General features: G+C 41.7%; 3 protein-coding genes across 15 annotated transcripts in view; all 3 read right to left on the bottom strand.

The window, feature by feature from the left end:
* Window positions 1–12031: 12031 nt before the first annotated feature.
* On the bottom strand, window positions 12032–39891 carry ep400 (E1A binding protein p400). Of its 6 annotated transcripts, none has more exons than XM_082555900.1 (53): window positions 39673–39891; window positions 37167–38518; window positions 36959–37066; window positions 36764–36848; window positions 34345–34739; window positions 33951–34250; window positions 33511–33696; window positions 33250–33390; window positions 33090–33162; window positions 32892–32929; window positions 32740–32797; window positions 32565–32654; window positions 31636–31749; window positions 31333–31520; window positions 31046–31223; window positions 30808–30944; window positions 30478–30647; window positions 30117–30291; window positions 29887–30023; window positions 29389–29575; window positions 29041–29210; window positions 28722–28906; window positions 27046–27345; window positions 24993–25166; window positions 24376–24513; window positions 23352–23422; window positions 22934–23223; window positions 22520–22719; window positions 21470–21639; window positions 20095–20291; window positions 19841–19952; window positions 19413–19712; window positions 19218–19292; window positions 18988–19122; window positions 18846–18890; window positions 18531–18684; window positions 18166–18401; window positions 17889–18062; window positions 17739–17786; window positions 17511–17647; window positions 17337–17393; window positions 17166–17244; window positions 16584–16748; window positions 16447–16492; window positions 16234–16340; window positions 15919–16108; window positions 15728–15819; window positions 15282–15455; window positions 14886–15063; window positions 14581–14714; window positions 14292–14453; window positions 14118–14195; window positions 12032–13144 (listed from the first exon to the last, which is right to left on the bottom strand). In XM_082555900.1, the coding sequence occupies exons 2-53, from the start codon at window positions 38481–38483 to the stop codon at window positions 12824–12826; spliced, it is 9171 nt and encodes a 3056-aa protein (XP_082412026.1). In that variant the 5' UTR covers window positions 38484–38518; window positions 39673–39891; the 3' UTR covers window positions 12032–12823. The 6 variants fall into 6 exon arrangements, with proteins under 6 accessions (XP_082412026.1, XP_082412027.1, XP_082412028.1 ...); XM_082555901.1 differs by having other exon boundaries at window positions 18166–18398; XM_082555902.1 differs by having other exon boundaries at window positions 25002–25166.
* A 1747-nt stretch (window positions 39892–41638) lies between these two features.
* On the bottom strand, window positions 41639–56055 carry ulk1a (unc-51 like autophagy activating kinase 1a). Of its 4 annotated transcripts, XM_082555922.1 has the most exons (28): window positions 55531–56055; window positions 55338–55430; window positions 55213–55254; window positions 53847–53879; window positions 53692–53728; window positions 52338–52511; window positions 52157–52230; window positions 51960–52061; window positions 50677–50735; window positions 49274–49356; window positions 49134–49184; window positions 48950–49038; window positions 48678–48834; window positions 48506–48566; window positions 48331–48420; window positions 47336–47449; window positions 47106–47236; window positions 46536–46630; window positions 46145–46266; window positions 45784–45899; window positions 45352–45477; window positions 44949–44972; window positions 44833–44858; window positions 44544–44719; window positions 44335–44453; window positions 43051–43208; window positions 42785–42920; window positions 41639–42668 (listed from the first exon to the last, which is right to left on the bottom strand). In XM_082555922.1, the coding sequence occupies exons 1-28, from the start codon at window positions 55618–55620 to the stop codon at window positions 42613–42615; spliced, it is 2634 nt and encodes an 877-aa protein (XP_082412048.1). In that variant the 5' UTR covers window positions 55621–56055; the 3' UTR covers window positions 41639–42612. The 4 variants fall into 4 exon arrangements, with proteins under 4 accessions (XP_082412048.1, XP_082412045.1, XP_082412046.1 ...); XM_082555919.1 differs by having other exon boundaries at window positions 44833–44972; XM_082555920.1 differs by having other exon boundaries at window positions 44833–44972; window positions 46145–46263.
* Window positions 56056–56859: 804 nt separating this feature from the next.
* The window catches only part of adgrd1 (adhesion G protein-coupled receptor D1), a 41491-nt gene continuing 27690 nt past the window's right edge, over window positions 56860–70660 (bottom strand). For all 5 annotated transcript variants that reach the window (XM_082555914.1, XM_082555915.1, XM_082555918.1 and 2 more), the window contains 12 exons: window positions 68468–68541; window positions 67716–67839; window positions 64660–64763; window positions 64338–64449; window positions 63979–64132; window positions 62751–62817; window positions 61663–61729; window positions 61467–61558; window positions 61218–61344; window positions 61094–61135; window positions 59140–59232; window positions 56860–59051 (listed from right to left, as the gene is read on the bottom strand). In XM_082555914.1, the coding sequence (XP_082412040.1) occupies window positions 58956–59051; window positions 59140–59232; window positions 61094–61135; window positions 61218–61344; window positions 61467–61558; window positions 61663–61729; window positions 62751–62817; window positions 63979–64132; window positions 64338–64449; window positions 64660–64763; window positions 67716–67839; window positions 68468–68541 (1152 nt within the window). In that variant the 3' untranslated portion in view covers window positions 56860–58955. The remainder of the gene's footprint in view (window positions 59052–59139; window positions 59233–61093; window positions 61136–61217; window positions 61345–61466; window positions 61559–61662; window positions 61730–62750; window positions 62818–63978; window positions 64133–64337; window positions 64450–64659; window positions 64764–67715; window positions 67840–68467; window positions 68542–70660) is intronic.

Genomic DNA, 70660 nt, shown 5'->3' with positions numbered 1-70660 from the left:
TGCAAGGCTGACAGTTATGACAGAGTGTCGAGACAAGAGGGGCGCTGCGCAGCGCAGAAATGGCTGTGGGAGGGAAATAGGTGGTGTGTGTAAATAGCTTCTGTGTCTGCTGGAGAAGAAGCTCAACTATCTCGCTGAAGGGTAAACACTCTAAAAGCATTTGTTAGATTAGAATCAGAGCTAATACAGTCAGTTCTATACCTGATTTAGGTTATGGATTTAGTGCTGCATGCATATAATTCTATAGGACCAAAACATGACCCTCTTATTCTCAGATAGGTGTAATGAAGACGCTTCATCACTCATTTACAGCAATTTGTATTTTTGTCTGACGAGGTCTTTGCACGTTTGGAAATACATTTGCACATTTAGAAACTCTTAAATATTTATTGCTTATTTGCTGTAAAGTTTAACAAATTGTGTGATTCTGTCTCTGCTTAGTGCATGGTGAGCAGATGCTGTAATACAACCAGACAGTATTAATCACAACTATAACTGATTATCACGTAGTTTGGAAAAATGAGGGCAATTTATTTGTGCAATGATTGCAAAAATGGGTGCTGATTTACTGCAAGTGGGTTTGTAGTGTCGCAACCGCTCACCTGTTTTCTCCTTTGTCTTCTCCAGGGTGTTCAGGCAAATGTGTCCCTGCGGGTCTGAACACTATTTAAAGGCTCTGGGAGAGACTGAGGAGGAGGCAGGGTGGGAAACATGATTGGGGTTTTTAGGTATCCTTTGAGATTTGTAGCGTTACATGTTTTTAATGTAAATACAGGGTATATAGACACTTTTGGGTAATAGTTTTAATTCTGAAGAATAATACCATGCTTACATGCTCTATTGTCTTTTTGTAAAGTGTGGGAACAACTCTGGCAGGTTATGAGCAAAGTGTGGCTCATCGGCAGCAGGGCATAAAAGGATGCCAATTACCCGATTAGTGTTGGTTTTGCTTTGCTGCTGGTATAGGTCACGGGTCCTCCACAGAGCTGCTGGCTTCAGCTTTGTAAATTGAAGCTTTGATAAATTAAAACAACAAAACTTGGACTGTACTAAATGAACATCTGAGATTCCTGACTAAAATCTACAGGCAGGGAATCAAAGCAGGGTGGATGTTGGGAAACAGCTAACTGTATAAAAGTCACGAGAAAACCAAGTTAAAGTTGAGCTTTAAAAAAACAGAAGAAGAAGAAAAGGAGCGACCAAAATATACCCCCGTCTCTGCATGATTGAGATAAATACATAAGCATAGTAATCACCGTGTCCTTGTAATTATACACACAGGAAAAACTGTAACCCAGTCCTGGAAACCACAACACCCAGTAACAGCACTCAGAAGATGACAAGATGTCTTGCTCTTCTCTCCATTCCCTCTTCTTCTTCTTCTTCTTCTTCTTCTTCCTTTTTTTGCTTTCCGCCCCTTTCCAACATTTCAGGCAAGGAACGAGGCCCCTGACCAAGATACTGGACTCCATCTCCTCATGAAGCAGCATGACTCGTGCACGTACGTGTGTCTGTGCGTGTGTGATTTATGTCTTCTCCAGACTCAGCTCAGTAAGAGCTGGAAGTACACTGCCCCCCTCCCCCACCCACCAACACCACCTCCATTCTCCCTCCTCCAATTGCCCAACAAAGCTCTTTAAAAATGTGTGTCAGAGGTTTGGGGGGAGGTTCCCCTGAGAGGCAAATAGAATTAGGGAGCTGAAACTATGCTATAGCTCCTCAGCTGACAGTAGGAGTACACGCCCTGGACGGACAGCATTCCCCCTCCCTGTTTCTATTTCTTTCTCATACCTGCACACTTTTTTGTTTTACATAACAGCCATCCGTATATGTGGAGAGAGGAACTGCGCACAGCATTTGGCCCGCGTGGTGCACTGAATACCCCTGAAATATGATACACTTGCTAAATATTATCTTTGTACACTTACATGCTGACACAAGCAAAGAAAAAGGCAAACACACACACACAGCCATGCACAGCAACCGCATCAGTGCTTCCTCTGGCATTAATCTCACACATTTATTCTGGTCAGTCTACTTGCAGGGAGGAATTCACCAGGAGATCTCATGTTGCATATCAACACTTCCATTTGTGCAGCGAGAGGCTTTAAGTAGGTTAGAGGCAGGCATGCACACTCCACTTTCGTCTCCAACCCCTCTGGGCAGTAAACGATTCTGTCAGCGAGGCACGCCGCTCGTTATCGACGTGCTCGCAGGCTGGAAGTTGCGGGCGCCGCAGCAGTTCCTGCTGAAGCAGTGCAGCCTCTGCCTCACAACAACGGCAATGAGTGATGATCGAGTGCATTATGGATCAGCTATAATACTGGAACACAGCAGCACGTTTAAACTCAAAAAGGACCTCTGCAGTGAGGTGATGTGCAATGATTCAAGCAGAGTGCGTGCAGCTGGAGAAGTGAAGATGTGATGGCCATTATTGCTTTTTATGAATTCTCATCAGTGATTATTAGCTCCGAAATCACCAGGATGCACCATCTGATAACCATGAATGCGTTTAGAACACATCCATCTGGTACTTTGAGATATTTCATTGATCTTGAGCTGGATCTGCTAATGGTGTCCCAGAAAAAAAATATCCAGGGATCACCAGGGAATTTATCCTCAGCGGAAGAGAAATGATATAAATAGAAACAGGGAAGGAAAAAAATGTGGTACTCTATGCGAGACTCGCTGAGATATTTCAGTCTGGACCAAAGCTGACTGGAATTGCCATCACTAGAGTCCCTGCATCTGTGTGGCTTAAAAAAAATGCTGCTGGTTGTTAATCTGTTGCAGCTTAAAGCCAACCCGCCCCCCTCCCCCCCTAGCCTGAAGCACTTTGGCTGCATGTGCAAGGCTTACAGCTATTTTGAAACAGGAATGTTATAAGGTATAGTTTTTCTGAATTCCCAAATCCTCAGTATGGTAGCTGTCCAGGAGGTTGATGGTGGGGGCAGTGGAAGATTAGATTGTGGATCCTGCCAGACCAGAATAATAATCCTCGGATTAATGGCTCCTGTTCCTTTGCATTGCTCAAACTTGCTGTGTTACGTTTCACAAGTGTTTGCGGCTGGAATGTGTGTTTTTGGATCATGCATCCGTAATCCACTGTACTGTACGCTCCACGTGACTGTGAACCCCATTCTCTCATTATCTCCCAACAACCAAAATCAGCCAACTGCTTCATCTAACACACATGTTTCCTATCATGCTGGGGGCATTCCAATCATTCCACGAAAAGAATTCCACTGAAAGAAAAGATCTGTCATGTACCGAGCACAGGAACTGGAAAGGAATGGCTAATTTTATTTGTTCAGTTTAATTAATGTAGAAATGTATACAGGTAGTGCAGGTTATATGAAAGAGCAGCCTATGAAGAAACCAGTAGTGATGCCCAGGCTGTTACCTGGCTGAAATAGCAACCCTAATAAATAAAACGGGTAATTTTGATCAAATATCTAGAATATTTGGAGGAAATGTGCCATAAATATGATGCTTTGTTTTAGGACACCCCAAAGTCCTACAGTGGGTTACTGGTCACATTCACACCAGCACACTGACGCTGTGTGCTGTGGTTTTCAGTTTGTGGCGTGGCTTTTTTCAGTGGGTGTATTGATCGGTTGGTCTGTTGCTCTGTTGAGTGCAGATTGATTACCACATTTTTGCGCAGACACTCATTGTGATTTCCTGATTTTTATCCTGCACCATCAGTCGGTCTACAGGTTTTCCCTCATACGTCTGATGGTGCAAGAGTTTGTGCAGATGCAGAAAATGTGCTGCAGGATTGTAGCGGAAAACATCAGCAAAAGTAACGCAGTGACCACCTGCCCATCCCTAATACTACCTCCATCCAACACAGAGAGACAGACAAGCACAGACTCTTTATCCACACGTAAAGTCAATTTAGAATCACCGGTTGACCTGGAGAGCGTGTCTTTGGATTGTGGGAGGAAGCCAGAGCAGCTGGAGGAAACCCACACAGGCTGAAAGCAGAACACGCAGACTCCACACAGTAAGGAGAAAGCTGACCAGGAGGTTTGAACCTTCTGTGCTGTGAAGCGACTGCGCTAACAGTCACCTCCCGCGATGAAGAGCCACAGGAGGCAAACAAATTGTGTGGGATCGTTTCTGCCAAATTGCAGTTTCCTGTGCCAGCATCTTGGGCACGTCTGTGTGGGAGAAGATTATTTTTGTAGCTTCTGGGATCCCTCTAATATACATTCACTGCCTCCAACAGAGAGGCAGAAAGAAAAGCTAAAGCACAGTTAGGGTTATTTTTTCTAAAACAAAAGCTGCCATGTCTGATCTCTTGTTTGTGACTTGTGGTATTTTGCACTTTGGTTGTTCAGATAACAGGTCAAATATACAAATGGGTGTATATAGGGGCGTTTTATGCATTTAACAGAGAGGCTGGTTCATGATCAGAGCCCTAACCTCTGCAGAGCACCTCATATTTATAAGTTTTAGCTGATAACTTAATTTTACTGGGTTTTTAACATGGGAACAAAACACAGAAATAAGAAGTTCTTGATGATTATTTCCTTTCACGTGGTCTCGTATTTTCCTCAAAGTACAGATCAAATGGAGGGGTCATACAAGGTGCGTAAACACAGCTGGAGTTCATAGCACTTTGCCCAGTCACTCTGGAGAATTGGAGAGCAGGAAAAAGATTTTTAAACTTGAAAAAAAATCTTCAGGGAAAAATGGAACAAATAAATTATACAAACACAAACCGAGCCATCGGCGGTAGAATGAAACGCATAAGGTTTCCCAAAAAGTAAAGGAATAGATTAAATTACTGAATCTTGTTTTTTTGTCCTTTATATTCAAAAAGTCCCTGTGACTCACATTTGTAGATAGATCACACATTCACAGTTGTGAATCTATTGCTTCCTCCACAGAAAAAGAATATGTAAATAAATAAACGGTTTGTGCTACGACAGTGTTGCAATCTTTCCGGGAATGCAGGTCCCAGCAAACTGACCCCGAGGTCAGACCGTGCAATGCTCGCAGAAAATGCAAAAAAAACCCCAAAAAACCCCAAGAGCTACATCACAGACTCCACTGGCCTTGGTTAGCATGTTAAATGTTAAAGTTCATGACAGTGCAATTAGAAAGAGGCTGAATAAGTGTGGCTTCTTTGGAAGGGTTGCCGGGAGGAAGCTTCTTCTTTCTAAGAGGAACATTGCAGCTCAGCTACGAACAAACAACAAAGCAGCGCAAACACCTCATACCAGCTGTCAGCACGGCGGTGGACGGGTGAGGATTTGGGCTTGTTTTGCCGGAGCACCGTGCAGTCATTGAGTCGACTCCTCTATACACCAAAATAATGTAGGGTCAAATGTGAGGACAGCTGTCTCACAGATAAAGCTTGGCCCAAATTGGGTCATGCAACAGGACAATGATCCCAAGCACAGCAGCAAGTCTATAGCGTCAAGATGTTTCACTGACGTCAGCCGGACTGAAATGCTGTAGCGGGATCTTAAGAGAGCTGTGCATAAACAAATGCCTGCAAACGTCAATGAACTGAAGCAACAAGCCACTGAATCATGGGAGGTACTTAGTTCTCCACAGCAGTGCATATTACTCTGTCTTTGGAGTTATGACAAACCTTAAAGTGTTTTTTTCCTGGGAGTAATTTCCCCGTAGGTCTGAGCTTAAGGCGGATGCATTGTGTTCTACATTTCTCTGTGGTTTTGACGGTTTATTTCAAAATGCCATCTTTAATGGCATTTCTCCGGATGATAGGTTTCTGTCAGTTGCTGAAAAGTATCTAAACTTTCACCTGAGGATATTACACAGTAAGAGGTGATGCTCTTTATACATCCATCTTCATCGCTGGTGGCTGGTACTCGATCTCAGCTGCCGTGGAGGTGGAATTATGTTCACATAAGGTAGATAACTCTTGATTCCTTGGTATTTAGCAGAAGGCTTTTGAACAATATACTTCATGTGGGGAAGAGGTAGAGAACGTTGGGGGGGGGGGGGGGGGGGGGGGACAAGATCAGTGGGTGTGACAGAGACTGCAGGCGGCAGCAGGGGATTCAAAGTAAGCCAATAAATAACATCCTAGTGAGACAGCGACTGCCCCCACCTCAGCAGCAGTCACCCCGTTCCACCCATAACCCCCTTGGCCCCGCCGACTGGGCCCCCTTGATTACTGGCCTCTCAGACGGGAGGGGGGCTGCACAATACGCCTCTCATACGGCCCTCACTCACCTCTTGCCTCCATTTGTTGGACATTCATCTTTCAGCATGTGTGTGAGTTTGTTTAGGGGGTTCATGCAGAGAGGATGAGAGGGGGTGCAGACGCAGGGATGGTGTGTGTGTGTGTGTGTGGTAGATGTTCTTCACATCATCTCCCTTTCCAATGCACCCATCCCCCTCCCAAACACTGCTCTATCTCTCTCCCTATCCCAGACCACCACGAGGCTCTGCGCTGTGGTTCCACTAAGACAGTTGGGTGGTTTAAACACTAGCCGCTTTGGGCTGCGCTCCACAGAGGCCGGGAAGAAGAGAAGGAGCTCGTCGTCTCCCCTCAGACTGGATACGGTCCTCCCCGTTCCCCTCGAAGCCAGTTACATTTCTGGCTTCGCAGCCGTCGTACGAGCATTCGCCAGTTTCACTCATGTTAGCGGAAATAGTCTTTTAAACATTATTTTAAGCACGCCAAGGCTAAAACTAAAAATACTCAGCCTGTCTTTCTTCTAAATATAAATTCTTAATAGCTGGGGTATAATCTGTTACAATCTGTGATCAAAAATGTGCCAATATGACACGCTGTATTTCTCAGTATGAGAGGCCGTAGGCTAAATCCTCCACATTGCTCGTGAAATTCAGAAAATATATCACGATATGGAAGAACTGACAGCCTACGGTTCTGCACATGAATACTGACAGGGGACATTATGTTTTGTGCTCTGATCGAGGAGGTGGATATTGCCAGCGTGCCTGGAAATGAGAAACTCCAAAGTAAAAGTGCAAATGACACTAGAAGACTTTCCTCTTATTTTTAGAAGCTCAAATGCAGTTGTACAGTCAGAAATTAGGTGTTTTATTTCAAACTTGGTCAGGACATCAGCAGAGAATGGGTTTCCACTTTTCAGATCGTGGGCCTTTCTGCATTTAGTTTTGCCTTAATCAGCTGGACTGAGATCAGCTGATTGACTCGTAAGCTTTTACTAAGTGTGGATATCTATAAACTGCAGAATTGATCCAGCTGCTGCTGTCTTCTGTCACATCATCTATAAACACCAGTGACCAGGTGTCACTCCACATGCTAATGCATCATATCTCCTCTAATGTTTTTTTTTTACACGTCTTTTACTTTTCCTACAATTTTTTTTGTTTTCCATCATTCTGGTACATCTTAAATTTTAGTGTTATCTGTCCAAAGAGTCCTGCTCCTGAGCAAATTTCTAAAAGAAAAAGAGCCTCACTCCAGGAAAAAACTTTTCAGTAAATTGCTCAATTACATTCGAGCTCTTGAAAAAGACAGGGCCACATATTAAAGAGTTGTAATTCCAAAACCCTTCCTGCAATTTGGATGCGAATAACCTCAAATTAAAGCCGAGAGTCTGTACTTTAACTGTCACTTGCAAATGCTATGTGTCTCGGGTCTACTTGAAAAATAAAACAACAATAATCGTATCAGCAGCGTTCGTAGTGTACGGACCTAGGTGTGGCACGCAAGCCGCATGTACGCTCACGCACACGCGCGCAGGAACGGCAGGCAGACGACAGGCATTTCGCGCATTAAAGGCCGGAGCTGGAAAGGAAGGGCAGGGGCCACACTTCAGCCAAGGTTATCGCCGAGGCTCGGAGAGAGAGAGAGAGAGACAGAGATCATCTTTGTGGTTCACAGCCACTCGCTTACATGACTGTCATGCCACAAGACATTTGCGTGCAAGATGAGAGCAGCCGAGCGTAGTGGGCTGACAGGAGCAGACAGAGAGAAAGAGGCGAGAGGCACGGAGGTAAGAAAGAGAAGCCCAGGGAGACAGAGAGGGAGAGATTCAGAGGAAATGAGTGGGAGGTGGGAGCAGAGAGTGGCAGACTTATATTGTGGATCTACGTGGTATGTTTTCAAAGTGCTGAATGACACTTCCTATCACTGTGGTGAGGGAAGTGGAGCGTGTCAGCTCCGGTGAGCTCTCTCTCGCTGCATCTTACATGCAGAGCAATTACCACCGGCACATACCCCCCCCCCCCCCCCCCCCCCCCACCACCACCACCACCTCCAACACCACCACCGCCTCACTGCAATTCAGTGAAATCAGCCAGCAGACCTGTGACTCATCAGTTAGAGTAATAGGCCTGTCCTGCTTTGGCCTCAGGAGTCTCACGGGTTGCAGGAGGCTTAAGGAGCACGGGGAGATGACTAAACTGAGTGAAGCTGTCTCGTTACAGAGGGGAGGACTTCACAGAAATCACCTCTGATATCAGCTTTAATGTTTATTAGTATGGATCAATGCTATTCATGAGACGCTAAAAGGCTTTCTTTTTTTAAACCTGCGAAGTGTCGAAGTTCCACCGTTTGCCGAAAAGCTCCACAGCAGCAGCGACAAAAGGTCAAATACCATGCTCAAGGGCACATGAGCAGCATTTGGACAGCACGGTCTGACAGGTTCCTAATGTGATGCATCTATTTAAAGGAAAAGCATAAATAAAATAAAAGCCCGAAGCGAGACGTGTCTGAGGAGCTTAGAGGGCTGCGTTGCCAGTGTGTGCTACATAAACCATTGTTCCACCAGCCCTGTGATTTGCACTAAAGGGGGTCACAGTGGGTTGCCATGGCAACCTTTCAGTATAGATGGCCTGCTTCTTTTCCAGCGGCGGTGATCATCAGCATCATTGAAGGAGCATCATTAGCGCCGAGCCCCCGGGGCTGTGTGATCAGCGGCTGGCCAGAACATTAGAGAGAGAGAGAGAGAGAGAGAGAGGATTTGGACTTTTATCATCTGCAGGGTGAGGCAGAGCTCGCTCCTAAGGACTCCCTAATACCTGATCTCTTTCTTTTTTATCCCCACACTCATTCACAGATGACAGAAACTGCCATACTCTCTCTATTTATCCGTCTTCATTTTCTTGTATATTTATTTATTGGCTTTTGCGAAAATTCCCCCATTCGCTTACATTTCCGTTCCACTGTACTGATTGACGGCGTTATTTTCAGTTGGGCTGTTTAACCTCGCTTCTTTAGCAACTTCCCGCAATGAGGCAACCGCTTGTGTTGTGATCCTGTTTTGATCAACCAACAGGTGCAAAGCTGAACCCATGACCCAGTTTGACTGACAGTTCTCAGTTGCGTACCGGAAGAACTGTAAAAAGAATACGAGTGTGTGTCTGTGTATGTGTGTGCGGATGTGTGTGAGAGAGAGAGGGGAAGGGAAACTAGTATATAAATAAATACACCAACTCATCAAACCAATAACATCGGAAAGTAAATGTGAAAGTATCTCAATCGTAGGCAAAAGCAAACAAGAATATCATTTGAAGATGGTTTGTTTCACGCTCACGCAGCTTTGTAATGTCTCCTTTTATTTAAGCGTTTGGCCATTTATTTAGGCAGCCTTGGCCCTCCGTACAGGCCTGCTGAGCTTGCTTGTGCACGCGTTGCCTTCAGCTCTGCTTGTTTCTTAGGCAACAACAAAGCCGTTTGCCATGTTGATCTCTTCACTGGAGCTGTGTCAACACATGTAATCGTTGTATCATCCCGGTTTTCCAGAGGCTGTCACTCAAATGGGCTCCTGTGCTTTTCCACATGCTTCAGGGGCATTTGTTCACGGCTCTATGCAAATGCGGGGGGGAGAGCCACACACAATAGTGCAAGAGCAGCCCTCATTTCTCCCTCGCGTATTTGACACTCTTCAGAGGCTTTAAAGACCCGGCTGAGGTAAACACTCACTTGGTGGGCGGCTAGTGTCTGAGCAGGAAGATAAAAGCGACTGACACCACTCAGCAGCCTTTACGCCACACTGCTTATACCGCACCCTCCTCCTCCTAAATGCATGACTTTCTCATTGGGAATGAAAATATCAAAACAACAACCTGCTGCTGTGAGGGCTCTCTGGAAGCACAGCCTGCTACTGGAAATGTGTCACTCTCAGTGCCCGGATCACAAAGCGCCTGCTGTTTCTTTGGTTTAAAATCACAGTAGAAATGCTCTCCTTTTTTTTTTTGAGTATGAAGTTTCACTTCATGCTGGCTCTGTCTGCTGTAAACTGCCATTTAAATAACAGGTGAGCAGATCTTTTTCTACGAGAAAAAGGACGCATTTTACTAGTATCAATGACAGAGGTTGGGCTCAGGGATGGAATGACGTCCTGGCCAAAAGAAACCAGCTCTGCCCATCTGTTCATCTCTGAGTCCTTTCTTCCACCTCACCTCTCTTGTCTCACTCGTTTAGCGGTGAATGCGGGCCGGCCACCGAGTGCCAGTGAAAGAGGCAGGGCGTGCACTGAGGAGCAGATGGGAAATATCACTGAGCTTGAAAATCTGGAGTAGTAGTGGGGCCTCCTTCGGAAAGCAGACAAGGCGATTCTGATACACCAGCGACCCCTTCTGGGCAATCACAAATCTGCATTTGCACCATTTTTGGAAGCAAATTTGCAGCAACCCTCCAATTTTCTTAATTCAGAAAGTCAGCGTGCAAACAGGCAGGAAGTCCAACACTGATTGCTCACAAATTCATGCCAAGAAGCAAAACTTTTATCCATCTCTTTGTACTCAGGGGGGTTTAGTATTACATATTTTTTTTGTTAATAGATGCGTGACAAAAGAGTTTGTTACAGTAACCAAAGTTCAGCCCAGTTCAGTCAGTGCACGTACACAAGGTTAAGACCACCTGCTGAAGTTTAAACTGAGCATCAGGAAGGGGGAGAATGCTCTGAGTATTTCACACACTGCTCATCTGCTGGGAGCTCTCCACAGTGCGCAGCAGTTCTCTGGGTGAAAATGATTTGTTGATCTCAGAGTTCACGGCCAGACCGCTTCAAGCTAAGAGGAAGGCAACAGGAAGTCACACACGTTACAACTGAGGTGTGCAGAAGTGCACATCAAACCTTGAAGCAGCAGAGCTGGACCAGCAGAAGACCACACCCAGTGCCACACCTGTCAGCTAAGAACAAGAAACTGAAGCTACCATTCAAAATCGTACAAAAGAAGATTGGAAAAGTGTTGCCTGGTCTGATAAAATTTGGATGGCAGAGTCAGAATTTGGCATGAACAGCATGGATCAACAGTTCACGCTACTGGTGGTGTAATGGTGTGGAGTATATTTTGTTTTGCGCAGTAAAATGTAACAGCCTACCCGAGTATTGTTGCTGGCCATGTCCATCCCTTTAAGACCAGTGTCCTCATCGTCTGTTGACTGGTTCCAGCAGGATAATGCGCCTGGTCACAAAGCTCATCTCAAACTGGTTTCTTGAACATGACATTACTTCTTTGTACTTGAATGGCTTCCACAGTCACTTTATCTCAGTTCAATAGAGCACATTGGGATGTGGTGAAACAGGTGATTCACATCATGGATGTGCAGCTGGGAAATTTGCAGCAACTGTGTCATGCCATAATGTAATATGGACCAAAATGAGGCGGTGTAACGGTGGTTTAACTTGAAGCTGATGCACACATCAGAGGGGGTCAGCTGTGGTTTCAGTGACTTGATGTCTGACTCCTCTGCATCCTAAAGTGTTCTTGGGTTTGCTGCTCCAACGCCGTGTGTGTGTAAACGAATGAAACTGAACAACATTAAGGGCTCTGTAGGTTTAAAGGTGCTAAGTGCAGACCAGATTATGTGCCTCTGCAGCTAGAGCTCAATTTAGGCTTAGGGTGAAGGGTCTTTCAAGTTTTTTTATTTCCTGGCCTTCAACTGAAGAAATCTTAACAAGTGTAATAATCTTACAGGTCTTGCAGACAAACTGATTTCTTTTCTAGTCTTAACTCTTCAAATCAAGTGTTTATTTCCACAGTGTACAAGGCTGTAAAAGCAAAAGAGGATGTGTGCTGAAATAAGATGTAAGAAGTCACAAGATTTCAAAGTACTTACAACGATTTAATGAAAGGAAAAGATGAATTTGTGTATAAAAACAAAACACTTTATTACAATTGGGCTGAAAAATCCAATGAAAACACAACTACTTTACAAGTACAAATGTCCGCTGTTGATATTTACATGTTTTTTTTCCTTTCACATCAATAAAAAAAGGAGAATTTATGAGGAAACAAAATACTAAAGTACATGTTTACAGTGTATTTGCTGAAATAATAATAAAAAAAAAAAAAAAAAAAAAAAGACTAAAGGAACGTGCATTATTCTCCATTCAGTATCTATAGACAACAAGAGAATTGGACATAAAACAAGACTATTTATGAATACACTTATTCTAATAGAGAGCTCATTTCCCAATGCAAAAAAAAACCAACCAACCAAACAAACAAAAATCACCCATAATCCTCAGCCTCATACATCTGTTGAGTCATATAACCACTGTGCAGAAGGCGTGACTGCTGTCATACGGTGAGATTATGTGGTAGGTGTGGGGGAAATTTCGAGAAACGCTCTACAACAAACAAATGAAGAGCAGAATGTTATTGATCAAGTGAGAGATAGTTATGGATCCCAGCAGAATTATTGGCAGAAGCATCATGATTGATCTCCCAGAATGATTTAGATACAAGCACTGAAATCATGTTGAACACAAGATTAGAGAGGTTGGAGTAAAGTAAAGGTTTGTTGTTGTTGCAGGATCCACAAGAAAGCACGACCTCGTCATTGTACTGCGGGAAAACGCTCGGTACATACAGTCTCATTAGTGTGTATCTCCTAACTGCTTCCCCCACTGGGCTTGGCAGGGGTTTTGGCTCTGATGCCCCCCTGGCGAGCCTGACCCTTGGAGGCCTGCTGTGGCTGAGCAGACTGCTGCACCGGGGACTCGGCAGTAGTGGTTGCAGCGGGCTGCTGGGCTGGGCTGTGTGGAGGTGGTGTCTGGATCTGGGGTGAGGCGGCTGCGGTCACCACCTGTTGCTGGATGATCTTCTGCTGGACCACCTGGGCTGTTGCCGTACCAGCGGGAATCATCTGCACCTGAGCGGGAGCTGATGTGGCAGCCTGGGTCAGAGTCACAGTCTGAGGCTGAGCCTGGATCTAAAGAGAAACAACACAGACTAAACATTTCCATCCTGTCTCAAAGATCTGATACGAACCTTTCTCCTGCATATCAAAGCTAAGAAAATCGGTGATGAATCAAATAAAATCAGAAATGAAAATGAACTGTCAAAAGGTTCAGTGTGACAAAGACAACAAAACAAAGTGACCCCACAGAAATCTCATCTGATATTTTACCCTACACACTCTGGTCAGCTTCACCAAATTGTGCATAACTTCACATCAATGATGAATTAAAACAGCACAGTGCTGTAAGCGTGACGGATGATAGCATGACCCCTTTCACAAAGACAAGAGCACATCTATTTGTTGCTAAACGTGAATCCTCGTTCACACGATCCAAACAGTCACCCTTGGTTTCAGCTGAAAGCTGTAGTCTACAATTGGTTCTAAATACAAGCCTCAAAGGACAAAACATGCCCATCTTTCAAACTTTTAATGCTCCCTCCTCCTTTAATCTCTTAACTGTGTGCAACAAATGAACAGCCTATTTATTGCTGTAAATATAGGAAACTAGATTCCTGCTTGAGTGACCGTGTGAAAAAACAAAACAGAACAAAAAAACCCTTTCAAACAATATTAACTATTTATTAATGTCAACCTGGCCTCGAGCTGGAATTCTGTGCTGGAGAATTTTAAGCCTTTTAATTAGTGTCCAAATCCTTGAGTTATGGCCAAAGAGTTTTGCAAGGTCCCACCTTGACCTCATACTTTATCAGTTCATTCACATGTAAGACAACAATTGTGCCAGATGTAATAAAATAGATTATTTATATTTGTGAGAGGGTGAATGGGATGGACAACTTGAAAACACAAAACATTCAGTTGCAGCTGTCACCAGTGAGGACATCAAATATAAGCATTTTGTCAATGGCAGCACACGTGAAAGCCTGCAGTGATGGTTATTCCAATGTCTGTAGAATCAATCTAGTAAAAAGCCTTAAATTCTTACCTGCTGAGGAGAAGACACAAGTTGTTGAATATTGGCCACAGTTGGTTGCTGCTGCACTATTTGCGGGATCTTAGGCAGCTGATATGAGCAGTAAACAACAAAATTTTAACATACACACAATCTCGATATTTCACTGAAAGTACTCTGTTGTATGGGTTGCCACTGATGATGCACCTGGATTTGCTGGGGTCCAGCTGGTTTCTGGCCCTGGGGGAGCGATGTAGCGAAGAACTGGGTCTTGATTCCCGATTGGAGTTGGGTGGTGGTATAGGTCACCTTTTGCTGTGGCTGCTGACCTTGCTGGGCGGTCTGGACTGTCACTTGCTGTGTGCCAATCTAAGGGAAATGAAAATACATTAAATACTGTGACTGGCTCTATTGAATACAGTAATATTACTAGTGAACTATTACTTCCTGATACTCTCAATAAACACAAATCTCTATATGTAAACAAAGACATTACCTTTTGCTGTACAGTGGCCTGTCCTGGCTGTGGCTGCCCTGCCTTCTGCTGGGGTGCAGCTGCCACCTGAACTGTCTGCTGCTGTTTCTTCATCTGAATCAGCTGCTGGACCTGCATCTGTTGGAAGGGGACACCTGACAGAACGGAGAAAGTGCGTCAGATTAAAAGACATATTAGAAGATCGTGATGATGAGAACATACATTTTGCTACTATAAAAGGGTTTCCAATCCAAATGATGCAGGTATAGTCAGCAGCAAATACTGTTGCATCTTGTGATGTATGCAATTCAAGAATTTCAACACACCTGTTTTCTGGGCCTGACCGATAGCCACACTAATGCCTGCTACAGTCACTGGCAATGTAGTGACTCCGGCTGATGAGACCACAGCTGGCACAGAAACTACAGGAGGCTTGGTCAGAGTCACCTGAGCTGTCTGTCCTGCCTGGGCCTGAATCTGGCTCTGATTGGGTACTCGAGCAGTCTGCAGGGTGAAAAGAACAAGAGTAAGAAAGGTGGCACAAGCTCAATCACTAACATAAGCGGAGGGCAGTGTTTCTGGGGATCCACCAGTGAATTGTAATAGTCTCTCTTAATGTTATATCTTTTAGATCTCTGTTGATAATATATGCTGAAAATAGCATTTATGTTGTTGTATTGCACAACTGCATCAATATCTAATCACTATTTCTCTAATCTTACCAATCTGCCCATCTGCAGGTTGGTGGCCAGCACAGGTCGTTGTGTTGTCACAGCTGCTAGCTGAGGATTAGCTTGTACAGTCTGTGCAGCTGGCACCTGTGCGGCCTGCTGGGCCCCTGCAGCCTGTTGGCCCTGAGTTGCTGTTGCCTGTTGCTGCAACTTTTGCTTGTGCACCTTAAAAATAAGAAAAAAAAGAAGAAAAAAGTCACACAGATATTTCCATGCAAGTTAACTTAGAGGTCATACTTACACACATTGAGAAAATAGTGCACTGCATTGTTTAGTGGGTAAAACGGAAATATTGTCATCTGTCAATTATTATTATTAACATCTGTCTAATCATAACCACAGGTCCACCTTATGCAAGAGATGAAATGACTTTTTCTATAAGCGACTGTTACTGTTGCATTTGGTGTAGTTATTCTACAAAGGTGGTAGTGACGTACCTGGGCTTTGCTAACGGCTTTCATCTGAGGGGATGTAGCCTGTGGCAGATGCTGTCTGAGCACATGGAGCTGGGCTGCGCTGATTGGCTTTCCTTGAGACAGCACAGTCGATGCATGAAAAAGGACAGAGAAAAGGTCAGGGCTGTAAAACAAAATGTGCACCTGAGAAAAGCCAGTGATAAGCTCGTTACCTGGTGTGACCTGAGTGACCAGTGAGCGCACTGGGCTCATAGTGGTAGAAACTACTGCAGATGCTGTCACTGGGGTAACCGCTCTAACAGCCTGACCTGTAGCTATGGCAACCACCTCAGCCGGGGCAGCAGTAGCTGTCACAGTCCTCTGTTGTGCATGGACCACCTGTGCTCCAGCTGTACCTGCAGGCTACATTAATCAAAATAACAGCGATAGTATGAATAAAGGTTTCGATGACTGAGTTTGCTGCTTTATTCCAATCCAAATACTATTTATATCACTGTATGTTAATAGTGCCAGGTCACCAGACTCACAGACAGCGTTCCTGGCATGACCGAAGACGCCAGGCGTTTGTTGGGCTGGAAAGGGCTTTGAGGAACTCCAGCTATTGTGTTGACAATCACATTCCCCCCAACAGTGGCTAGAAGAAACAAAGTGAAAGGAATTAAGTACTGGGACACAAGCTGCACTGTAATCTAAACCATATATATGTGTGTGTGTGTGTGTGTGTGTGTGTGTGTACATACCAGCCTGAATGGTAGTGCCCACAGTGGAATTTTTTATGCCCCCAGCCTGTGAAACATGATAAGCATGTTTAAAGTTTCCATTAGCTCGTTTTGGATCTGACTATGTAAAAACATATAGCTCAACTACTGAGTCTCACCAGTACGGCGTTAGGCACAGCAGGAGCTCCGGCGACTGCTGCAGCCTGAGGGACCTGGGCCTGGCCAGAAGCAGGAGCCTGGGCTTGGCCAGGTGCGGCCTGAGCCTGGGGGGCTCCAGTCTGCTGCTGGGCCAACTGCTGAGCCTTCTGTTGCTCTGCAAGAGCCTGCAAACACACACATCCACAAACAATGCATGGAGGCAACACAAAAGCAAATATATTTGTAAAGATGGATGAAAACCAGACTGAAGATGATGCATGGTAGTCTGTTTTTAGTAGTTCACTCTTGTTTTTTTTCTCCAATTTTTATACTATTAAAACATTTGGAGTGATCACTGATTTATATCTAGATAATAGCATAATTGCTTTTAAATCCAACAGCTACAGTGTGTAGACTACTACCTTTGTGCACCGCATGCATGAAAACTGTCCTGACAGGTGGAAACTAATATTAACCAGATTTCTCTCAACACCTAAAGAATTATTCACAGACATTTGCTGTAATAAGTCTTACATTCTCCTAGCATGGCATAGCACCTGGATAAATAAAAACACAAGTGGAGGCACACTGCTGATAAGCACCTTTTTCTCTTTGGCAATCCTTTCAGCCCGCTGAGATGCCACCTGGATGGGAGGTAGCGGCTTATCGTAGCTGATCCCACTGAAAATGAGAAAAAAATAAAACCTTACACTTCTTTGTTTGCTTAATGATTTCAGGTTTTGATTCCCAGTGATTACAAACTTAAGTCGCACCTTTCTGCCAAGACAGACGCATGCTTGGGGTTCTTCTGAAATGGATTCATGCCGAGTCTGTAAGCAGTATAGATGAATGCATTTAAACGGCAATATCTTATCTCAACATAATTGCACTACATTTTTTTTATTTTGTTAATGTAGGTTTTTTTTTTTCAAATTCTCGGTACTTACAGTGGTTTGATTGGTGGGCTTCTCTTGCTGGCAATGATCTTCATGAGTTCAAAGCGGCTGTTGTAGAGCTGGATGTGAGTGGCATTGTCATCCTGTGTGTAGATCTGACAGGTCCTCAGAGGACGGCTGTTCTTAGACTAAACGTGGACACACAAAAAGAATAAAAATGATCCCCAGAATTCAAGAAGAAATAACGGCTGAACGCAAAGACCAAGCAAGACAGAGTACCTTGTATATACTCTTGGTTTTCTTCTTGGGGTTTGCCTCATACACCAACTTAAAAAAAAAAAGAAAAGGAAAAAAACCCAAGAGTGATTGTTGAGACAAACAAGCAAAATGTGTGCAAGACAGTAAAGTACATGACCCTGTTTTCATTACCTTGCCCTCTTCCCTGGGAATGATGACGTTCTCGTAGCGATTGCGACACTGTTTGGGTGAGCGGTAGATGCGACTGCAGGAGTTCACCACATCACTCACCAGATCCCAGTTAGGAGTGTGCGCAGGAGACACGATTGTCAGGTTGAGCGGCAACTCCAACAGCTGCTTCACAGCCTAACGGACACACAGCAAAGATAACATGTTAACTGAAATGCAACACAGGATGGATTAACGATGCTTAGAGCATCATGGAGGCAGGAGTAAATAAAGCCAGTACCTGAAGCAGGGCCCAGTCTTCACTGATGAGCCACTCTGGATTGTCCTGCCCTGCCTCCGTGGCAGGTTTAGCCAGCGAGGGGAGGGGCTTGGCAAAGGGTGCCTGCTGCTTGAGGGAGAAATTCTTTTTCTGGTCTTTAACCTCACGGCGAACTTTGAGCATACTGGCTTTTTCAAAAAGGGAACGGGGAGGAATGACCGTCTCCCCGTGGCCCTTTTTCTTCTTTCTGGCTGCTGCTGAAGAAACACACTCAAGTTAGGGGAGAAAACCAAACAAACTTGCAATGATACTTTTGCATTTTGTCCATTCTTCTGGTCTTTAACCCAAGATTTACAACTTCTCTAAAAGGAGAGATATTTTCTTACCTGAGGGATCCATCTTCAGTCTCTTATGCTCCTTGCGAATGTAGACAGGAGGCAACTTGGACTCTGGCATGGGTGTGGTGTCATACATCAGCATCATTACAGAATCAATGTAGATATCGTTGTCATCCTGTGGTGGTGTGGGTGGAGTCCAAAGCTATGGTGGAAAACCACATGTCAAAAACCGTCCAAAGGCAAAAATAGGATTTCACGTTGTGGCTCAATGTAAGTACATTGAATGAGGAAGAGATACAGGTGTCTGCATCATTCAAGAATCTGTGTAAACATTTACAGATAAGGTCACATGTGGCATCTTACCGGCATAATTTCTGTGTGGCCATCCTCCGCATCAAACACATACTCCTGTTGAAGTACAGAGAAAAGGTTCAGGTCAACTACAGCACAATAATCCACGCACCACTTCTTGCTTGATTAGCAGAGATCAAACCGTCCCACCCACCATGTTGTAGGCATCCTCTCTGGTGTAGGTGAAGAGATCTTCATCTCCCTCCATCATGTGCTGCTGTTGCTCCTCCTCCTTCAACCTTTGCAACTGCTGCAGCTCCCAGCTTCTCTTTGAACACTCCAACTTCTCCTGAGGAACAAAACAACAAAAATAAAAACCTGTTCATGAACAAATTTCCACATTTTCACTGCAATTAATCTGTAAAGATGTGCCTTAACTCTCACCCTTAGAGCTTTTTCATCATCGCTGACGTGGAGGTACTCCAAATAATGCAGGGCATATCTTTCGATAGGTGTAAGCTGTTTCAATGATGAGTGAATGAAAAAACAAAACAAACCAGCGTTTAATGTTATGGTAATTTAGTTTTGCTTAACCAGTTTTCAAGCTGCATATATTAATTAAAAAATAAGCAAACCCACCTGTTCCATGACTGCATTAAGCTCTTCTATCTGAGCAGGCTCTTCTTTGGCGTGGATTTCTGACTCCTGGTCCCGCTCTGTTGACTCCTGGTCTGGCAACTCGTCCTCCTGCTTTTGCCGATGCGGCTCTTCATCTTCTGACAGGGCATCCAAGTTTATGCTTTGGAGAGCCTGGATGTATGGTCTAGCTACTCTGGGAGAGATGGCCTCAGAGGCTGAAGGCTCCTGGTGAAGGACGACAAACTCCTCCACCTTCTCTCCCGAGCCTGCCTCCACTTCAAACAAATCCTGGATTGTCCGCTACAAACACACAATATCAGGACAGTTATTTCATGTCTTGGGTAGAACTAAATAATGCGGGATCTAAACCTTTTTTCCATATATTTATAGTCTGAATATCGGTAGAAGCTTCAGTGAGTTTATCTTACTTGAGTGAGGAAAGCCAAGGTGTAGTCAGTACCCTGAGCAGCCACCTCTCTTATCAGGTCCTTGGTACCATTCTTCAGGAGCTTCTCCTCAATAGAATTCCCACTCTCCAACCTTGGGACATGCAAAAGTAAATAAAACCGCAAGTCGAGTCCTTCAGTAACACTGTTATAAGGTAAAACTGTTTTATCTGGGGGCGGAATAAGGAGCACAAAAATAGAAACAAAATCAGAATGCCTTGTTTTTATAATATCACCTGTATATGTGAATATCCTTGGAACGCCCTATTTTGTCGCACCACTCCTGGGTGCGTGCGTCCATGCTGGGATTGAGGTCTGTGTCGTAGAAGATGATGGTGTCTGCGTCAAACACAGTCCCAACTGCAGAACAGCAGCGGTTGGTGAGGATGCTGCAGAACACCTGCCTGTTCCTGTTGAACTTCTTCATATTTTCCTGCAGGCACGCAACGAATGAACAGAGTTGAAGAAGTAGTTGACAGCGCAGTTTATTTTTAAAACACGATGTACTCATGCATTTACTTTGCCATGTAAATATACAAACTATCCTTTCTAATATGAAACAGATGCTTTAGACATTTTTATCTTCATTGTTTATTTTTGAGACTGCTGTTGTCAGTAAGGCTATGTTCACACTGCAGGTGTTAATGCTCAATTCCGATTTTTTGATCAAATCAGATTTTTTTTGTCTGCTCGTTCACACTACAAATAAAATGCAACCAGCAAACGCTCTGTAGTGTGAACCCTCAAAGCGGCCCGCATGCGCAAAAGAAGATGTCACACACAACGCGCTCTGTTTAGACCCAGAGCAAACAATATTGTTTGACTGATGGCCCTTAATATAAAGACTTCGGACTTTAGGTTTCCCAATTTTTGCTTCAAGTTATTTTGTTATTTACATAATAATGTAAATGTAACCTAATAATTATCCTTATTGCTGTTTTAGAGGAGCGGTGCTTCAAAGGATAGTTGTAGATTTCTGTCAGAATCTGCAGATTATACAGTACAAATAAAATGTTCACGTTTCTCCAACGTTGTCTTCCCAACATTTTCACTGACATCTACATGGGATGGCCAGGAAGTGTTCACGATGTCTTCTTGGGCGGTTCTCTGGCGCTGATAATTGGCGTCTGTCTTGTGTCAGTGACGTAAAAGACGGATTTAATGCGACATGACCATTCAAACAGCAGTCGCTTTCTAAAACATCGGATATGTATCGGATTCAGTACCACATATGAAAGTGACCCAGATCGGATATGAAAATATCGGATTTGTGCCGTTCACACTGTCATACCATGATCGGATATGGGTCGCATAGGGTCCAAAAAAAAAAATAAAAAAAATAAAAAATCGTATTTGATGCGCTTTCGCCTGCAGTGTGAACGTAGCCTTAGTTGCCTGCATCTATAGCTTATTTGTAATTGAAAACAAATTAACTCAAAGATCCCCTCCACACAAACATGAACTAATAAAAAAAGACAGATAAGGGGGAAAATAGTTTAATTCACATTAAAATATTTAAAATGACAAGACCCTCTGTCAACATTCATTTCTTTAAACTTGATTTCAGCAAAAATGTTTATAAGGAACAAATCCAATGTGGTGTGATTTTACCTGTCTTTCATCACAACTGAAGCTCTCATCAATGCGCACGTAAGTGAGCTGTCTGTAATCTAGGAAGGCCTCCAGGATGTCCAGCATCTTCAACATCTGTGTAAAGATGAGGACACGGCGACTCTCTGACTTCAGCTTCTGCAGCAGGATGGCAAGAGCTTCCAGTTTACCTTTGGGAAAGAAAAATATCATGTTATTATCCAAGGCAGATCCAAGGCAAAACGTGAGAGGAGTCACTCAGCCTGTGTAAGCAGGAGATATTTGTCCTTACCTGGAACCTTTTTTCTGTGATGTTTTTAGTAAGAACACCGTATAGAGCTTTAAAAGAATAGGTGTGACAGTTCTAGCTTGCTGTGGCTTGTGTGTCACTGATGACTGACAGTCATCACAGGTCACTGACACCTAGTTATATGGCTCTGGTACCTCTTTTTACAATCAAATGTGTTAATGCCCTATGTTTAATAGGGCATTAACATGTTTAATATTCTATGTATCCATTCTTTTGTTCTCAAGTTTATGACTGAAGTGACTGGATTTCTTGTTTGTCTACTCTTGTATTTTACTTTTAGTCAACATCAATAACTCCGGTCACACAGTAATGCATGTGTAGGTGCAGAGATGTGATTGGAGGGTGAGGAACAGAAAGACAGAATACATTTCTCTTAATTGTCATGTTGGTTTCTCAGCTTTTGTGGTTATATGTCAAACTTTTGGCCCCAATTACATTTTCCCCTCAATGAAGCAATCCAGAGACTGAAGAGAAACAACAGGGAAGTGAACATAGAGTCAATGAAAAAGGGAGAGAGAGCTGCAGGTTTCATCTTTTGCTGATTTTAAATGATAATGGTGAAAGTCAAAATTATTGAATATAAATAAATATTTAGCACTTTTGTTTTGTTGAATACTAATAACTTGTGAAGTCTTGTAAAAACTAGCACCAGTTCTTGAGTTACAGCCTAAAACAAGGTGCTTCTTCACCTTTGATGAACAAAATCAGAGGTCAGAGTTGTTTGTTTTAACCAGGTGTAATGGTGTGTTACATGGACTAACCTGAGTCCATTTGCATTAACTGCAAGTCAGGACAACAGAAGAGATGTGTGGATGCTAAGTGGATGTCTGCGCTGTGAGGGAGAGAGGCCTCCTGAAGCCGACGGCGAAGGGACTTCTGCTCAAGTCTGAAGGGAACTGGGGGATCGGCTGCATACAGGTGAGGAGCTGAAGCCACAGCTGGAGGCACCATGCATACCAGTCTAAAAGGCAGCACATATAAGCATAGATGTTCATTAGATATTTGGATTAAAAGAGGAAAAATTAAAAACTGATTTGCAATACAACAATAAAATCTTAGCTGGTCATTTCTTTTACCTTTGTAGCTATAATACAATTTAAGAAAATATTAGGACACGCTGTAAAATATTCATGGAATGGATTTATAACAACACAGAACAAACAAATCTCAAGTACCTTTTGAAAAGGCTGCTGGCAGCCTCCAGACAGTCGTCCACAGAGTGCAGAGAGGACTTCAATGCAGAGGTGGTAGCCACGCAGGTTCTCTGGGCTCTGATACAGCTCTCTCTGCCCACCCAGCTCCAGCCTCCAGCAGTCAGGGCAGAGTGACCGGGCTCTGAACCTAAAGTGCATGCCTGTAGCAGGTCTGACCCATACAACACTCTGCGGCTGCAGCGCTGCTCATTTGCTTCGAAGAGACGGCTCAATCGCTCTTTCATTAGTTGAGTCTTTTCTTCTGACGACTCCTGAGTATCACAGTGACAGATGGTACAATCAGAACTGATCTTCCTGTAATGTGACTAGACTAAAATTATTTGATGAAACAGAAAACTGAAATTATAAATAGGATTTTTCTGCAAAGTGATGTGCTGACCTGAGAACCAGCGTGAGCTGCAGGAGGCGGCTTGATGGGGGCTGACGTGGCATTTGTATTTGTACTCACCGCTTAAAAACAAAAAACAAAAAACAAAAAAACCCACAGTGTCAACAGAAGGAAAGGAGGACAAGAGGTGCAATTATATGCCCAAGCTCGCATATAGAGCTGCCACGATTAGTTGACTAGTCACGATTACGGTCGTCAACGACTAATTTAATAGTCGACGCGTTGTTTGAAGCGTTGTAAGATCCCAAAGGACGCAGGAATAAGTAGTAGTATTTAAGAGTGTAATAACAGACTGAAACAGAAGATGGCAGCACTGCATGTACAAGGATGCCAGCTGCCGTTAAACCCCAAAGAAGAAGAAGCAGTGTCCGGTATCGTAGCCGTGTCCAAATTCAGGAACCATATCCTCCTGTGCCTGCATTAGTAGGCCGATTACGTTACAGTGACACAACGAAAATTGTCCAGATTCAAAGACTCCGACAAATGCAGCCGACAAATGCGCGCTTCATTTTCCCAGATTTGAAGGATGGGTTGGGTGTATACTTCGTGGCCCAACCTATCCCAGAATTCATAGCGCGACCCTGCTCAGTTTCCAACAATGGCGACAGCTAATTAGTTTTAATATTACTCTTATTATTCTTTCTGGGTCACAAAATAAACGTTTAACATATTTTCAGGCGAGAATGTAGCCGTGTAAACTTCAAATATCTACTCAGTTTATCAGGACACCACATATTTTCAAAAGCGCTCCGACGTTTTCGGAGACGCACGCTGGTGCAATAAGCTGTACGTTGTACGTCCAATGGATGCATGATCTGATTAGTCGACTAATCGCAAAAATAATCTGTGACTAGTCAATAATCAAAATAATCGTTTGTGGCAGCCCTACTGGCATATTATGTCACACAACTGTCAGAACTATAATGGCAGATGTAATTATAATGTCAGCTGTTTTCAAAATAACCGATTAAGAGGTAGAAACAATAATGCAGAGTCTTCACTGTTTCCAAGTCACCTTGCTGAGCTGTTGACACTGCAGGGGTAGCTGAGGCACTGGAGGCAGGAACAGCTTGAGGCATTGTCTGCATTACCATGGATCCCTGGGGCCTAATAATCTGCTGCCCTGGAGCTGACACAATCTGCAGGATGTTGCCTGAATGCATGAGACATTAAGCAACCAATTAAGTGGCGCATACTCAGAAAATAACACAGGCATGAAATGTGAAAATCTAAATTCTAGAATTAAAAGAACTGTCGTGGTTTTTGAATGAAGGATTTAATGATGACATAAACAGGAATTAAAGCAAAAGTCGAATAAACAAATTTCAATGCAGTTGTATTCAAGACATATTAAATTGCTAACTGACTTTTTTTCACACTTAGTTGAGTCTGACAGGTGAAGGCATAGGTCAGGCACCAGAACCAGACCAAGGACGTTGTAAATATATGGTAAGAGTTTTACACATTGGAACATCCAGAATATTATAATAATGTCTTAAAATTTACAAAAACCTTTTGCTGACAACAAATAAAAGCAACAGAATTACATGGATGAGTCAGTTGGACACAAAACAAGGAACGAAGAAAAATATGTGGAGAGGAAAGAAAGTGTGACGATGGGATATACATTACCAAGTGTACCTTGGAGCTGCAAGGGCTGTCCAGTGGTGAGCTGACGGAGCTGACTTGGGGACAAAGTGAACTTGTTGCCCTGAAACTGCAGAGTAACAGGGGTCTCTGGCTGGGAGATTCGATTCTGACTGCCTGCTATGTTAGCCAGCTGGGCAATCTTCACCACATCTCCACCTTTAACAGAAAAAAAAAAACTTTAACACAGATAGCACTAAAAAGTCTTTTTATGGTTCCAAAGCAATATACTGAGTTAGTTAAAGGGTGAAGAAAAAAAAAGACAAGACATGCAGAACCAGGGTGGATTAATCAGTGGAACGAGCACAGCTCCTCTCTGCAACAGAAGGGGAAGAAAATGCCTAAGGACAGTCCTCAGGTGAGACAGGGAGCCTGAAACTCAAAAGTGACTAATTAAGAGGAGGGGAGGAGGGAGGGACACACAAAGTGTCTAAGGGTTAGGGTTACACTGGGCCACCATGTGTCATCAGAACAGTTTTGCTGCACCTTGATAATAAATATCTGCTCAAGAATGGAACAGCATTTGCCAAAAAGAGATTTCTTTATTTGATGATGGTGATGGAGAGCGCTCTCAAAAGCCATAGCAGATCCGTTTGATGTGGTTAAACTGTAAGAGTGGATTACTAAAGCCTCTTTTCCTTTACTATCACTAGTACGTACTCCAAACAACTCAGCACGGTTCACCACGGTTTTCAGGGTTTTTCATTAGGTCCAAGTATCTGGGACCAGGTGCGTTTTTAGTACCTGCTTGTCCGGGGTTCCAAGCGATCCGAACAGGTAGTAAAATGTGACATCGTCAGACTGCATGTGATCGATTGGCTGGTCAGTCAGTACGTTGTGGGATGCTCTGACACACACCAGGCACATTAGGAGTTACTAAACTGTAATAGAAAACCAGTCAATCCAAGTAGAGTTGATCTGAGTCGATCCAAGGAGATACTAATGGAAAAGGGGCTTAAAAGCATGTCTTAGATACTTAGCTACATTTATATATTTTCTCTGCTGATTTTAACCAATTCCAAGAAGAGATCAATGGATTTACAGCCCCCAGCTTAGCCTCTTCTTTGTTGTTGTGTTTGGATGTTTGTCTACCCCAAACAAGTACTACAAACTCAAAGTAGATTCACTGAGAATGAAACCCTTTGTAATCTGACCAGTATAACCAGTACAGTCTGCTGTCTTGGCCATCAAGAAGCTCCAATGACGCCCTTGTGATTAAGGGCCTTCTTTGCCATGGTGTTGATGGGATACATTTTCACTTTATGGACACACGGATTTTATCTTGAATGCCTGGTGTTCGAACTAGTGACTTTTCTACTTGTGGGGGGTGGAGCATGAATCCTTAAGTGAAGTTTATCTGACTTCTGCACACATTAGGATTTTTACACATCCTAGGATAAAATCATACCTAAAATTTACTTGAAAAATAACCAAATTCAAATGGTTTCTGAAAACTCTGAAAAGTTTTCTGAAACCATTTAAGACTTATATAAATAAATTAGTTTTATTAAATTTTTCTCATTTTTAAAAAATATATTTAAATACTGCAGTTTCTCAGGTCTTGACTGTGGGGCCATTTTCACATGCTTAGTATTCATGCTGAAGCTCAGACTAAAATAATAACAATAAAAGAGACAGCAAAAACAGAAACAAAGCTTTGGGAGTTCTTCCTGCAGCTGGGCTGATGCAAGAGACAAAAGAATATTAGTACGTGGAAGAAAAAAATATTATAAGGAAGTGCAAGGATTTAACATAAGTTAAATAGTGCAGTGGTGTACATTCATAGTGTACATGCAGGTTTTAAGAAAGAAACTGGGGAATGCTATGGCTGTGGAGATGCTGCTGATATGGCTGCAGATCTAATTTTAGAGGACTTTTCCCCCCCCACCATAATCAATACAAGATATTTAACCAGAATTCCTGAGTGAACACATATCAGCAGTGCCTCGAGTAAAGGCTTCAGTGAAGAGCAGCCAGTACTGTAGTGCCAGAGGTGGAGGGGAAATGCTGAGACAGAGGGGGAGGGCAGGCCACTTACTAGGCAACCGTGCCTGGGCCTGGGATGTAAGAACCAGCCTCTGGGATACTAAGCTGGGCTGGATGGCATGGCTGGGGGCTAAAGTCGACCTGGGGACCTGTGTTAATCCAGGCTGGCTGTTGGGAGCAACAGATCCCACAACTGTGCCAGCTAAGCTCTGGCCTAAGGCCACAGGGGAAGCCCCCAACACATGCTGTCCAATGCCACTATTCCCAGAGGAGGCTACAGTGGAGGCTGCAGTGCTGTTGCTGCTGCTGACAGGAGTTGTAGCCTGGGCTCTCTGAGCTGCTGCTCCAACCACTGTAAAGTACAAGGCAATGGGGTATGGGACTCCATGTTAGGGGTAACCCAATATTTAGTCAAATCAGTATGATCAAACAGTTTTTCCATAAATTCCTTCAGCAGTGGTGGGCCAACTGAGCTACGACTATTAGGACTGTTACTGATGTCAATGATAATAACTGCAAACATTTTTACTTAAAATATGTGCATTGGTCCCAACTACTCAGTACGGGAAGAATGGATACACTTGGGCATGTCCAGTGATCCAGAAGACAGAAATGGGAACAGTCGGGCGTAACTTCCATCTGCAACTATCTGACACTTCACAAGCTCTTGTCAGTGTTTGCACTGAAAGATGGAAGATGGTGTGCAATGTCAATGAATGTTGTTAAACGTATGTATTTGCACTCTTTATGTATTTGCAATTATACATATGGTGTACTTCTCTTAATGGATATTTTTATTTATCTAATATTTTATTTTTGGCAGCGTTGTTGACAGTATGACAGTGTCTAAGGTAATTAATTATTAAACTAGAAATTATAGTTAAATAGAGAAACCTGAATGTGAACCTGAAACTTGTTTTTAAATATGAATGAAAAATATGTCAATGTATCATTGCATCTATTCATTGGTCTGAAATAACTGAAAAACTGAGATGACTATTGATCTGTGAATTTTGTGTACCACTATGGTAAAAGCTGGTGTGATGGGAAATGTGTGTGTTTAAACTGTCAGCTCAATCTGTGAAAGTGTAGTCAGTAACAGCCAAGTCTGCAATGTTTGACTTTTGCCTCCATCTCTTTATTGGACTTGTCTACCATTGCTGTCATTGCATCCTCTGTTAAAATATAATGACTTTTCCTTAATCCTCAGTCGTCACTGAGGACAGAAACCAGTAGTGAGTGTTATATTCAGCCTTGCCATAAAGGTTGTGCTGATATCAGGGGAAAACAATATTGCCAACCCACCACTGCTGCATGGAAGTACAAATTTAAATATATGAAACCTTAAAGTAAAACTTTTCAGTCAAAGTATACCAAGTTGAAGGACAAGCATCTGACTTTTTCAAATAGCAGCACTGTGCATAAAATATGTGCAGGCAGTACAGTTCTTAATGAGCTTCAAACACTAATGTATGCCTCTAAGGCTACCTATTAATAGTTGTTAAACAGTACATTAGGCTCACTCAAAATCATGCAAAATAACACTGCACACATCACAAGCTTAAAACTAGTTTAGGCACATTATTTACAGGTGAAGAAAAAAAAAAACAATATGAGAGGTAAAAGGTACTATTTAAGTCTGAAGTGGACACCACCAGGAATCCTTTAGATAATGTAAGAATCTAATTTCCTGTCCTATACTGGATAGGGCCCCTGAAATGATCTTACCAGGAGCAGTGGCTGCAGTTGATGAAGTAGTGACCAGGGACTTGCCCCTGGTCTGGCCTGCCTGACTAATGGATGGAGAGGTGCCAGTAGCAGGAGAGCTCATTGGAGGACGCTGACCTGCTGCATTTGCAAAGGCGGCAAAGCGGCCCTCTGGTTTTGTGCCATACTGCACTGGCTGGAACAATCTAATCAGAGAAAAACAAATGCACAGGATTTAAATATGCCATAATACTGAGGTTATATTTTATTTTAAAACTTGTTAAGATCTTTACATAGAACATTTCATTCTATCTGAGCATTTGAAGATTATATCGCAGACCTCATTGGTTTTATTGGACATGGTTTGGGCCTTGGCGGGGGATCTGGATTGTTGTAGATCTCTTCTATGAGCTGCTGAGTAACCTTTAGTTTGGGTACTGCCTCTTCAGTCTGATACCGGGTCAGTCTGTTCTCATTATTGATCAGATCAAATATGGACAGGTTGGCAATCTATGGAGATAATAAATTAGGAATAGATAAAATATCAGAAGTGGAACAGTGTAGAGTCACTTTAAGATTAGTCATTATGCAAATTTGTCATGGATTGACTTTATATTACAGGTACTTACTGACTGCTCTTGGTACCATTAACATTAACAATGTTTGGCAGCGCTACTAAAACACTTACCTTACTCGAATCAGTCTGAATTGCTCCCAGCACCAGTGATGGCACGTTATATTCGAGAGAGGAGAAGAAATAGGAGCTACTGGACACTCTGGGTGCCACCAGCTCAGGATGGTTACAAACTCGCTGTAACTGCATCAAAACCTGCAGCACGCTGACAAAATGACCCGTTTTCAGTGCTTCCTGAGCTCTAGGGGAACACAGCCACATAGAAGAAATGATTATAGAAAACTGACATGTGCAAAACCTGTCTCCCTTGACACATTACAGTTTTCTCCAAAGAACAGACACAATATAATTATAAATTATAAAGTATCTTTTCTAACCAGAAAGATCAGGTTAATATAAATCTGATGTCCCATGGATGTATAATACACACTAATAGAAATGAAAAGAACTATCTAATTGCAGTTCATGATGTGCTATTTTTCCAAAACTTTATTATACCATAAACTGGGCTGTGTGTCAAAAGAAACTGTGAGAGAGGGGTAAATATTTTACCCTGATTGAGTGAGGATATCCTCATAAAGGCTCTTCTGCCTGTTCGACAGTCGGCATTTTAGGATGTGCTCGTACTTCTTGGGAAGCTGTTTCTCCACATCCCTTTTCGAGCGCCTCAGGATGAAAGGTTGAATCATCTACAGTTACGAGTAACAGGGTTTTCATATTTAATTTAAAGGAAAACACCACAGTAACACAGATTTATAGAAGAGTGCTGGTGGTATACCCACCCTGTGTAGGCGGATGACTAGCTTGTGGCAGTAATCCTGGTTCTGGTCTGTGCCCGCCTTAACAGGAAAATCAGAGTAAGGCCTGGTGATTCCTGGCAAAAGGAAGTGGATCATGGTCCACAGCTCCTTAAGAGTGTTCTGTAGAGGAGTGTTGATGAGGAGAATCCGTTGCTCACTAGAAAATGCACAGAAATATCTGTCATTCATTCTGAGCTGAGCAATTTTTTAACGATCCAGTAAAAAATTAGGGCAATTTCATAGAGACAGCCTTAAAGTTTCTCACATTGAATTTATCTCATCAGGCAATTCACCCAAAACAACATGCACATTGACTAGAAATAATAACATTTTAGAAGCTTACCTTCTGAGAGCAAAAACTGTTTCCCAATGTTTCTCCGTCATGTTTTTGATGAGCTGCACCTCATCCAGGACTAGGTGCCTCCACCTTCTCTTTAGAAAATGACTCTGGTCTTTCATCAGCAGCTTGTAGGATGTAACACATACATGGAAGCTGTTGGCTTCCCCCCACCACTGCAGATCAAAAACCATATACACCAGGTAACTTAAAAAACACTTTTTCTTCAGTTCACTTTAATTTTATTTATATAGCACTGAATCACAACAGTCACCTCAAAGCACTTTTTAATATTATATCAATGATATTTTTGTATTTAAATACACAAGAAATTACCCTTCTTTTAGACCGCCGTTCCCTTCTGTTGCCAAGGTACAAGAGGATCTTAAGGCCAGGACACCAACGCTTGAACTCCACCTCCCAACTTAACAACTTGCATGTTCTTACCACAACGAGATGGGGCCCCCAGATGCCTGTGGTGAAAACACAGTTGTCTTTATCCCAGTCAAAATTTATAAATACAGGAAAAAGGTTCAATATTGTAAAACAAAAAGAATACCAAACACCAACATACCCTCTTGCCCAGCCAAGTGGGCCATGTAAGCAACTGTCTGTACAGTCTTGCCAAGGCCCGTCTCATCAGCTAAGATGCCATTGAGGTGCTTCTTGTAAAGGCTGACAAGCCAGTCCACACCAATCTGCTGATACTCACGCAGAAACCCATGCAATAGAAAAGGAGCTGGGCTGCGGGTCTAGTAAAAAAAAGAGAGAATAAAAAAATTTGTTTGAAAAAACTACAAACCAAAACAAACATGTTCTTTTGTTTAAATGCGTGACTGTGAGTATCTGAATGTGTCTCACAGATGAAGTGGTTCTGAAGCTGCCCTTGGGCAGGATGAGCTCTGTGGCTGCAGCTACTTCGGCTATGTCTTTGCAGGGTTTCCCATCAGAGTCAGAGGAAGCGGCTTTGTCAGCACCGCGGTACTGGTCCACACTCAGAAGGGAGTCAATCAGCACAGCCTCCGGTGGACTGATAGCACATTCTATTTCTAGAAAATAAAAATTAAGTGGAGGTATGTTGGAATCTCATCATTCACAAATGGCCGGGAAAACCCCCCCCCAAAAAATTATCTGCACAGTTGAACTTTATAATTACAAACTTGCCTTCAGTCTCTTCCATTTCATCCTCATCACTGTGAGAACCAGGCTGTGGCCAATCAAAGGTGTCAGTATAGGCACCGGCATATTGCTTCATCAAAGCATCAAGGGGCATCTCAGCTGCAAGACGAACACAAAAACGTTTTTTAAAAAAATGAAACAAAGATAATTAATCTTCATAATTGCTGGTTTTAATTAACTAAGTAGCAAAAAACTCAAAAATGTATAATTCTGCGCGTTAGTAATTTAATCATCTATATAACTGCCAATGTATTTCAGCACCATCCTGTGGCCAATCAAGATCCACCATATACTGTTTCATCTTCTGAAATCAATTCAACTCATGCAAGAGGTGGAAAAATGATGAAAATTCAATACTATTACTATGGAGCTTCAGCAAGAGGTGATGCTTATCTGTAGAACTGGATGCATAATTTGTGAAAAGTGGAATATTAAATTAATAGTCTAATCATATTTGCCATATAATCACCTGACATAACTATCTCTTAGCCTGTAGACTACCTAAGCTGTTTCAAAATTTCTGTAACAGTTTATTGCCATGGTGGGTCAAACTTTAAATTCACCGATCTCTGTGCCGTCAATAAAACAAAACAGTCAGTTGTATTTTAAGAGGTAGGTATGCAGTTGTGGGTGGTTTATTATGTTTACGAGTTCTTCTAACCAACATTCTTAATTGAGGCACAGCCTGCACATGACATGTGTGTGGTGTTGTGTCTCAAAGCTCACAGTGGAGTTTATGAAATCACCTAGTCTCCAACAAGGCTTGTCCCTTTAAGCACCATTAGATTACACCAAAAATTAATTTAACTGAATAAACACAGCAGTAGCAAGACAATAACACACTAATAAATTTCTCTTCCTTTATCCTGAATCTGCAAATAGAGAATAGTACAGAGAAAGATTAAAGTAAGTACCATCTTTGGCAAGGTCAACCAACTCTGCTTTGTGGTCCGTTTCCCCTTCCATGTCCTCCTGTTCCTCGATGGTGCTCTCTTCATCTGTAACTAAAAGGAAAATCAGTCTTTATAAATCCTTGTTTTTTATTTACTCTGTTTTTAATCATATATACCTTGATTATTTGACACTTACTGTCTTCATCAACCAAGGACAAACTAGATTTTCTTTTTCTAACTGAAGTGGTCACCTGCTACAAAAGAAAACGTATAATTGTAAAACTATCTTAGACACGATATGTGCTTCTATATTATTATTATTAATTGGTATGCCAGTGCAGTACCTACCTCTTTATCAGCCTTCTCAGCTGCTGACTGACCGGATACTGTAAAGCAAATAAAACAAGTTTAATAGAAAAAGAACTGTCCCAGGCCAGATAACCTACCATGTGTTAGCTTGGAACAAGGAGCAACAGCAAGTAAAAGCTGATGATACAGAGCAAATGTTCTGTCTCTCATGTTCAGTACCTGCTCAATGGGACGTACCTTTGGCTTTTTGTAAGCCAAGTGCTTTGAGCCTCTTCTCATAAATTTCAAACTGGAGTTTGATTTCCACGACCTGATGGGGAAAGGGTTTCACTCAAAACAGATATTTGGCATCTTTATAAGTCCTGAAACCTTTATACATAAGAATAAACAAACACACCTGTTCAATGTTTGACCAGAAGAATTCCACCTCTCGGGCGATTGTGCTGGCAATGTGACGAAGATGAATTTCCCTTTCTTTCTTTGATCGCTCTTCACTTTTCTTCTGCTCTTGATGATAACGGGCACATGTGCGAACGAGCTGTGGCAGAGACACACAAGACACGAGTTTGTCTTTCTGACGGTTTCCTCCTTTTTGTTTTTGTGTCAATTTGTGATATACCCTTCTTTTCTTCAGTTAATTATTATACGTTTGTCATACCTTCTTAGCAGCAGCTTCCTTCCACCTCCTTTCCTGCGCAAAGTCAGCTGCCATCCACTGCATCTCCTCCAGGAGATAGTCCCAGTGGGACTTTGGACGTGAGGCTTCCACAAGCTTAGGGAGCCTACTGGCAGACCACTGGCCCTCCTTCCTTAACTCAGATATGCGCTGATGCACTTGACTCTCCTGGCAATCATTTGGTCCATTAGACTTTATATGTTGATAAGATTAAAACTTACTAAATACATTTATAACAATGCACAACAACGGAACATCAAAAAAATTAAAATAATGGACATCAACAGGAATTGTTGATGTGGAATATGACAAACTTGAAAAGAACAAAAAACATGCAATGACAACATTAAAAGGCACCAAATCTTTTCCAGGCAACGCTTTTAACCAACTGCTGACATCTGTATCCAAACTATGGTACTCACCAATTTGGCCTGTTCCACTTGCTTATCTTGAGAACCCTCCTGTGAAGGCTGCACGGCTGTGCTTTGACCAAAGCCACCTATTTTGACCGCTGATATGCCATTGGTTCCAGTCATTTTTGACTGGGTGCTTGGGTTGACGTTAGAACCAACAGGACGAAGAGGACTTGCAGTATGTGGGGTTGGAACAGAGTTGAGAGCAGAGAGCGGAGCAGGAGACACAGATGTCATTGATACCGAGTTGGTCATAATCCTCTGAACTGCCTGGTTTGACTCTGTTCCGGGGCGAGCAAGTGCTACTGTCTGTAGAGCAAAGAAAAAACACTGGTAATATCAAGTTTACAGTATCGTCTTTTAGTCAATTTGTATGGAGGCTGACCACGTCACACAAACTGACCGCTTGTCCGGACTGCAGAATGGCCTGGGATTGTTGCTGCTGGGGCTGCAACTGGAGATGAAGACCTGACTGCATCTGATGCTGCAGCTGGGCCTGGAGCTGTGTGTGGGGGTTCACTGTGGTCAGGACTGCGGCCCCTGCCTGCACCTTCACCTGTGCCTGCAGCTGACCCCCTGGCTGAGTTGGATTCTCTACTAACTGAGCCTGCTGGGAGAGTGTCATGGGCAAGCCTGTCATAGGAGGGGCACCTTGTGGCAACCTGCCAGGCAGCTGAGGAGGTGGAGTGTGCAGGCTGGCTGCATTCTGCACTGGAGGGCCTTTGGATGGGTCGTACTGTTGCTGGTTCTGCTTCTGTCCTGCGATCTGGACTGCTTGAGGAGTAGGCGGCATCCCGCCTGTATACATGGTAACCAAAGTATAGGATAAAAGAGTAGTATAGAAAGTGACACAGAGACAAATGGTAAAAAAAATGAGTTGTTAATGTTATTGTCCAATGTGCAGTTTTTTTGGTTTGTTTTTTTAAATAAATGCCTTTGTGTTCCTACAATACAGATTAATAGATGCCGTTAAGTGTTCGGCAGCTTTCCCTTAATATTCATTTGAGAGACCCCCTTATAGAAGTTATATATTTTGAGTCTAAAAGGTAGAATATAAAATTGTACTTTTAACTATTAAACATTTGTTTGAGTTTCAGCTATAAGAGCTCCTCAGAACCTTCTCTTAATGAACTACATGTACTGTACTTAACAGGAGTCTACGACTACCTGATGATCAGAGCAGAAACTAATGAAACTCATACAGCAAAATGATTACAGAGGAAATGAAATCAATATGAAAATCTACATGTCTCTCAAATAAAATACTACTTTGATTAATGCAAAACTAAAACCTTGCATTTCAAATGTTGAGAGAATGTGGTTAAAAAACATTCAAAATTACTCATGCAAGAAGAAAGGTTTTAGAAAGAAAAAAAATGTAACAAAGAAACATGAAAAAAAGAACTTCAAAAAACAAAGAGACAGGGAGAAGTAAGGGGAAAGAACTAAAGCAGACACTCACAAAAACACTGTATGTTTGGCATGCATGAAGCAATGTCATTCTAGCCGTAACCAAGGCATCTGGATGCCTCACATAGCGACAAAGCACAGAGGTGAGCAAAAGGACAGACATGGGGTCTTGCAGATAGCAGGCCTGAGCGGAGCTGTGCACACTAAAGCATCACCTGCCTTACCTCCCTGCACGTCACACCACCTTGCCTAGACGCCATCAACACCTGGCCCTGACACACCCACACCACCACAATCGCAAACACCTGTGCCGTGAACACAACTCCTCCAAATGATTCCCCTCCTACTTAGACTGAGGGAAAGAAGCCAAGTCAGAACAAAATGTCATGAAAAAACATGGAAGGAAATAAACTAAAAGTGGACATGAGATAAATAAAAAGTCTTGAAGACTGATGATTCTGAGTTCCTGTTGATGGCTCACGCAAAGACGGACAATTGAAGAGGGGCGTGTGAGGGAATGACGATGGGAAACCAAAGGGAAGCATGACATGTGGATTCATAAAATGGGAGATCAAGCAAAACCCATTGGAAAGTGAATTCATTCCCACAGGCTTCCCACTTTCTGTGATCCACCGCCAGATAAGATGAAAATCCATCAGCACGGGAAGGTCTTTCCAAATAAAGACGACAAACAGGAACAAACTTCAGAAAAGAAGAGATGGATGACGACAGGTGATCAATAGTTAAAACAAAAAAAGAAAATCATAAGACATGGCATCTTCCCATTGAGTGGCTATTCATTCTTCAGACTTGGATTGTCTTCTTCCCCATTTATCCTGACAGAGAGAGCTTAAGCCTGAACTTCCTGAGGACTGCTGAGAAATCCAGCAGATGGAAGATCTGTTTGTTGATGCTGCTTGGAGTTTGTTTGTAGAAGATGAATGTTGTGATTCCCTTTTTAACATCTCCTTAGTATGAGCAAAGGCCATAGGTCCAGCAGCATCGAACAGAACACAGAACGGCCTGGTAGAAGCACTCCTACCTTGCGCAGTTGGCATAAGCTGCTGGAGTGGAACGCCAGGTGATCCTAAAGGAGCTACACCAGGATGCTGGAAAATCAGCCCATGGCGACCAACGTCAATCCGGGGCCTCTTAGCCTGATCTGGGATTTAAAACACACAATACCCTCATAACGCAAAAAAAAGCACTCGGCACACAGCAATGACCTTCTGAAGACCGTACAGGTCACCTCTCCTTCCTCGGTTTAAGACTTCAACACAGAGCGCTAGTAGAGGATGCCAAATATCTAAAAGCAGAAGCAATTAGAGGGAGAAAAGAAAACAAACAGAAAACAAAGCAAACGGGGAGAAAACAAAGCAACATAAAACAGGAGTTTACGATCTTTGCCCTACCTGCCTGCACCATAGCCTGTTGCCTTTTAAATGCATCAATGTCTCCAGGGTTTGTAATGGTGCCAGAAGTAGCTCCTTGGTGTCCCTGCAAAAACAGCCTCTCATGAAATTAGTGAGATATTTTCAAGAGACTTTAAGGGCATTATAGATAATTTCATTAAAATAAATGTTTAAAATAAGTGCCTCCTCTATCACCTGAAACTGCTGTTGGGTAGAGAAAGCTGCAGAAACATTGGGAGGAAGCTGTGTTGCTATGGCAACTGGTGTCACTGCCTGGCCATCCTTTCCAGTAACAACCTTTACCTGAAAAAAGACACCAAATTGAAAGAGGAACAAAATTCAACAGAATGACAGGAAAGAAATACACATTTGATCTCAGACCAAGAGCCAGCTGATGTAATACCTCATCATTAATAACCTCAGACTGTTCTTCTTCCTCCTCTTCGTCTTCAAGGTCCAAGTCACTCTGTCTCAAGTAAGTATACAAGGGAACACAAGGCTTCTTCTTAAAAGCTAGATAGTCCATCATGTTCCCTTGGAGGTGCTGCAGGAAGAAAAGTTCAATCAGATATTCTTTGAACACTTCTTTCAGATTCTCCATCTTCTTGGTGTGGTGCTCCAAGCACTGTTTTCTCAGCTGAGCAATCTCTGGTGTGGAAGGAGCAATTTCCTCTAATTTCTTGGCAGCTTGCTTCTTTACAGTGCCCACAGTCATGCTGGTGGGTGCAAGAGAATTGCTGGGGATCCCTTGAGATGGACTGGTGAGGGATGGGCTAGAGGGTGGTATAGAGGAAGGTATACTGAATGATGTGGCTGTGGTTCCTACTCCAGAAACCACACCTTGTTGAGGCTTCTCAAATATCAAAGGGTTTCTAAGCTGTCCTTGAATGATACTGCTGATCTGGGGAGGTAGGTTTGAGGTGGTGATATGACCAGGGCTGCCCAGAGCTGAGTGAGTGGTGGCCACTGGACTTTGAGGTGCATGGTGGTGGATGGTGCCGCCAGTCTGTGAATGAGGCTGAGAAAGCCGTCGTTCCCTCACAGACCCTGGCGCTCCTGGAGAGGCCAGCTGTACCTGACCAGGTGTGGCTGGGGCAATCTGGGCCAGTCCTGTTCCCTCTTGGTAAACAAAGTGACCACTGCCTGATTGACTCCCTAAACTGATTTGCCTCACTAACATGCCAGCGTCAACAAAACGTGTCGGACTCTGTCCGTGCACACCCAATGCTGCTGCAGGAGCTGTTGGCCTCGTCACACCTTGCAGAGAGGCTGGACTATGCTGGGTAGGACTTTGAGGTTGAATGGGCTGGGGCACAGGTGAGGTGACCTGGATGTAGGAGGGTGGAGTATGCTCAAACCTCCACTGAGGTGTCGTATGCTGGAATCCTGGGGATGCGGGGTTCTGGATGGGAAGTGTGGTTAGGGTTATTTGTTGGTTAGCAGTAACCATCTGTCCCACATTTTGTAATGTTATGTTCATGTTCGGGCCAGCGGCTGGACTACGACTCATGATTATCTGATAATTGGGTGACTGAGGAGCTGAAGGACTGGCAGCAGAGGAAAAAGGGGTCACAGGTGATTGAGGATGGTTAACTGTAGCTTGCTGCTGTGTAGTTGCCATGGTCGGCTGCGACTGCTGCTCCTCTGTTTCTGACCCGCTGACAGACTTGGGTCTCTGAAGCGGTCGTTGCATATTCTGTGATCCACTTCCATGGTGCATTGCGTGATACGGTTACAATCTTTAAACACAATAATCTGTGAAAAGAACAAAGGAGAGTAAAAATGATTTTTATTTATTTTTACTTTTTAATGACTATATGTGATGTAGAAATAAAGTTTGCTCGTCATCTGGGAGGAAAATATCTGAAAATTAACCATAACATGTCAACATATCAACAACTTCATGTGAAATGACATAAATCAGGACCAAGGATTGTCTCTGTAATACCCATTTCCTGTGATAAACTGGAGACCCTGGTAGCAATAACCACGTAATGTCTTCCAGGGTTGCCGTTTTTCTTTTGTTTCACTGTGTCTAGTTATAAATAATCAGTCTTTTAGCTTCTCCATACACTATTTTTGAACATTTAACAAGCACACAAGTAATGACACAGACAAAAATCAGTCACTGCCATCAGTAAATCTTATCTCGAATGTCATTAAAGTTTGATATCGTGTGCAAGAAAGACATGGACTGTTACCTACATACACCCCTTAATTATTCAGGTGGAGGTCTTATCAGAGCATCTTTACCGACGTACAGCTTTTGTTTATTTTTTACATCTGTTTGCACTTACAGGTGAACGCCAGCTAGCATATACACATTGTCCTGTGGTAAAAACGATATGGCTTATTTGGTTTGATACTGATTCCGCCAAAGCTAACGACCATTTAAAACAAAGCTGATGTACCTTAACGGTACCGAGGTGTCGCCAACGTCGTTTGACAACGACGTCTTGATAACAGCGTTGAGAAATTTACGAGTTAGTGAAACCCAGTCGTTTCAACACCGTAAGAACAACATTACATTTACAACCAACATTTCCAGTCGACAGCCGTAGAGCAGTCGTTTCTTGATACGGTGTTATATTTACAGCGCTTGTTAACATGTTAGCTTCACCCGCCTACAATTTCTCCGGGGCGTAACGTTAGCTTAGGTTAGCTGCGATGAAAAATAATAAATGCAGGTATCGGAACAATCAGGTCTAGGTGAATGGATGATCCAAATATATATAAATAGAGTAATATGGAATGTAAAAATTAACCTGTAACATTTACAATAACACTGTGTATGGCTTTTGAGTAATTACAATAACCCGTGCTAGCCGATGCTATTGACTAGCTTGTTTTTGCTAACAGGCCAGCTACCAATGAATAAACACAGTTATTACTTCAACGGCGTTACTTACAGGGAATGGGGATTCTGTAGTAGTTTCGTAAATCCTAAGTCATATTTACAATAGGTCACATACTGCAACACGGGCTATTCTGCGAAAAATAAAATCTTGATATTGATAGCTGCTATTCACTGTTTTGAAGCTAAGTTAATTTCATTCAGCAACATGGCGACCGCGGCAGCCTGCTGTGTAACCCGGATCCCGTTCTGAATCCGAGGAAGCAAAAATATGACGTAATCTAAAATGGTGGGTTGCATGAGCGATTGTGACTCTAGATGAAAATGCGGTTGATAAAATCATTATAAGGTTGCTCGATTTTTACAAGCAAGCACTGACAGCTTGGTGTTTAAATATAACTCCTACAAAGGTACTGAATAAGATAAGATAAGATAAGATAAGATAACCTTTATTAGTCCCACACGTGGGAAATTTGTTTTGTCACAGCAGGAAGTGGACAGTGCAAAAGTTATGAGGCAAAAATTAGAATACAATAAGAATAAATACAGTACACAACTGTACAGAATAGAATAAAATAAAATACTATATACAGTAGAATAAAATAAAATAAATATACAATAAGATAAAAATAGAATACAAATACAAATACTATATACAACTGAGTAAAAATACAACGATGACAGAAAGGATTATTGCACTTAGTATTATTGCATATGTATGGATGTGTGTGCTTGATCAGTTAAAGTCTTTATTATGGAGTCTGACAGCAGTGGGGAGGAAAGACCTGCGAAATCTCTCCGTCCCACACCGTGGGTGCCGCAGTCTCCCACTGAAGGAGCTGCTCAGTGCTGTCACAGTCTGCTGCATGGGGTGGGAGATGTTGTCCATCAGGGATGACAGCTTAGCCGCCGTTCTCCTGTCACTCACCACCTCCACTGGGTCCAGAGGGCATCCTAGAACAGAGCTGGCCCTTCGGATCACCCTGTTCAGTCTCTTCCTGTCCCCAGCAGAGATGCTGCCGCCCCAGCAGACCACGCCATAAAAGATAGCAGAAGCCACAACAGAGTCATAGAAGGTCTTCAGGAGTGGGAATATTAAAGATGATAATGGAATTCTGACTTTGAGCTGTTTAATCTTTCGTCTTTTTCTTTTTATCATACAGATAATTTCGTTATAAATTCAAAATATATATTAAACCAAAATAATATACTGCAGTTTTGATGCTATACCAGGGAAAAATTCCCTATAATGTTACAAAACTGATGTTCCTCATCTAAGCTTTAATTCTGAAGATTTTTATGACCGCTTTATATCGGTAGCCCTGAATATTTAAATAATAATATAAGAAGAAGAACAATGCTCTAATAAGAATATTAGCAATTTAATTTTGTTACTATCTGTCTCCAAAGATTTATTTAGTGATACACAGTGAGAGAAAGCACTAAAAACTTGTGATAAATACTTTATCAAAAACAAGTTTAAGGAAACCACTGCATAGGATCTACCCAGTGAAACAAGAACTGAGAACATTCAAAATGTATTCGTAGTATAAATGTGACTACTGTGGACTGGAAAATAAAAGCATGTCTCATCTCATTTTCCATACATAGAAGCAATGTTGTTTGATGTAATATTTTACAAGTCAAGACAATAAGACCTAGGTTTGTTGAATGCATATAATATGCAACGTAAATGATATCCTGGTATTATAAAATGTAATTACGTTTGTTGAATAGTTTGGGGTTTTTTTCTCTTTACTCTAGTGTGTCCTCTGTGCATGTTTGCTCATTATAACACTGAATAAATCTTGGCGGGTAAATAAATAAATAAAGCCTGGACGATTCATACATTCACAGCTTATTAGTTAACAAGAATATTATGTAGTAAAATTGTATACTTTAAGCTAAATCCTGATTATAAAGAAACTATAATTACTTATGGATTTGAATTAAACAGAAGCTTTGATAAAAGTCCACATTTGAGTAAGAACAATGAAATTGATTTCTACTGCAAACTGTCAGCGACTTTATAATAAATATTTATTTTGATCAAACACCATATAACAACTTATCTTGGCAACATTTGACAGGCAGTCTTAAAACAATACAAAAGGCATTTGGTAAACAGACTTCAAACAATTAGTTAAAATCACCTAGTGCCATGCATGGTTTGCAGATGGATTGAATGCAAACATACATCTCCAAATTCAAAATCAGCAAATCTCCAAATGTATAACACACACAAGAAAAAACCCCAAATATGCATAGATACACACGGGAAAAAAGTCACTTGAAGTACCTCATAGCTGAGTATATCACCCACCCAAGGGAGGGATTTTTGGATCATGTGTAAAACAAATCTCATTCAAATGTCAAAGAATACTTATTGCACTCCACACTATATGGCCATAAGACTGGCAGTCGTAAGGCAGTTATTGTGTATCAGGTTAGAACATACTTTCAATACATTCATATTCACTCTTCTGTTATAATGCAAAGACAGAAAAAAACAGGCACAGGTTTACAAGTATTGCTACACATTGGCAATATTTGGTCATCTCATTCAAACTCTTCAGAGTCCCGCAGGCTGGTGATTATTCACCAGACACATAACTCAAATGTTTCGAACACAGAAAACCACAAAGTAATCTTTGCTTCAAGTATAAAACACTTGCAATCATTTCTTAATTTAGCTCATCATTCTATGTGCAAAACACCAAAACACACTAACACGTACGGTTTGTAACAAAACAAATACTGAAAACGATGTACCTGATCATAGCTTTTAAACATTCATAACCCAACCTGTTTTTCAAGAACTTCCAGCCTTTTCGAACCTTTACTGTGCATTTACCTTTCAATTACAGATTGGGTGAAGAAATGAGAGGAGCAGATGCTCCAGTGGTCGTTTCCCTTAGGAGAGATCAAAGTGCAGACAGTGATGGCAGATGGATGAGGCAAGATAATGCAGTTGCTATTGATGCAGTCGTGGAGCTCATAAATACTGCTTTGTGTGCAGAGTTGAGAGCCGCTGCTCAATGCATTGCTTACCTAAAGAGATAAGGGAACAACTCAGTGACCACTTGACAAATGCATGAATACAATGACTAATGTTAGCATTTAAAATTTCTCTGTAATGGGTTGTGTGTCACAGAGCTTCCACGTACATTTTTCTATGCCGTCAATGTCCCCTTGCTCTGTGAGGGTTCGGGACAGACCCTCCATGAGCACAAGGGCTTTATGGTAGCGCTGCACTGATGTGGTGCCATGGTGGAACATCTCATCTAAAGCCGCAGACTTTACCTGAATGGAGGGGGGAAAAAACAAGACACACATGCATATATTTAAAGAGCTAAGATAACGACTGATAGCATATACAGGACAGAGTCAATTTTGGAGTGAATATCAATATCCTCCTGTGAAATGAGCTGACCATGTGCACAGTGTGGTTGTAGATGAGCTTCTCTGCTGTGAGTGCATTGAAGTTGTCCATAAGTTTCTGCTTGTTAAGCAAGAAGGTCTGCAGCTGATCGCTGAGGGAGCGACAGTAGGTCACACAGTTCTTGTACAATTCATTCAGCTTTCTGATTACTGCAAAAAAAAACAACCCAAAAAACGAATTAATACAGGAACATTTTTACTTTCATTAACTGTTAATAAATACACACAGATACACACAATATTTCTGCCTAAGTGGTTGTGCTCCTACAACAGGAGTTTCAAGAATGACTTCAGTTTCTTATAATGTCTTCCTGACTGACAGATTTTGGTGCACTTTGCAGCCAACGTGCATTCTTTCATCTCAGTTTTAGACACCGTTTCTATTCTCCTTTTAGCTTGTATGTGTGTGTGGCAGCAGTAAATACAGAAACCCGTGAGAGCAGAGAAAATGACAGTGAGGCAGGAATATTCAGTCAGGTTTACTTTTTCAGTGGTAGCCACAAATATAGGGCATCCTGAGTAAACACCACAGACGATATAAAAGATGGATGTAGCCTCCATGACGTCGCCCACTATTTTGTGAAATCTAATTTTAAAGGGTCAGAATGGGCGTTTTCAATGTCACATGGTGGTTTTTGTTACTGGATGTGACAAATGAGGGGTGGATCTGAATGCGAATCTGCAGAGTCATAGGCCAGCATCTTCTCTACATACCCTGCATAACAATCATTCCTGAAACTTAGAACGATAAAAATTCACAAAATGGACTTAACGTTTTACTCGGGACGACCCATGAGAAGTGACTCTGGGTATAAACCCACGATTAAAGTGTTTACAGATGTCAGGAAAGAAGGCAATTTGGTTGCCGATGTCTATAGGAGCGGAAGCCCTTTTGAAATCATAGGGATTGCCCCCTGGTGGCCTTAAAGAGCATGCCAGTGTAAGGCTTTACTTTTCAGACTTAAAGATAAGTCCATCTTACATACTCTTTATGGTAATCACCTAAGTTTGCGCAGTCTGCAAGCAGAGAACTGGTTTTAACTGTGTAACAAAGACAGTCACAGTCTGGAGCTTTGAACCAAATATGTAAAATAATGTTGAAACACTTTGACCTACATGGTCATGTGATTTAAATTATGGGAGGTTCTGGATCATAGTTCAAGTTCCTTTTAAATTAAGTCAAGCTATTCTATTGGTAGCACCATTTCTGAAGAAATTCACACTATGAACGTTTACCTTTACCTTACAAATCTACAGAAGGGAATGTTGGTCTCACCTTGTTTGACTGTAGCAGATGGAAACAGCTCGCCTTTCTTGACATTTTCTTTAGCGCTGCGCAGAGCTGATGACAGAAACTCTTCAGCCTTCATGTACAGCACCAATTGCTCTGCATAGCTGGAACATTACATAGAAGTTTTAAGATTTTCTTTTTTTATTAAACAAAGAGAGCTACTCCACGTGTGGAGAAACTGTAATGCCTCTTACCTCCATTCTCTACTTAGAAGGCTGATCTGATCAGCCACCAAGCTCTGATCCAGGAAGGAAACGTCGGGACTGCTGATGGGCTCGAGCCCTGGGTCCTTAGAGGAAGCCAGTTCCATGACACACTGGACGAAAGCCAAAGTGAAGCGCAAGTCAGTCAGAGCATCGGTGTGAGCCTCCTGTGAAAAGAGCACATAAAATATTCTCAATGTGGAAACCTTTCATGTGGAACCCGCAAATGTAAATTACTGACGATCCTGGAGTATTCACCACTATCGGCATTTGACTGTACCTCCATTAATGTGTCTTCAGGGAGCTCTGGAGGATGAAAAATCAGGCCGCTGGGTGGAATAACATTCATTGTTTCAGTGTCACTGTGCCTACGGTTTCTTCGTTGAAGATGCCAACCTGAGTTTAAGTAGCTGGGAGTGTCTGTATTTAAAAACAAAAGGCAAAGTTAGCTTAACCACATACAGCTGATACATAATTCATGAATATGTAAATGGATTTAACTGATAACACGTTGTAGCTTTAAAAAAAAAGATGGAAAATATAAACACTTAACAAATGGAAAATGACCTGAAATATTAGTTTTCCTTGGTTAATCACAACAATTTTCTTTTAAAGTTAAGAGTCTCAGTGACATCCAAACTCAAAAAGCAGCACATTATAATCAGATTAAGCGGTTATATCGTAAGCATGCTGAAATTAAGAGACTTATTTAAACTTTCCTATAAGCAAAACTAAAATGACAGTTCAAAATAAAAGCCCTCAGTAGAAAGTTAGTAGTGAGGGAAGTCAGGACACCTACCTGAGAACCTCCTCATTAACATGGTATCAGGAGGAGAGTTTCCACTGGTTGGAGAGCCCATAGAGAAAATCACAGGAACTGGGCTGTCTGAGCACTGGAAAACTCCATGACAGCCAGCAGGGGGTGCTGTAGGAACAAGTAAGAAGAGTCAGATGGCTGCTACCCCATTGGTAAGGTAGCCTAGATGAACTGAAGTAAAGTAATGCAGTGGTCATGGTGACTAAATTAGATACTTCACAAAGGTCTCTTTGTGCCTACTGCATGTACCAAACATGTGTCACCTTCCCCTACATGTGCGGTGATTTTGTAAAACCTTCTTCTGCATCACTTTAAGTCAGTGGTTTTATGAATGGACTCGTTCGTACTGAAAACAGACGCTGTCCCTTTAGAAGTCATTTGACTGGTTTTACTTTTAGCATGTTGCACTGATACCTGTTATCTCCATGCTTTTCTCACTGCTGAGGCTCTCGTCTTTCCCTTCTTCAAAGAGCGGAGCTCCGAGGGCCGCCTTCAGTAGCATGTCAGATAACCTTCCCGTGCTCACTGATCTGCACATGTAATATATCCACAGACACCCTTGTGAGCATTTAATAATTAATCAACCAGCATATGTTTGACTGTGTGTTATCTCTTAGTAGCAGGCTCCCATAATCTTAATTAGACTTGCAATATTAGCTTGTAATTTTCCAGAATGCTAAAATATTGTCAAAAATTCATAATGATTTAACCATTTCTTTCTTTATTTATTTCAACCATTTATAACAACAGTGTGGAAGTATTACACTGCTCATACCTTTTAAAAGGGCCCTTTTTAATTGCTGCTTTACGGCTGAGGTTGGCCTGGGAAGTGGGGCCAAGGGATTGCAGGTTTGGGACTGTCCTGGTTCTGTTTGGCATTCTTGGCTGAACCTGCTGCTGAAAAGGAAATTGAACTGTTGAAACATCCTTCCCTCTGTGCCCATTTATATCTTCTATTATCCGCTGACACCATAGGAAGTGTAAAAATTTGCTGTTTTAAAGAGATGTGGAAGGAAATCACCCCGGTTTTTGCAGTGTGTGCATTGCAAAACAATTTCTAATGTCACAGACAGAATGGCAGAGTAGAGTGGATGACTTAATATTAACTATAAAATGTTTATTATTATTAAGTCAACACTGTGTCTGTATGGCATGTTGAAGCTGACCTTGGGCCTGTCCTGCATGTCAGGAGAAGCAACGAGGAGCCCAGTTCTTGTGCTGAGTGGGAGAGTCTGCTCTGATGTCTTTGGGCTTGTTCCCACTGGAGAACAGAAAATTATATATATAAAACAACTGTTTTAAGGAGCACATGATATTTGTAAACACATTCGTTGACTGTAGGAGTTTAGAATAAAAAACACAGATGAGTGAGAGCAAAAGGAGCTACAGAGAAAATAAAATACTGACAGTTTACCTCAAAACAAATTTAAAAATCCACAAAAAAAATGTTTGTGTGAGATGGTGAAATTGAGAGTGTGTGTATTGCTGTTGGAAGGTTACAGTGGAATAGGTCTGCTTAACAAAAGCCCCTTTCAGACATTAAAAAAAGGCCACATAAACATCGGTCTCTGATAATAATTAACTATTTTTTTAACCTTCTTCTGTGTGCATTTCCAATGTCCAGTCAACTGTGTATATGAAAGTTGACTGGGATCAATTTAAAATTATGTATTTGTGTATGACACATACAGATGAATGCCTTCATAGGTAATACAGAAGCCAACTGATCTAGTTACCTGGCGGGGAAGACTGTTTAGGTTGGCTCCCTCCAGAGTTGAAGGTAAAGACTGGACTGGGAGATCCACATTCTTCATACTGTGGTGGGCTTTCACTGCTGCTGGGGCTGCTGGGACAGTATAACGTGACCCTGAATGAGATGAGACATTGTTAGACAAAGGAAACAGAGAACGCATAAGAGTAAGACTCTGAGGTGGGGTTGGTGCACAGATAAGATGGATGGACATGCCTGGTGGAGCCATGAGAGCCGACACACTGCATACGCTGGTAGTTTTGGATCTGAGTTGGGACGGGAATGGGAACAGACGGGCTGAAGTTACTGCCAAGTGTTTCAGCTGGTTTGCTGCGTGGTTAAAAGGGGAAACACAGAAGAGTGGGCAGCTGATTTTATAAAGCAGTTATAAACAGCAGTGGAACTAGTCTGTCAAACGAAATAAAGTCTGTTCCTTCCAACATATGTTCCAAGTATTTAATTCCTTTGCAACTCCAATCTGGAAAGTTTATCATATTATTGTTTTGTAATATGTCCGTATTGTTCCAGATAGGTGTACGTTTGCATGGGATTAATGAAGACTCTGTCATTTTTAGAAACTCCCACCATGCTGTCAGAGAAGAGCTGATGTTGATGCTTTTAAAGCATTCATGTCGTTTGATGTTTGAGCTGATAAATGGTAGGTCTGAAATTTCTAGGTTATTACATAGTGCCTGTTCTACATCTATCCAAGGTTCATCTAAGAGGGTGTGTTTAAACCATCTAGAGATGAACTGAAGCCTGTGGGCTAAAAAATAGTGATTAAAGTTAGGCAGATCTAATCCTCCTTTATCCTTGGTCCTTTGTAGTGTTTTTAAGCTGATACGTGGGGGTTTATCTTTCCAAAGGAATTTAGAAATATACGAGTCTAGAGATCTGAACCAATCTTGTGATGGCTTATTTGGGATCATTGAAAATAAATAGTTTATTTTTGGCAAGACCATCATTTTTATAGCGGCGACCCTTCCCATGAGTGATATGGGTAAAGATTTCCATCTAGCCAGGTTGCCTTCTACTGTCTTTAAAAGTGGGATGTGGTTTAATTTTAGCTCTATAACATGTTCTATATACCGTGAATATAAATACTGTTTGATCTAGCTGCACGTTCAATTTAATTATCCATATCGGACCTCTTTTATCCTCCACGAGCTGAACTCTAAAATTGGCTTTCTGACAGTCTGGCTTTCTCTTACCTAACAGGCTTGGGGGGAGAGCGCAGCATAGGAGAGCGTGGGGGTGTCTTTCCAGTGAGTCTAGCGCCCCTTTCGGCCAGTGGGGAGCTCCTATACAAACACATTTAAAAATTACATAAAATAATAAAACTTAACTGAACCCATACAGTATTCAGGCCATGAAGGGAACACTCACCCACGGTCTTTAAGGGAACTTTCTGGGGGTGACCCAACCTTTACTTCACATATATGTTCACCTGTAAAGCAGCACAACAGGAGCAGTCAGTCTTTTTGTGCTAATGTCAAAAAAATAATGCACTAAAACATCCTGATAAATCCGATGTGCTCCTGATGCTCAGAGGTCTTACTGGGAAACTGGGCAGGCACCAAGACATAATCTTCTGTGAGAGATTGGATATATCTACCATCTTGATTAGCTGTTTCTTTCTGCAGGAAACCAGGCTTGTCCTGCACAGGGGTGTAAGGCAGCTTGGGCTGAGGTTGGTGCATCTCTCCATCGGAATGCTGACAGAGTGAAGATAAAACACAGATGTAACGAAAACTAATATTAATTATGGATTTCACAGTATGACCAATTGGTTTCAGGTCACTTCACTTCATGAGAAAACTTTGTGCATACTTGAGGCGAGGCCAGCTGAGATGTGGAGGAGCTGCTAGAGGAGCTGCCGGAGCCAGAACTGGGGTAGGAGTGCACGGGGACTGATGAGCCTGTGACAAAAAATAGAGTAAAGCACTTGTGTTACGACCTCAGCTATAACGGCGTCACTGATACTAAGCTGTCCTCACAACAACGCGACACTTACATTTCTTTGTTGATGAGCTTGTTTCCAAAAAGGGATGGTTAAAAAATTCCTCTGAAAAAGAAAAGATAAAGACATAAGAAAAACAATTTGAATTCAATTATTAAATCATGTTTTTTACTAATAAAAAGGGGCAGACTTACCAAAGCTGATCCGATCTTTATGATTCCTCTGTAGAAGCCCCAACAGCAGGTGTTTTAGGTTATCAGAGGTCTCCTTTGGGATGCTGGCAAAATACAACAGCTTTCTATTAAAACTTGCATGTGTAAGAACACAGCTAATAATACAAATCCCAGGAGAACAAATTGTTAAAGGTTATCACTATTTAATCATTCTAATCATTTTAATTACAAAATAAGATGTAGGGAGAGGAGAAAGTATGGGACCATTATTATGTAGCTTTTTACACTGTATTATAGCCTTTATTTAGATCATGCTAATATTTTGACTTCATGTTCAAGTTTGTTCACTGAGTTATTTTGTGGATATTTATGGCTTTAAGAAACAGACTGCTTCAGACGTTCCATACCGTGAACTCTAAAATATGAAATCTTAATCTAATTTATGGCTTCAGTACAAGACCTTGAGGTGTCATGACACTCCAGGCAGTCAGCCATAGTGTATGTGTAAGTGCTGACCTACAGTATGTGGGTAGTATGGAAAGCAATAGCCATACAGACCAGTAGCTGGCACTTTAGGGCAGGATATATATAGAGCCAAAGGAAAACTACAAACTATTCCCTCACACACACACACACACACACACACACACACACACACACACACACACACACACACAGGCAGAGCCTTTCTCATCTCCCGGCTTAATCACTGAAAAAGATAAGCATGGCTCCAAGCCACACACAGGCAGGCAAAGTACACCATGAAAGCAGTGGGCAAACAATCCATAAGTCCCTCTGAACACTTTCCAAGTCCAAATTCTGAACATCAGAGAAGCTGTGTTCAAAACGACTGCAAATAGCCACGAGGCCTAGCTGCAAAGGCCTCTGTAATCACTGATAACAAAGCCGAGGCAGAATTGTTTATAGAGAATTAAATCCTTCACAGGAAGAAGGATTTCTCTATATTTCCACACTGTTGTTTGTAACTCTAAAATATGAATTGTGTGAGAGTTGCTGATGGAGAATGTTGTTGATGATCGTTCCCGTCAGGTGTCCGGATGGGTTCTTCCACAACAGCACTATTCTTAGAAGTGTTGTGCGACTTATTTACTCAGAGCTAATTATATATGTGTGTGCATGTGTCCAAATATACATCAAACATCATTCACACTATCAGCATCCAGGGTAGATTTCTTAGTAATGCCAGTTTATGTCGCTTTTTTCTACCGTCTTCCTCTGTTTGTTATGCATGTTGCTTTGTTCCAGGCTCATCTTTAAATGTTTTCAACTCAGTCTTTTTTTCCATTTGGGGAAACAATTAAGTTTTGTAATGTTTTGCATTGGTGCTAGAAATATATACCTGCAGGGTAATGTCTAAAAATGTTCGGGGCTGGAGTGCTTGGGTGAAAGCTGTTCGTACTCACTTGGGGAACAGGTTCCTGTTACTTTCATAGAAGAGACGAAGCTCATGTGGTGTGCTGGCCTGTATACAAAAGACACAGAGACGAGAGTAAGACTTGGAGATGACCACCCACAGACTATAACAATGCAAATGAATGAGTCTGGACTTTACAAACAAGCATTTGAATAACCGATCTTCTGGCCTAAAGCTTTACGAATGTAAATTTTGATCTCTCTCCACTGCTTTTTTCTCTTCTCCATCCCCTCACCCCATAACCCAAGCCTAGGTCTGCTGGAGGACTCTTGACATCATAATGGAGTTCTTTCTTCCCACTGTCACCAAGCAGTTGCTGATAAAGGATTGTCTGATTGTTGTGGTTTTTCTTTCTAATACTGTGAGGTCTTTGTCTTATAAAATAAAGCACCTTCAGGTGACTGTTGTCGTTATTTGTCACTATATAAAAGCATTTGAACTGAATGAACTGTTGTGTAATGGTCCATATAGCCCAAGCATAAACACAATCAGGTTTCCAGAAAGGCGAAAGTGTAATGAATGCTTGCCAGCTAAACCAAATAAACATCACTCTCAGAGACATCAGCAGCAGCGCCTCACCTTTCGCTAACCTTTGGACTTAACTCACTGACCTGCCAGGCAGAAATAAAAGGCAACCTTCCCTCTCATTGCTAGAGGAAATAAACTGCAATATAAATAACCTCAAGAGATGTAACGGACAAAAGGGCCAAACACAATGTTTTTCTGTCTACACAGGGACAGAAGGGGCAACTTTAGCACAAAATACTCAACTAATGAGGAGGTAAAACTATTGGCATGTGTCTATATATGTGTGAATCACAGCTGAGGCAGCTTGCAAATAGCAGTGCAACAGTGGCATCTGAGCAGACACGTGAAGAGGGGAAAGTAATAGCTGGGGTTGTGAAACAGCATTTACTCTGGGTTCACAGAAATGGCTCACAGTAATTTCCAGCTGCCTCTCTCATCATCCCATCTTAGGTAAACAAGGCTCATTTCTAACAAGGCGCTCCAACGTTTTCCAGCTAACAACACAGAAGATGTGGAAAAGTATCACCCAGCAGGCAGTGTCGCGAATCATGTTTTTCCATTTTTAATGTTATGAACAAGATGCATCATGTTACACTTTGACATCAGTTAGTTTGTCCTTTGTGTGAACTGAGGCAAAACAATTGCATGACTGCTTGTGATTATGCAAGGGACCTTAGCAAGTCTTTGTTAGTATTGGTTCACATGGTTTTTTTTTCGTTTTTTTTTTTTTTAAGTGCTACTCACATAAAATGGTGCTTTTCCAGTCAGAGACTGGTACACGATGGTACCGATGCTCCACAGATCAGCTTTGGCATTATAGTTCCTGGACATGATGACCTCGGGAGCCTGTGGCCGAAAAAACACCCCAAAACAGCTTAGAGGCACGGTTCCATCACACCTGCTTGGCACAGGATACCAGAGTGAACTACTTTAATGCTTACCATATACATGGGAGAGCCACACAGCGTGGCTGCCATGGTGTTTGTCTGGAGATGACGCGCAAACCCAAAGTCAGCTGGAGGGTGAGAGAAACAGGTGGCAGTGTTTTCCTTTTAAATCTATATGAACACATTTTTATTTTACATTTAGACCATCTAATGCAATGCTGGTGTAAGTCATTACCTAACTTAAAGGTGGTATTGATGGAACTGGACCTGCGCCCCTCTGGATGGCAGAGCAAAATGTTCTGGGGTTTGAGGTCTCTGTGGACGATGCCTTTGCTATGTAGGACCTTCATGGCCCGTGATATCTGCTGCAGGAATACATGGATGGTGTCTTCACTCAGAGTGCCTTTAGCTGTCGATACAGAAAGGGAAAAAGAAATTCAGCCTGATGGAAGATTTATTATGCTGGATAAAAAGAAAAGGCATTAGCTTACTTATGTGAGACTTTTTTTTTTTTTTTTTTTAAAAGAAAGCTCAAAATATGAAAATACACTAGGAAAGCAAAGCCAAGCATAGAAATGCTGCAGCTACCAGCAGATATCTGGAGGAATATCTGACATGTACATACTGTAAGGACTGCGATATAAATATATACTTTGTTTGCTATCACATGTTCACCGTAACTTATTTATGGTGTAACGTGTCAGCGTCAATGCTGCTATGCCTCACGGAGGAAGATTTTATTCATAATGCCTCAATTAGAAATTAAAGTCAAGGCTGTCTGACACACTAGCTCCCCCCACAAATTCCACCACCACCACCTACTGCTGCACCAAACACCCCCCTCCCTCGCAGTGCATCAGCACCCCATAGCCGTCTTGTTTTCCACCAGAGGACAGAGCATAAGGGAGTGACAGATGGGTGAGGTCATGTGGGAGCAGCGAGAACGTTGCCAAATGTGCCCGAGTGCTGCGCTGCAAATAGCTGTATGTGTCTCCTTGGTAGAGACACAGAATTGGCAGCTCTAGCCTTTAAGGACCGCTGGCACTGGGGCCGTATTAGACCGACACTCCACACCAGCGGGGCAAACCTAGCCCCAGGAAAAATTAACTCCATGTGTCATCATTATTTGAAACACGGCTTAAAACTTGAAGTAGGGGAATTTCCAAGTGAGAGAAGTTTTATTTAATGTTGTACTGTAAAAAAAAAAAAGAAAAAAGGTGGGGGTTTATTTTTAGGCTGCTCATTTTGCTCTGTTTTTTCACGCTGTAGGCAAACACTGGAGAGAAACTTTAGGTCAACAGGTTTTTATCTAGGTTAAGTACTTGGTAGTATTCATGATAATTCACAGAATGAACTTTAAACCTGACTTCTTAGGTCACACTGCCCTGTTAGAATCCTATTAGTCCCTCAAAACACTACAAAAAAGCTGAGCTAAGCCCCTTAAAAGCCAGACCAGTACGACATGTTAACAAGCACCCCAATGCAATGGAAAGATAAGGTGTGAATGTCCTGTTTTTCTTTTGTGCTTTTGCAAAAACTGTGCAGCACAGATTCTGAGCTTTAAGCCATTTGTTTTGCAGCAAACTTACAATGAAGATACTCTGCCAGGTCACCTCCATTGCAATACTGAAAAGACAAGAAAGACAAGCGTCAGCTCGGCTGACAATGCTGCCCAAGTAGAGGATGAGATTTGCATTTTCCCATGAAAACAAGACCAACCATTAGCATTTCAAACACAACTCACCTCCATAACAAGATACACGCATCCCCCAGTCTCCTGTTAATACAAGCAGATAATATGCAAATCATTCACAATGAAGCTACATGCAGTATTATTAAGCACTGGCTACATGATAGCTAAAAAAAAAAACAGAGCTGAAGTTTGAGTCAGTAAAGTCACAAATATTTAAACTGCTTAAATACAACACTGGCATTGTAAACATTGGATTAGAAGTTCAGGCCACAATGAGTTACATCAGCTGATTTGTAAGACTCTTTTGGCCCATCAGCAGCAGCTTCTAGAAACTCATCTTTGATGCAGGGAAACCCGATCCTGTCAATACCACTGAAAAAGCTAACGAGGTAATATGAAGTGGAGCGAGAGATGTTCAGCAAGCCAGGTCCATTTGACTGTAATGGAAAGTAACAAGTGGGAAATCAAGTTGCGTCTTGCTTTTATTACACCAGGTTAAAGCTGATGAGCTCTCTGTGTGCCGTACTGAAACCTTAGAACTGTTTACCACTCGCACTTGCACTATTGCATAAAATACCTCAAGGCTATTATGGTGCAATGTGGTTTTCAGTTTTAAAACCTCATTACACTATAGGAAAAATACAGGATTAAAATGATTTATATATATATATATATATATATATATATAATATATATATATATATATATATATATATATATATATATATATATATATATATATATATAAAACCACCATTACCAACAACAACCACAGAGAAGAGCCATAATAAAGCTAGTGGTGGTGTAATGTGTCTGGTTATAACAGATACCAGGGGTTTAGATTGCACAGATGCCAGGTAAATTACACACATTAATGCCTGCGTAAGCTTCTGCCATCACCCCTGAAATCTCCCCGTGTAACCTGCAGTCATTTTTCTTGTGTGTGGGTGTTTCTCAGGTTGTGTGTTTTATAAGCCATTGTCTCACTGGCTGCAGTCTGCCATCTGTCAGAAATAGATCACCTCACCCATGTCTGCCTGCCTGGCTATCAGTGTCAGTAAGTTGAGAAGAGGAAAGCGCACACTCAGGTAAATTAATGTTCTCTGCTAGAGTCATCTGCTAAGCTAAAAGCCTTTTGGGTTCTAGCAGTTAGCCCCAGAAGCAAATCCAAAATTTAGCGCTATACATCACAAGTGAACATCAATCACGCGGTTACTTTTATGCATTTTATATAATAATTTATTTGTGATGGAGGAACCTTAAAACTTTCAGATCAAGCTCTGGGCTTGGCTGTGTAACTGGTTGCCAGTGTTACAGCAACATTTGCATCATGTGGCAGCAAAGTCAACAGTACAGCATGTCTGTGTGTTTTGTTGTGCATGTGCTGTGAAGAAGAGGATGGGGGGAGCAACCTTACCTGATAGTCAAGTAGTCGAACAATGTTCTCATGTTTCAGCTCCTAGCAGAGGTGTGGGGAAAAAACATATTTGTCAAAGGTATTCTTGGAGACATGCCACAGCACCATCTTAAATAAATACATACCTTTAATATTTTGATTTCTTTGGCAAGCAAACACTGAGACTTGCCAAGGTTTTTCTTGTTTATGCACTTCACGGCAACTTCCCAATCACGTTTCTTGGAAGGTAAACAAAGGGAGTACATAAACACAACAACACAACCTATTCATCTCCAGAGATCCGCATAAATCAAAATTAACATCAGATATGAAAGTTACCTCTTTATGTCTGCCTTTGAACACAACTGCAAATGCGCCATGACCAATCAGGTCTTTCCTGCTGAACTCAAACTTCCCAATAGACTCCATGGATATTACAAAAATGTGTTAAAATATCCGATAGTGTTTAAGTGGTTGATTTTCCAAATGAAACAAACGCGCGGTCCCACGGCAGTTTTCTCCTGCTAGCAAATCCCATACCACTGATGAAAAACACCGTCATGGCACGAAGCAAGCTTTGTGTTCATAGCAAATGTCGATAAAAAAACATAAAAAAGTTTCGACAAGCAAAAAAAGTTGAAATAACCTCGTCGTAAACAGTATGTAAACAAAATATTAGCAGCACACTGTGCTTATTTAACGAGGTTAACTAGTCCATGTCGCTTTGCTAGAACCGGTAAACGTTCAAATGACCGCTCGTCAACACAGTTAGTGTCCACACGACTATGTTTAAACTTTGTTGTATTCCTCCTCACCTTTCTACCCATCTACCCAGGGGTTATTCACGTCTTTTGGTGAGCATGCGCAAACAGGCAGGCAGCTGTTTCATGGTGTCGCCTTCAGGGACAACTCGTAAAGTCCGCCACTTCGCATTGGTAGCTTGTTTCAGGGTTTGGGGCTACTGTATTATCTTAAAATTTAAAAGTTTGGTATCACATACTTTTTTTTTTACTTACTGGCGAAAACGTCTGGGGAAATAACTTTTAAAAACTCACGCAGATACTTAATCATTAAAAACGTAGAAATTAGGTTGAATAATAACATGTCAACTTAACACTGAGAAACTTTTTTTTCAGTTGAAGAAACAAGCTTCAACACAGTTCTTCATTACTGTATTTTTAATTACAGAAAATAAAAACCAAATACTAATGTTATGCTGTGGAGGACTACTATAGTAGAGACATGAATAGCATTCTGTTACAATAAAATCCACTGCATTTAACCTCACTTAGTGAGATAAACTCAATCTTTCCTCCCCCAACTAATATGCATTCATTATCACAAAGGCTCTTGGCCTCCCGCGATTAAACCCAACCCCACGGCCCAGTGCCCACAGGGGGTTAAGCTCTTTAAGCTCTGTAATTAGCAGTTCAGTTGTTAACAAATGGTAAATGGCCATCACGCATTCAAATGAAGAGTTTCTCTGCTAATATTTTCTCTATGGCCACACAAAGCAATAGCAAAAAAACAACAACCAATTTCTTGAATTTAAACAGGATTTGGTCATAGCAAGGTTCAGTGTTAGTTCAGTGAAATTTAAATCAACATGTATCTTTATCTGAACTTAAAATAAGGTTTCAGCAATGTGATGTAATCAAATCAAGTATGTATCTTCAGTCACTCTTTAATACATTTAAAAAAGCAATAGTGTTTAGCAGTTTTTCTTGTACTTTTGTGAAATGCAGTTTTTGTCTGACAGAAAATCATTCTTGCCAAAAATGAATTTTATAAGAGTGTAAATAACAGGTGCGCACACTTGTATCCACCAAAACTGTCCCATAAGTCATATAAATGTTTTTATAATGCTGAAAATCATTTATTTAAGTACACACTGATTTCTTATACTAAAAGGTTTTTAATAAAGATAACCGAAAGCTCAAACCATAGTACCGTAAGACAACAAACATCAAAGATCACAAACATGCTTGGGAGTACTGAAATATTTCATTTTAAATCTGTGACTTACAGTAAATCCTATTCTAGGAAACTTATTGATGTCTCAGTGTAAGATCGATGATGTTTTAAATAATGTGATCTCCCCTAATTCTCACAGTATAGTAAGAAAAAAAAGCAATAACCTTATCCAGTCCCTCTGTTATAGAAGAAATAGCAACAGACGAGGCTAAACACGAAATCAAAACTTCACAGAACGGTGTTCGATACACAACTAGTCTTCATTATTCCATGAAAAAAATAATATATGGCAGCTTACTAAGATGTGAGGTACTGCAACTGTGCCAGTCAATTCATTTTATTCATTTTAAACAGTAACAGACACACAAATTTAACATAAGAACATACTGATTGTTGAGCTGTGACACTTTGCAGAAGACAAGATAAAGATAAATTCAGATTCACAAAATAAATAAATACGTTATAAGATTCTAATCCACTTTTACATCATCCATGGTTATTATGCCGTTATTGTGTTGTGCCATCACCAGAACTGAATTAAAACTGTGTTTATCATGTGAATATAAAAAAGGTTTCACCTAGATAAAATTTACAATGTGTCCCTTATGATGATGAATTCTGTTGCCTGTTGGTCAAACCACTTTGTCATAGTTTTTAAAACATAAATATAACACTAAGTTAAAGGAAAACAGAAACTTTCCTTGGTCTTTTTCTATCCGATGGCATGGTTTTGTTTTTTACTCAGCTATATCTTGAAAATACTTAGCCTATTACTGCGTTTCATTGGATGTAATTGCACTATTTTATCATGTGAGACAGCTTAGGCTATGATAAGCACGTCCCTGTGATTCAAATAAACAGGTTGACATTTTGGAAGATAAGCTCGTTTGCTTTCTTGCCAAGAGTTACATAAAAAGATTAGACACCACTGCTCTTGAGTCTACAGCTAAACAGCAGCAAACTAGTCTGGCAGAGCACAGATTCGTCAGAAAGACGGATGCTGCTAAATCTGGCACATGACTGTAAAGGTACAGCTTGTTATTTTTACATCTGTTTTTGTACATATTTAACAAATGAGCCTCATTAGTGGTGTCTGGTAGGTGAATTTCGTCTCCTTTGTCCAAGCTAGCTAGCTTCCCGTTTTTTGTGCTAAGCTATGCTAGCTAGCTAGTAGGTGGAGATAACTTTGTGGAGTTGTAGAAAAAATAAGTACAACCAACAGAGATTCTGAAATTTTTGAAAACAACATTCGATGCCCAGAGATAAAGTTAATATTTTCAATTATTTCTTTCTTTCTTGTCATAAAAAATATTAATAAATGTTACTCTTTGAGTGCGAACAGTAAGTACACCCTTGGCATCAAAAATAACTTCCTTTTTTCATTCTACATATGTACTAAACATACATAAAAGCTGTGCCATCTAACCCTAGCTCCCCTATCTACAGTACAGTATGCAGGTAGACAAGCTGACATGCTACACTACAGAGTTTCATCATCAGGCCTCGAGCTACGCTCATGGATCTTTCTAATAACTTCACAGATCCTTCTTTCTCCTTCTGGTTTTCTTTTTGGGAACGCGGCATGTTATTTTGAGTGGATAGTAAGGCACAGTCCTAAGAATCTGTTTGTCTTTAAAGATGAAGCTATCGCGTAGCTACAAAACACCTCTTTTGGGGACATTTTTAACTTAAGCAGACCACTGTCCAATTCATTACATAATAACGTGGGAGGACACTCTGGGGGCTTCAGACTGCTCTCCCACCACAGGCGGAAATAGTGATGTGGGGTTCTACACGGCAGAGAGGTCAATGCGGTTGGCTGAGTTGGTGCTCTTGTCCCATGTGTTCATCTTGGTGGGAGTTACACCCTCCTTGTGTCCATTCATCTATAAAACAACAAAAACAGAGAGAAAGTCAGACTCAAGCAGCCATTTTTGCTTTATCTGTTCTTTTTCCCCCATGATCAGGACTCACTATGTCAGAGTTGAAGGGCTTCACATTAATGTTTCGGATGGAGCTGCTGGTAAGAGACCAGACCTTGGTTTTGTGTTTGAAAGCAGCTCTGACCTACAGTAAGAAGTAAATCCATCACAAACACTGAGAAATATGAGGCAAAGTATGCTGTACATTCATCACAAGTTAGAAGTTGTTACAGCAGAGAACTTTGTCCCCCTTCTTGCTATTTAGACTAAATATCTAATAATAGGGGTGCAACGATACACAAAATTCACGGTTCGGTTCGGTTCGATACTTTGGTGTCACGGTTCGATATTTTTTCGATACAAAAAATGTTCATGCCTTTTTAATTTGTCATTTATTAAAATTATAAATATATATTTTAACTCAAAAGTACAGTTTTTAAATTTAACCCTAACCCTTGTGCGCGTTTTTTATTTTGACAGCGAATGCGCACCTGCGGACCACTTATGTGCAGCCCTGGTTATTTAGCTCGTCATATTGCAGCCACAGAAATTCTTTTGTCCATGAAACCATAAAGCTGCACTTTCTTTTTGCCTTATAGTCTCATTTGTCATAACTTCTCCGTTTTGTGGTAAGCTTTTCTTTGGCTGTCACTTCTTCACCCCGACCTGTCTTATTTGGCTCAGCAGAACTAAAATATATATACTGCTACTTTTACACAGGACTCACATAAGCTCAGCGATTCTCTGCGCGATCAACCTCTCACATGTTTAAGCTTGCTGCGGGAGATTTCACTTGTCATGTTTGCATAGTAAGCTAACGATTAATAAGACGATGTCAGAGGAATTGGTGCACAAATTATCATCACTCACAGATCAGTGCTGTCATTGCAAAGTGAAAGCAAAAAAACAAGCGCAAATTCAAACACGATTTCAATATGTCACATATTGACAGTGGCTCACCGATGCCAATGACATAATTACCCAGCTACATTTCTGAAAGAATGCAAAAGCATTGACATATATTTTTCCTACAATAGCCCGATGGGCAGGGCAGAGAGATTTTTGTAGCCCGACTGGAAAGATCGCTAGCTCCGGGACATCGGGCTAGCGATTTTGCAAGCCCTGTATCTGATTGAGGAATCACTCATCTTTGGAAAAGAGAGTTTATTACAGAGAAATGTCTCTTTCCAAAATAAAAGCGATACTATCCGCTTCTTCTGGGCTATATTCTCAGCAGCATAAGGAGAATCACGTGCTAACAGCTGTCTAAATGACTCGGCTAAAGTTAGTAGCATGCTTGTTGTTTTTGTCTTTGCACTAGGATGATGTCGGCGTAAATGTGCAGTCATATTCGTTGTGTTCCCACTAGTGCTTTCAGGTTAATCTCGTTGAAATGACCTTAACGCCACAACACAGCAAATCTCCGTTAACGAGCTACTGCCGATCGCCCGTGCATGGGGCTAGACGGCCAACACGTTAACGAGCTAACTGCGCTAACACACTAGTTCACACCAATGTAATTAAGCATTGCATGGCACATCCAACATACTGTTTTACTTTAGTCCATGACTCGCTTACCTTCAGGGTCATACGTCACATGAAAACCAAAATAATTCCAAACGCCAGATCTGAATGAGGGTGGGGGAGGTCCATCTTGCAAGGAGAGCTTAACTTCTGTCTCGCTAGCTTACCCTGCGCTCTTCCTCCTGACTATGCTGTCTGTGTTGAGCGCTCAGTGGATCTGCGCTCGACAGTGCAGCCTAGGCGGAGTAGTCGAAGCAGATTCACTGAGCGCTCAACACAGACAGCATCGTCAGAAGGAAAGTTGATAAAATAAATTACAAATGTTGTATTGTTCAATACATATGCGTACCGAACCGAAAGCACTGTATCGAACGGTTCAATATCGATACGAATATCGTTGCACCCCTATCTAATAACATATACATAATATGAAATTCTAGTTGTTTGTGTGTGGGGAAGTGAAAACATATTCAGCATTATACCTCAGAGTTGAGAAGACAGTGAAATAAGAAGACAAAGAACCCCTAAAGGAGAGAAAAGAATTTATACATAGTTTTAGAAATAGCGTTACAAAATCTAACATTGATCATATTGTAAAGAACCTACTTGTAATGAGTTGAAAACTGCAAATATATAAAGGAATGGCAAAGACTGTGTGTTGACCACGAGAACACCAAAGATCCAGGAAATGCCAAGTATAGGCAGAAGCACAGCTACTGCCTTTATGGTCAGCCTGGAGACAATCCAAGAGATAATATGGTTATGTTATGAATTTTTATTCAAATATCAGCATTTGATAATAATACAAGAATTAGCCTGATTATGTAAAAAAACAATAAACAAAAAACCCCTCACTTGACTGCATTGGCGTCTCCATGAACCTTGTAATTCTCTCCGCTGATTCGAGATATGATCCTGGTCACGGATATCAGAATGCCAATGTTTACCTGAAACAAAGCCGTGTTTGAACAGAAAACAGACTTTTTGTAAATTAGGTGACAAATTGTGACTCGTGTAAAACAACAAAAGGAAACCTTTGCAAATTTCTCACCACAATCACAAAAAGAGCCGGTGCCACAAATGCCCAGATGGCTCCGTTCTGCAGTGACAGCCAGCAGCTGAAATAAACAGATGAGACAGTGTTCAAAAAGATCGAAGATAAAAACAAGATTATCCAATGGAAGAAATGTTGAAAGGCTTTTACTGACGATTATTTGATAATCACATTCCAACCCCAAAAGATTTTTAGTCAGTGTTTATGTAGTCTATTCATGTATAATTGTATAACAATGTTTTCTAGTAGATCCAGGATGACGACAAATACCACAACAAGAAACCAACACTACTGTATATCATATAAAAAGAGAGCATTTATACACATAATATGTAGGCCAAAATGTATCTTTAATATGACTTTAGAGCCACTTTGCTCTAAATAAGTAAACAACTCATGGTCTCTCACAGTAATCCTTACTAAAGAGGAATCCACAGTTCACAAGTAAAAGGTTGGCTCTATTTTAACATGCCCACGATGCTTTTTGTCACCACTAAAAAGGACAAACTTTTTTTTTTTGCCATCCACAATGTCTCAAAATTTCACGTTTGGTATATCAGAATTTTGATGACCAACTCGCAATAATTTTGAATTGAAAATTTTGATCTTTTTTCTTTCTTTTATACCGTTCTCTGTGACTTGCTGTTCAATTATACAAAAAAACAACAACAAAAAAGTGTAAAACTTTATCTGACCTTAATATAAAGTTTCAACAATGTGATTCAATCAAATTAAGTAAGTATTTTAGTGTAGTAGGCATTTTAACATGCACTGGAATTTCTCTGTTTTTCGAATGTTTTTCACGGAAAAGCCAGCTGAAAACTTCAGTATTCTCTGCCCACAGTAAATTATGCATCCAAGCTGAGGATACCTCCTTCATTTAGACTTTGGATTGTTTTCCCTCAGAACAAAAAGGAAATAATGTTGCAATGCAAACATGGAGCAACACACTGGTAACCAAATGCTTTTAAATAACAATTTCTGTTTGCAATTTCTTGCACACAGGTGATGTCACTATTATGCAACTGCAAAGAGCCTTAATGGAGTAAAGTACATTTCCCCAAAGATTTCTTTTTTATACTTACTTATCAACTTTTCCATAACTGTCAAGTGCTGATGTCATGGACACGACACAGATCAAGAACGGAGAACCTGGTCCAAAAAAACAAACAAACACATATTCAGTAATAGCAGCACCATAGACACCTATTTCCTCCATACACTCCTCAAATGGGGGTTGCGTACAGTACCTACACATAGAATAGCATGGCAGCTTTATTATAGTATGCTGTATATTTTAGTTTGTGGTAATTATAGTATATAAAACACATATTTGTTACAGTTTACATGTTCTCACTGTACCTTACTGTACATTATGTTATATAAATGCCATAGAAATGCCTACAAATATAAATGTTTCGTTTTAAATCCAATGGTGATTGCTCGCAGAGTTTTTTTCCCTTCCCATTTCCTTTCTTTGCCTTGTTGTCAAAGCTCCACAGGATAAACTTCATTGCAAACACTTTGGAACTGTGCACCGTGCAGGACCCGGGCCTGTATAAACTCCCTGTAGAGGTTTTTTAGCGTGCTGCTAATTGCTTGTTTCCTTGAAAACAAGTCCTTAGATTTCACTGCTTTGATCTCTTGGCCTCTGAGGTCCAAAGGTTTTGAGGACACTATGCTGGGAGGAATTTTTTACTTAGAGTGAAGAAATGAAGGATGAAGTAGCTGAAAGCCTTTATCACAGCGTAACAGAGAAATAATTCTTTATAAAAGCATGTATTTACTTTCTTTTGATAACAACTGTACTTGAAGCTGACAGGGAAGAAGTCTCAAGTGAGTAATGTGCAGTAAAAAAAAAACACAAAATGAAAAAAATACTCTAGCCAGAAGAAAGGAAGTAATTAAAAAAAGCCGATGTCTTTCCACAAATGGGTTCAACATGTAAGAGAGGCGTTCCCCAGCAGCCAGAGATGGGACATGTATGTTCCAGATTTGTTTTTTCTGTCCATCACACTCGAGCTCACAAAAATGATGAGACCTAAAAGATAGACTGGAATGTGGTGAACCTTAAAGTTGACTTATTCAACACTGCTATGGCTGTTTTTATTATATTTGACAAAGAAAGATCAATTTTAAGGAAATCATCTTTAGATGAGGTCGCCCAGGGTAGAGGCAGGGCTTTGGATCAGATTTGTGACAATAAAATAAGATGATGTAAGGACAGAAATGAGGAAAATATTACTGAATAGTTATCCTTTTTAAATACATATTTTCAAAAAAAAAAGAAAAAAAGAAGCAAGACAGACCCACCCCAGCCAATGCCATAGTAGTAGAAGTGTTTGCTGTCTTCAGAGCCGAACACCTTGACCACCATACTGTACAGGTGAAGGCCCTCCACCAACATCCAGGCAAAAGCACTCAGAAAGAAGAAGTGTAGCAGGACAGCCATAACCTTACATGGCAGCTGGGAAAAGATCAAAACTGTCTCTTTTAATGTGTATTTTTTTCTTAAACCCTCATTTTTATACTGCTTTCTATGCTTCTCATCATTTTCAACATGATGTATTTCTATCCTTGTCATAGTAACAGCTGTAAAACCATTAAAACCACTGCCACTCCTGTCATCATTATGCTGCAATCATCAAGCAGTCACTGTGCCGTGTACGTACCGTGCCAGGGTCAAAGCGAGCGCTGATCAGCAGTAAGATCTCTGCCACCAGGATGGCGAAGGAGAGGTTGGCGTGGATGTGGTAGCGCTGGTTACGGATGGTACTCACTGACCTGAAAAGAAGCAAAAGGAAAAATACTTAACTACAGTATAACTTCATAGACTACTATGGTAATAAAAAAGGCTTTGTTGCATTTAAACATTCCAGATTCTGACATCCGACTCATCACACTACATGTCTTTGGCCACATATGAAGGAGAAAAAAAAGGTAATTCCACTGAGTTCTTGTAAATTTACTTACTGTTTAAAAAGTAATACTTACGATAAGACTGCAAAGGTGACCAGAGTGATGGCAAGGCAGAAGATGGAAATAGAGCAGCCAACGTAACCGATGGTTGATAGTGCCACCTTGTGGCCAGTAGAAATCTGTGGAGAGAGGCATTGTCAGCATCAGATCTGACAACACAGCACATGGAGTGTTGGTACATGTGCCATCCCACATACATCCAAATCTAGTGCATCCTTTTTCAACAAAGGGAGTCTCTAGAGTTTATTACTGTGAACACAAGACTAACAAACACCATTAGTACTTCCACAAGTGGGCACAATATCATAGCCTCAAAAAGTTATTTATAACCTCTCATGTCAAATAGGATAGCACAGATGTTGCAATTAAAATGATTCTTGATCACAAAACTATATATTCTGCTTTTGTTTACATGTTTTGTTCACAAGTTTTTGAGGTAATGTCCTCTTAAAGCCATTGCAAAAGATTAAACACCGATTTTTATATTTTGAGCAAAAAGCAAAAATGTTTATAATCGACGCAGTGTGCGTCCAGCCCAGTGTGTTGATGTTGTTTTGGATTTCAGGCTATTTTGAGTGTTTGGGTTTAATTTTCCATTAACTGTCTACTCATGTGCCTTGTCATTACAAGAGCAGAGGAGTCTCAGCCATCCAGAACTGGGATACGTGAGATGTTCCCTTGCAACTGAGGGATGAGGCAGCCCACTAATTAGAGACTTGCTAAGGGAAAGCATAGCATCAAATAGACTCGTGTGCCATAAATACAGCACTGGCGCACTTAAGCTCCAATAAGAAGTCTGCTTTTTCTATTTTAAGAAGCCATTGTGGATGCTAACCATACTCCCATGGGTTCGTATTCTTGGATGCAAAAGAGTTAGATAAGAGGAAAAAATCATGCACAGGTTTTGTGCTTTTAAGTGCTCCACGTGCAGATGATGTAAACGTGAAAAAGAGAAAACAGAAAAAAATAAATGAAGGATGGTTTAAAGAGATTTTTGTTTATTTGCCCCTTGAGAGCCCATAACTTTGAGGAATGCTCCACTGACCTGTTCAGTGACCTAAAACAACCACACAAATCATGGTTGCACAAAGCGCTTCTCTATCAAACCACCAGTGAAACTAGTGGTTTGATAGAGAAGTAAAGAAGGCACTGGTAAACCACTGCTTCCTGTTTACTTACTCTTCTACAAGCTAACCAGCGTATTTTGTGTCTTGGTGAGAGGGCTACACTTTTAAATCCAACTGATTTGTTGGATGGCGTAATATAGTGGCTCCATCCTTTCACTCACTCATGCTGCGCATTCACTTGTAAAGTTGCTTGCAGAGTGCACCGACCAAGTTGCCTGGCTTCCACATCACCTGGCCCAGGTGTCTGCCACTGGCTCTGTCTGCACTTGAATATTATATTTTACAGAGATTCCATTTTCACTTCTCAGTCTTCAAGTAAACTGTAATAATTTTAAATGATTTTAAAATGTTTTATTCCATCCATCCATCTTCATCCGCTTTGTCCGGGGCCGGGTCGCGGGGGCAGCAGCCTAAGCAAAGAGGCCCAGACCTCCCTCTCCCCAGCCACCTCCTCCAGCTTATCCGGGGGAATACCAAGGCGTTCCCAGGCCAGCCGAGAGATATAATCTCTCCAGCGTGTCCTGGGTCTGCCCCGGGGCCTCCTCCCGGTGGGACATGCCTGGAACACCTCACCCAGGAGGCGCCCAGGGGGCATCCTTGTCAGATGCCCGAACCACCTCAACTGGCTCCTTTCGATGTGGAGCAGCAGCTGCTCTACTCTGAGCCCCTCCCGGATGGCCGAACTTCTCACCCTATCTCTAAGGGAGAGGCCAGCCACCCTTCGGAGGAAGCTCATTTCTGCCGCTTGTATCCGCGATCTCGTTCTTTCGGTCACTACCCACAGCTCGTGGCCATAGGTGAGGGTAGGGACGTAGATCGACCGGTAAATTGAGAGCTTCGCTTTTACACTCAGCTCCCTCTTCACCACGACGGACCGGTGCAGCGTCTGCATTACTGCAGCTGCAGCCCCAATCCGTCTGTCGATCTCCGGCTCCCTTCTCCCATCACTCGCGAACAAGACCGAGATACTTGAACTCCTCCACTTGGGGCAGGAACTCATCCCCGACCCGGAGTGGGCACTCCACCCTTTTCCGGCTGAGAACCATGGCCTCAGATTTGGAGGTGCTGATCCTCATTCCCGCTGCTTCACACTCGGCTGCGAACCGTTCCAGTGCGAGCTGGAGGCCCTCACCCGATGAAGCCAACAGAACCACATCATCTGCAAAAATCAGAGATGAGATTCTGAGGCCACCAAAGCGAAAGCCCTCCGCCACTTGGCTGCGCCTAGAAATTCTGTCCATAAAAATTATGAACAGAACCGGAGACAAAGGGCAGCCCTGGCGGAGCCCATCACCCACCGGGAACGAGTCCGACTTATTGCCGGCAATGCGAACCAAGCTCTTGCAACGGTTGTATAGGGATCGAATGGCCCGTAGCAATGGGCCAGACACCCCATATTCCCGCAACACCTCCCACAGGACACCCCGAGGGACACGGTCGAATGCCTTCTCCAAGTCCACAAAACACATGTAGACTGGTTGGGCAAACTCCCATGCACCCTCAAGTATCCTGGAGAGGATAAAGAGCTGGTCCAGTGTTCCGCGACCAGGACGAAAACCGCATTGTTCCTCCTGTATCCGAGGTTCGATATAAATAAAATGTTTTATTGTTTTCTTAAAATATACATCTTCCTTTGTTGTTGCAGGAGTCTGATAGTATGTAAAACACTACTACTTGCAGTTATTCCACCAAAAATTTGTTTGCAAACCACCACTGAACAAGAAAAATAGGAGAATGAGTTACTGGCTACCAGGCGCCGTGCTGATAAAAGTCTGGAGTCTGGTGAGATTAGAAGCTTCAGTACAAATAGGAGAAACATGCAAAGCTGAAGACTACAAACATCAAACTGTGTTGAACTCCTTCAAAACAACAAAATAAAAATGAGATCTGTTGCAAATGCTGCCTAATATTCAGACTTTTGAAGAGCAGCCAGAACATTCATACCTTTAAGGGCACAACTTGCATGAGGATGGCAAAGTTGGTAAGGTGGTTGCACAAACACACGGAGTATGTCATGTTTCCATGTGCGCGCACGCAGCCTTTGTTGGACCATACTCCCTCTTTAGAACTGAAATGAATGACAATTAGGTGCTGTTAGCAGAGGAAATGTATCTAATGCAAGATCAAACATAAAAAACTAGAACAAACAGGATACAGAGAAACAGACGGGGCAATTCTTTACTGGAACGCTGCTGAGAGGGTGCACTCAGTATAATCCAATATCCCCCCCGTGGGAGGCACACAGAGATTAAGTTGACTTTATTAGTGCAATCTGACAGGGCGACCCAATTATTCACATTTTTCTTAAGCTTCAGGGCAAAGTGGAGTAGGAGAAGGACGTGTTTGAATCCAACGTATTGGACTCCCTATTTTTAAAAATGAGTTAAGCTTAGCAAAAAGTGTTTTGGCTCTGCATATCAGAGCTTCAGCTTTTTTTTCCTTTGTTTTACATTGAGGGCTGTGGCTCAAGAAGCCGAAACAGCGACACGTGTAAAACTGGATGTTTCTGATTTGAAAGAGTAAAAGAAAAAAAAAAAACCACCACCTTCTTCCAATCACCAGTGATTTCTTATGATTTAAAGACTCGAGAAAGAAATGCATGCAACGAGTGAACAATCAAGATAAAAATCCCTTTGGAGCTGGATCTGAATGGATAATTCAGAAGTTCTGTGTCGAAATCATGAACACAAACCCACCTGTAGTCCAAGAAGGCGCAGTAGAGGAAGACTTTATTGCTCTGATTCTGTACTTGGTCCTGTTGCTCTTTAGTCTGAAAACAAAAAAGGCAGCGAGTAAGAGAAGTGTGTGAGATGAGGACGTGCTCGCTTGTGGACTGTTTGTGTGTATAAACTAGAATATTTTAGACAGCAGTCAGCATCATTATTTCTTACAGGCTGCTTGACTTTTCGATCTTTCTACCTCTGTGTTCAATGCACACATTAAGCAATATTAAAGTAACAATAAATTCTTCATTGCTGCTTAAATGACCAGCGTAAAACATGACAGCTAAGGAGATCTGAGATCATTCGCTGGGAAAGACAAAGTGCAGATCGTCACTCGGCTAAGGTGATTAGCACGCAGAGCGAAAATCCCTGCTGTCTTCGAGAATCTTATTCGATTATAAATCACTTTTTCTGAGTCATTCCCTTAAAATGAGATTTGGAGTCTCCAGAGACAGTGAGCTAATGGCTACAGTGCAAGACTGCAGTAATTGGGACTTGGCCCTGATTACGGGTCAAACCACTACCCTCCTCAATCTGTCAGCTGAGGAAAACAACACTAAGTGTTGCACACCTCTTCATAGGCACTGTTGCCTTTCCTCTCAGACTCAACAACTATATGATTACATGGAGTGTGTCTGTACTATTTCCTCCTGGAAAAAGTGAGAGTGAGAGTGAAACTGACAGTCAGGCTGTCTAAATGGCCCATAGGCCCCGAGATTCATATTACAAAAGCATAGCACGATACCTAGATGTCACGGCGTGCTCTCATTCTGCCTGTTTCGCAGATTCACCTCCTTACTCATCGTGTATTGCGACCCCCGAGATGGATTTAACAATTAGCTATTTATGTGGCCCATTACAGCAAGCAGGGCAAGAGCCATGAGAGCGCTTCGAAAGTACCCCGTCATCACCAGCAGCTGGCCAGCTCTGGTGATCTGCAAGCAACCCCGTGGATGAATTTACTGGTCTCCTGTGGGCTCTAATATGCTCTTTTTTTCTTACTGGGTGTAAATGAAAGCAGATGGAAATAAGAAAAACTGCAACTTGCCCACTGGAAGTCCACCACTAAAGGGCCATATCTGCTCTAACTGGGGCTTTGTAGAGCATAGGAAGACTAATTATTCTTATTAACAATACAATGTAAACTCAGCTTCAAACACTAATCATCAAACCCTGATGCGTACCAGACACAAGTGAAACATACATTAACTAACAGACCATCACACATACTGTATGAGCGCGCTTCTTGGCCATGTTCCTGCTCTAACAACTGTTTTGTGGTGTGTCCAGTTTGCATTTTCCAGCTGATATCTGAGGAGCGATGCAGGACCCCGAAAGTCACTGGTGAGCGCTTAGAATGTACTTGGAGATTTGGTCGAGCTTTGAGAGCACGCTGTTGTTTCCCCAGTGCCCCGGGGCCTCAGCATCTACCAGCCAAGACTCCAGCTGGCGCTCCAAGTCTTTATTAACAACAGAGGGCCAGGAAACACCGCCCTGGAAGTCACTTTGAGCCTTGTAAGGCGAGCAGAACAGGGAGGAATAAGGGAGAGGAAAAACTAGTGACAGGAGAGTGATGCAGAGTGACAGGCTGATAAAGGAGAGGAGCCTGGGAGAGAGAGGCTGATAAATCATAGATAGACAAGATGTTTCTGGTGCCTCTTTGTTACAATGTCCCACTACAGTGTCTGTTGTAGCTGCCTGTGGTTTCAAACATATCGGATATGCCAGTTAAATTTGCCAGAATTTTAAACTAACTATTTAAAATTCTTAGTTATTTAAGCATGCAATAGAGTTATCAGTTAAATGTAATTAATGTAGATACAAATGCTTGCATATATAACATCTAATATAATATTATCTAATAACAATTATTGATGCATCAATGTGGACAAATGACTTAAAGCACAACAAAAGGCAGGCAGGCATGATTCATACTTAGCAATTTATCCCAATTCACAAGTTTCTTAGTAAAACCTTTAAAAATCTTACAGCTGGAGAAGGCAACACAGTTTTGCTGTCACCGGACAAGAAATCAAAACAACCTTTCAGCATATTGCCATTCACGAATTTCAGGAGAGAACCCAACTCCACGCACACGGAGTCTGTGAAGGAGCCAATCAGAGGTCTTTTCAGACCCGATTGCGTGATTAGAATAGGATGTGACGG

The sequence above is a fragment of the Aulonocara stuartgranti genome (genome assembly GCF_965226115.1).
Source record: "Aulonocara stuartgranti genome assembly, chromosome: 12".
Taxonomy (NCBI): Eukaryota; Metazoa; Chordata; class Actinopteri; order Cichliformes; family Cichlidae; genus Aulonocara; species Aulonocara stuartgranti.
The sequence above is the reverse complement of the archived record's forward strand: the minus strand, read 5'-3'. Positions and strand labels throughout refer to the sequence as shown.

What these genes read in the sequence shown, in the direction of transcription:
- ep400 (XM_082555900.1), bottom strand. Translation starts at nt 38,483, where the DNA reads ATGCACCATGGAAGTGGATCACAGAATATGCAACGACCGCTTCAGAGA. An exon ending in TTAATGCAGTCATGGAACAG is followed by an intron (nt 19,293 to 19,412) that starts GTGGGTTTGCTT and finishes TCATTGAAACAG; the next exon opens with CTTACACCTATCGAAAGATA. An exon ending in ACCTGCAGATGGGCAGATTG is followed by an intron (nt 15,064 to 15,281) that starts GTAAGATTAGAG and finishes TTCACCCTGCAG; the next exon opens with ACTGCTCGAGTACCCAATCA.
- ulk1a (XM_082555919.1), bottom strand. Translation starts at nt 55,620, where the DNA reads ATGGAGTCTATTGGGAAGTTTGAGTTCAGCAGGAAAGACCTGATTGGT. An exon ending in CCTGGCAGAGTATCTTCATT is followed by an intron (nt 52,512 to 53,691) that starts GTAAGTTTGCTG and finishes CTGTATCGACAG; the next exon opens with CTAAAGGCACTCTGAGTGAA. An exon ending in AGTTCCCTTAAAGACCGTGG is followed by an intron (nt 48,421 to 48,505) that starts GTGAGTGTTCCC and finishes GTGTTTGTATAG; the next exon opens with GAGCTCCCCACTGGCCGAAA.